The sequence below is a fragment of the Thermobia domestica genome, chromosome 17 (assembly GCF_964235325.1).
Source record: "Thermobia domestica chromosome 17, izTheDome1.hap1.1, whole genome shotgun sequence".
NCBI lineage: Eukaryota > Metazoa > Arthropoda > Insecta > Zygentoma > Lepismatidae > Thermobia > Thermobia domestica.
This window is the reverse complement of record NC_137470.1, coordinates 132,907,990-132,980,078: the sequence shown is the minus strand read 5'-3', so window position 1 is coordinate 132,980,078 and position 72,089 is coordinate 132,907,990. Positions and strand designations below refer to the sequence as shown.

General features: G+C 37.5%; 1 protein-coding gene and 1 pseudogene across 3 annotated transcripts; both read left to right on the top strand.

The window, feature by feature from the left end:
* The first annotated feature begins 17,412 nt into the window (after positions 1-17,412).
* On the top strand, positions 17,413-65,958 carry LOC145674350 (uncharacterized). Of its 3 annotated transcripts, none has more exons than XM_081744290.1 (6): positions 17,413-17,893; positions 31,242-31,342; positions 35,876-35,990; positions 47,828-48,061; positions 51,512-51,623; positions 65,840-65,958. In XM_081744290.1, the coding sequence occupies exons 2-6, from the start codon at positions 31,254-31,256 to the stop codon at positions 65,944-65,946; spliced, it is 657 nt and encodes a 218-aa protein (XP_081600416.1). In that variant the 5' UTR covers positions 17,413-17,893; positions 31,242-31,253; the 3' UTR covers positions 65,947-65,958. The 3 variants fall into 3 exon arrangements, with proteins under 3 accessions (XP_081600416.1, XP_081600415.1, XP_081600414.1); XM_081744289.1 differs by having other exon boundaries at positions 17,415-17,905; positions 51,509-51,623; XM_081744288.1 differs by having other exon boundaries at positions 17,417-17,893; positions 51,509-51,623.
* Positions 65,959-66,877: 919 nt separating this feature from the next.
* On the top strand, positions 66,878-69,320 carry LOC145674184 (histone H3, embryonic-like; annotated as a pseudogene).
* Positions 69,321-72,089: the final 2,769 nt, after the last annotated feature.

Genomic DNA, 72,089 nt, shown 5'->3' with positions numbered 1-72,089 from the left:
GTGCCACAACATGTACTGTGGTAGTGGTTGTCCTTATTCATCAAAGTAAAGCCCGGCATGTAAGTCTTGCAGGCCGAGTATACCTTTCAAATGTTTTTATATTCAGTCGTCTTTGGTTCCTTCCAAAACTATTTTCCTAGCCATGGAAATATCTCAGTATCATACAGAAACAGTGCAACTGCTGTGGCATACTCACTCCCTAAGGGTGAGTCACGCAACAGTGTACTTATCAAAATGTGACGGTGACCTTGGTCTTGAAAACATTCAACTTCAGAGCTGCTCGCTGTTCTTGCGTAGCGTGCGCCAAACCAGGGCACTTTAACTTATTAACTTAAAGCGCCCTGGCGAAACACTGCTCATAGTTGGAGTCTCTTTCCAGCACAGTAAAAGAGCGCAAGGGCGAAAAAATGAAAAAAAAAGAAAAAACAAAGAAAGAAAACGAAAACTGTTCCTTACGCAAAGAGCATTTGAAAACATTTCAAAAGGTACGCTATAACTATTATCAGTTAATTGTCAACAACCGATATCGGGGACAGATCCAGGAATTTTTTAGGGGGAGGGACGCAGGTCTGAAAAATAAATTTGAGACATTTTTCGATATGTGGTTCGCTAACCAAAAATGTGAACTAGAGTGCTTCATAATATGTATTTATCGCCCTTCTGGAGGCAGCATTGAGGAAAGCCATGTTGTTCAACACGAGAGAATCCAGGATTACCATTAAAAAACTTCTCTATTACCATCTTTTTATTATTGCATTATTTTATTTTATTATTATCATTATTTTTCTTAAATTAGATTATGTAAACTATTTTTAATTTAATTTCCTATTAACATAATTCATATTAACTCTTCACTAATATCGTTATTTTTATACTGCACAAGTACTATCGTGGGGTCAGATTTAACACCATTATTTGTTTTGAAATTAAACTATGTTAAAACGTATTACCATTAGCAGTTGATTGTGGACCTTTTACTAGTGCTATACTTTAATGGATTTAACTAGTTTTGGGGACAAAAAATATTTTCATTTTTTTTGACTAATTGTCTTTTAGTAATAGATTATTACAAAGCGAAACAACATACTTGAATGAAATAGTTTTTTGTTATCCGAAAATAACAAAGTATGAAAATAAACTTATTTTCATATAAGGAAAGCATTCAATTATTAGCGCTGAGAAAATGTAACTTGTCGTTTAAAAAAACTGACAATTGATGCTTTTGTGTTTCATCAGTTGCTTGGCTACAGGCCCGTATCCACATGGGGACTAGGGGGCCGTGCTCCTCTAAAGTTTTACTGTCGCCCCTAAATATTCACGGTAGGCTTGCAAGTGAACTACTCTAACATAGTGAAGAACTATAATATGGTTGGATCGCCCCCCTACCTTCTACCGCCCCACTCACATTTTTGGGCTGGCTACGGGCCTGCTTGGCTACCTATCAATACACACAATGTTTAGTCTTAAGGTGCCGTCCACATATTACGTAACGCTATTTTTGACCAATTTTTACCCCCTTCCTTCCCCTTGTCACACTTCGTAGCGCAAGGCTGAACCCCTCCCCCGTTCGTTACGTAACACCTTTATATTTTTGTTTTTTCACCAATCTTGCTTATTTTGGGAGTTATTATAATAAACACTATTTTAATGGGATAACTTTTATTACAAAATGCTTTTATTCTGAATATATTTGTAGTGTTTTCCGCCAATAAATCAAAGTACCGGTACGTATTAGAAAATGGTAGGATGGTAATCACATTTTAACCCCATAAGGTTGCTTAATTAACAGTCCTAATTCTTCAAAACTGCATACTGTCGTTTCCTAAGGAGATCACTCCTATCCTTTTAAGTCAGGTGATGACAAGGAGGAAACACTGACAAGGAAGATGCAGGTGAAACAGGATCTAAAGAACTAACATTGACCTCTTTTTCAGAGATCCAGGATGCTGCGTGCATTTAAAGTTCGCCAGTGTCGACGATGCAAAGTTCTCTTCCTTGTCGACCACAGATTCGAAGTGAAGGTGCAAGAACATCTCGTTTGTGAACAAGCTTTCGAGCATCTTTTTTGGACTTCGGACTTCAGTTTACCTCTTTTCATATTCTTCTTGTCCTAAATCAGTGCAAGAATACGAATAAACTCAATTTTTCAGAAATATTCAAATTCAAAAATCAAAAAATTTAGTGCGAATTAGGTTTTTAATATCTTATTTTGATCTACAAATCCTGGATGGTTCCATTGCGGAAAATATAATTTCACGAAAAAGAATTTCTTCTGTTTCCCATGCAAAACTCCTTAGAAGAATAGAGTGAGTAATGATTCAAATCAAAGGTTTCAGATAACATTCTTAAAAATAGCAATACGAGTGGGAACATGAGGGCATTTTCAGGCGGTGGTTACGACGAACAACTAACTCCGGAAAAGCGTGTTCCCTAAATCCAATGCTGCGATAGCCACAAAACTGAGTTTTATTGTATGTCCGGAGTTAGTATTTATGCTGGTGTCTAGTGCGTCTTCGAATCTCTTCTGTATGATTCAATTTATATAGGCTAAAGTTCGCAATTTTCCAAAACAATATATATATATATATATATATATATATATATATATATATATATATATATATATATATATATATATATATATATATATATATATATATATATATATATAGGTATATATATAGATATATATAAATAAAAGTGACTATGTTTGTAACTTAATAACTCTTAACCACCCGACCGATCTCGTTCAAATTTTCAACATAGATGAAGTTCTAACCTGGGATGGTTATCATTTCACTTTGAAGGTGCAACTAGGGGGTGGGGGGATATATAAAAATGATTGAAAATGAACGATGTTAGTGTCAAATGCATACTTTTCGGGATCGCTGAGATAAACAGTGACACTTTCGATGCAGTTTAAATCTAAATTCACCCCGCAACTTGGGGAAAGGGGAGGATGGCATATATAAAATGTTCGAAAATGACCAATATTAGAGTCGAGTCCATGGTGTTTGGGGTCGCTGAGATGAACAGTAACACTTTCGATGCCGTTTAAATTAAAATTTAGCCATGCAACTTGGGGAAGGGGAGATATATAAAATGATCTAAAATGACCGATATTTGTGTCAAATCCATAGTTTTTGGAGTCCGTAAGTTGATGGTGACAGTTTTGGTGCCCTATATATCCAAAATGAAACGTATTCTCCCCGTATGAAAACGGGTATTCTAGCTAATTTATAAAAAAGAAAAGAACTGAATAAAATTATTTGTTTAAAAGATTGCATATAAATCTGAGAATAAAAATAAAAATTACAGCAGAAAAAAGTGTAACGTAACGAAGACCTAAAGCCCCTCCTCCCCCCTTGTAAGGCTTCGTAACGGAAGGCCGAACCCCCTCCCCCCTTTGCCGCGTTACGTAATATGTGGACGATCCCTAAATGTGTCTTAATCACATATCCGTTAGATACAGAACAAATAAAGACACTTTAGTTGTTCTACTGACAGTCAGTACATATAGTTGTTTTTTTTCCTTGAATGACCCTTGTGCACATTTTGGTTGCACACAGAACAAATCCAAGGACGTTTTTTGTCATCAATTCGAGGACAAATAGCACATCTCCTCCTTTTAGCTGGATAATCTGTTTGTGGGCGTTCTTCATTGAAGTTCCCACCAGTTAGTCTGACAATAATTGCCGAAGCCTACAAGAAAGTGTCCCGCATTCGCCCCTTACTTTTAGGTGATCTTGAATGAGAGTCATCCCAATACTCCTCATAAAGTCTCGCCTCTCAAACCTTCTTGGTTCTTTGGAAAGATAGTAAAAAAACAAGAATATTTAAGCATGCAACTTCCAATATTCTGTAGAAAATTGCAAGAAACCACCTTTGCACGATCTGCTAGTTCGGAGTTCTGCACACATCTCCGTAACACTCCCCAAGAAAACCACAGAAAAAAATATAATGCACAAAACAGCGCAAGTACTATCCTGGAGAAAATTTTGACCCCAGAGGTCCGAAAACATCGAAACAACAAAGCGCATGGACACGAACACCTAGTCGCTACGAGATCTCAAGATAACTGAAAATTGCCAATATTAAGTTTTAAGTCCCACGATTATGCCGGCTAGGCTAAAGAAGGCGGCGATAATGAGAAAGGAATGAAATGGTGGAATGAAGAAAGTGGGACGAAACTGGAGAACCCCGAGAAAACCCACGCACACGGTGTTTATGCAGCACAAAGTTCACTTTGCGCGGGCTGGGATCAAACCCAGTACCCCATGCACCAGAGGTGAACGCTCGACCACTGATCCACCGCGGCCCCCTAGCAAGACGAGAATAGACGACTGAACCTGAGTCAAACTATATATATATATATATATATATATATATATATATATATATATATATATATATATATATATATATATATATATATATTGTCCACAGCTAGAAATGTGCTAGGTAAAATTTGACCACACGATAGTAGTTACGAGTTAAGTATGTAGTTATAACTTAGGAAAAAGATAAGTTAAAACTTAGATTTCTTAATAAAAATAACTTTGTATACTGTTAGTATATATATATAACGCAGCAGCTGAAATGCGTGAGGTAGGGGGATATGCTAATTTTAATTAATTGGATCGGAGTAAGCGGAAGGACAGAAAAAATCGGGAGACAGCAAAGTTTTGTATACGAAAAGGGTAAATTTATATTATTCCTCTATATCATAATACAATTTGTCTGCAGGGAGCAGACGTCGTTACATGGGACGGACGCTCGTCCTCTTATTCCCCTCTGGTGTTATCACTGATTCTTAACTTTCACATAATTGGGGGTATCACGAGGGGGCCGCGGTGGCTCAGTGGTAGAGCCCAGACCCCGCCAAGTGAACTTTGTGGTGGACAAACACCGTGTGCGTGGGTTTTCTCGGGGTTCTCCCGTTTCCTCCCACTTTCTTCATTCCACCATTTCATTCATTATTCATCATCACTGTCTCCCTTAGCCTAACCGGCATAACCGTGAGACATAAAACTCAAAGGTTTCATTTCATTTCATTGGGGATATCACAAACGTGTTAGGGCATGAAAAGTGGAAGGGCATCACGAACGAATCTTGTGTATGCAACTTCTACTAGGAGAACTTATAAGAGTAAGACGGAAAAGAAAGACAGGTAACATACCGTATATAATAAAGTTCATATTACAGTAAGTTCAATAATGAAATACAAAATGTGAGTTTTGAATATATATCCTAGCATAATACATATTTATTTTTACATAATATCTTACGAGAAGTTAAATCCCAAAACTTTCCTTGCATACTCCACAGTGTAAAGACAAAAAAAGTGTGATTATAATGTGACAACTTTCTATATATAATTCCACATTATGTAATAATTTCGAACATCCAAATATGTGGATTCTGTTAAAGATCTTCCAATGAGAATGTTTTTTTTTTCAGTTCTACACTCAATTCCATTATGATGATTTGGCGCTGTTCGCGTTAATTGTTCAGAGTGTTGGTTACATCATGTAATTTTTATTGACTTAAGCCACAATCTTACAAAAGTCAGCGATAATCACTGATACTTGTATATACAGTATATATATGCATTCACATTTAGTTTGATTTGGTTTCGTCTCTCTCCGAATTACATAGGGCTGATCTCAAAACAGATTTGTAGTACTCTCTTCAATTGTCATCAAGCGACATAAAAATTAGCAGAGTATTTCTTCTGAATCGTGACCAGAAACTACTTTACGAGACAAGAGGAGACGGGAAAAACTTTTTAGATTATCGAGACGAAAGAGAAATAATCGTCTTCGAAAACCGAGAGGAGACGAGAATTCTATAAAAATTGACGAGACGAGAAAATCTTATTTCTCGTCTTTCTCGTGAGGAACATACTATATTTGGGATTGAATTATGGTCCTCACATCAAATGTAAAGGCTGTACTACTGAGCCATCAATCTTCTCCCTTCTTAGTGACACGGAAGACTTGATTTGATTACCGGTACGTTTGTGTAGTGTTCCGCACGAGACGAGACGAGAAATACAGTTTTCTCCTGTCGGGTCTTAAATTAAGTGTTGGATTTTCGTCTCATTTTGATTCTCGAAGAATTATTTCTCTTTTTGTTTTATAAATATATGCCTTGGCTTTCTTCTTAATTTTATCTAGAAATTATGAAAATGCTTCCGAGTTACGAGAGTTCCACTAAGAGTGTAATATTTCAACATTTAAATCATATTTATTATTGAAGTATATTATGTAATAACTTGCGTATCTTAAAATGTTGATAAATACTCATTGTCCGTGCTCTTGGGTTTTCTCGGGGTTCTCCCGTTTCCTCCCTTTCTTCATTCCAGCATTTCATTCATTTCTTATCATCACCGTCTCCTCTAGCCTAATCGGCATAACCTTGGGACGTAAAACTGAAAGATTTCATTTTATCATTCATTGTGTTCGTACAACAACTGTTATAATTTATGAACTCTTACTATGAATCATGTAATACTAAAACACTGGTATCAAAGACTTCAGTCAATTGTTGCCCATAAGACTTGTCTCAAAAATGAGACAACAATTGTAGTTTCTCGTCTCGTCTCTAACTTGGACATACACTTCTTATCTCTTATTAGAACATACACTTCTCGTCTCTTTTCCGAGACGACACGAGAAATTTCTGTATCCTGCACATTACTTTTTTTTTTCTTTGCTTCTCAAAATACTAAATTTTTCCAAATACCTTTCATGCCACTTGTTTTCATTTGCTTGATTCATCAAGTATTTAAAAGTTAAACTAAATTTAAATATTTCTCTTTGAAGTATAATCTCTTTCTAATCAGATATGCTTTATTTAAACGAAACATTCTCTATGCGATCTAGCATGATGCAAAGATTTTAGAAGAACCCGTAGTTATAAATCCTACTAAACTATTATTCTCTTGAATTTTTTGTCAGAAATATAATTTCTAAGAATTTTTTTTTTTATATATAATACGTATGTTTTCTCTTACCATTATTCTCTGGACAATAATTTTAATGTGATAGGATTTAAATTCTATCTCTCTCTCTCTCTTCTTAACACTCAGTGCGTATCATTCTAAATTACTATATACATGGTGTTTCAAAACAACACCCACAACGTTCGAGAGTTGATTCCTGACACCAAGATAAGACAAAAAGTATAGACCAACCTGTGTGCACAAATGCTTCCTTTGAGTTATAGGCTGTCCAAAACGCGAAAAAATGAACTTTAAAGGTCCACAGCTCCAAAACTGTGGGACCTACCGTAGTCGAGTCAAGACTTAACTTAGGATCTAATATGTTCACTATTCAAATATCCATGTTTCAGAATCCTGCAGTACTTCCGCGACAATTTTTATAGAGGTAGTTGGTGAGTGTTTGAAATTATATGCCCGTAGCCACATTCCTTCTATAAAATTTGTTGCGGGAGTACCACAGGATTCTGAAACATGTATTTTTGGATAGAGTACACGCTAGTTCCTAAGTGAAGTCTTCACCCGACTACTGTAGGTCCCATAGGTTTGGGGCTATGGACCATTAAATTTCATTTTTTCATGTTTTCGACAGACTATAACTCGGAAAGGAAGCATTTGTGCACCTAGGTTCGTCTATACTTTTTGTTTTATCTTGGTGTCAGGAATCACCTTCCAAACGTTGTCGGTGTTCTTTTGAAACACCCTATATATATATATATATATATATATATATATATATATATATATTTATATATATATATCATGATTTACAAAAATGTCTGTAAAACGGCTTGTTTCTTTTAAAAACTCTGGTGTTGAGCGATCTAACCGCCCAGCTAATTCTGCGTCTGCCTGTCACTACTTTGTGTGACGTCACTCGCTACGGTGAAGGGCTTCTCTTGAGACTGTCTTGCCTTACCCCGATGAAAATCAAACAACTTTTTCGCAAACACAGCCACAGCTGGGGGCATACAGGGAGTGGCACAAAACGCACAAAGCTCGTTGTATAGCTGCAAACACTTAGAACTATGAGACGTAAGACCCATAGACAACAATAGTTGCTCTCTTGTTACAAGGCGTTCAGTCAGGGAGACAACATTGGTCTTGGTTGCCTCGCACCTACCAAGGTCAGTTAATGCGACGGAAGGAAACAACAGCAACATAAAACTACTCCCTTCTGTTTACTTTTCGCGAATATTTGTCACATTCGTGGGTACAGGTCACGTACTGCGTATATTTAAATGACATGTTGTTGAAGAATATATTCCCCATAAAGATATGAGTACTGAGAAGGAAAAAAAAACATGTAGCTATTTTTGTTCTCCTTTTTCTGATAGCCAGTGGAAATGTGTATGGCTGTTTCAACACTCTTCTTGTAGTTTGTTAGGATTCACTTCCTCTTTTTAGTTAACCTTTGGGTATGAATAACACGGGACAACTCGTGGTTTTTATGATAGTGGCGTATTTTCGCGCCCGGAGGATTACGGAAATAATAAGTAATGTAGACTCCGAGGCTTTTGAAACGGACGATGAAGGTAGTTTGTAGGAAGATTCTAGCATCAATTTATGTGATACGCATCTACCTCTATCTATTTTGAAATACTGTGTGATATACAATATACGGAATTCAAGATGGCTGCCATGATGTACACTAAATCATTTAACGCTGTTTCTACTAACTAAACTAACTAATTCTATGGCCTATGGAACCCGGAGGTTCAATGCCGCGTTCACAAAAGCTCTCCACTAACTTCTATCCTTAGCTAACTGCATCCCGTTTCTACTTTGTATTCCAATCTCTACGAGATCCATCTTAATATTGTCCTCCTATCTGCGTCTGAGTCTTCTTAATGGTCGTTTTCCGATTGGTCTTCCAGTCAAGACTTTGAAAGCCTTTCTACTTTCTTCCATTCTAGTTACATGACCCACCCACCTAAGCCTCCTAGACTTGATGACACTAACAATGTTGGGTAAACCGTATAAATTATGTAGTTCCTCGTTATGAAGTTTCCGCCATTCGCCATTCCCGTTCCTCTTGGGTCCGAATATTCGTCTCAGGATCTTGTTCTCAAATACTTTCAGTCTATGTTCTTTCCTCAGAATAAGCGACCATGTTTCGCAACCATACAGAACAAAGGCATAATTATCGTTTTTTATATTTGTATGGAAGTGCGTCGGGACCGTAATACGGCAAATTGTGGATGCATTAAAATATTAAATAATACTTTTGATAAAGTGGACAATTTCATATATCTAGGATCAATATTAACAAACGAAAATCATATTGACGAAGAAATTAAATGTCGACTAAAAGCAGGGAATTCGTGTTACTATTCGGTTCAAAATCTCTTGTCGTCGCGAATTCTGTCGAGAAATTTGAAACTTAAAATATACAAAACGATAATCTTGCTTGTTGTTCTGTATGGTTGTGAAACATGGTCGCTTACTCTGAGGGAAGAACATAGACTGAAAGTATTTGAGAAGATTCTTAGACGAATATTCGGACCCAAGAGGAACTTCATAACAAGGAACTACATAATTTATACAGTTTACCCAACATTGTTAGGGTCGTCAAGTCTAGGTGGGGGCGGGTCATCTAGCTAGAATGGAAGAATGCTTTCAAAGTCTTGACTGGAAGACCAATCGAAAAATGACCATTGGGAAGACCTAGGCGCAGATGGGAGGACAATATTAAGATCGATCTTTGCAGAGATAGGGATACAAAGTAGAAACTGGATCCAATTGGCTAAGGATAGAAGTCAGTGGAGAGCTCTTGTGAATGCGGCATTGAACCTCCGGGTTCTATAGGCCATAGAGAAAAAAATATTTTAAGCTTCAGATTCCTCGACAGAATTCGCGACGACAAGAGATTTTGAACCGAATAGTAACACGAATTTCCTGCTTTTAGTCGACATTTAATTTCTTCGTCAATATGATTTTCGTCTGTTAATATTGATCCTAGATATTTGAAAGTATCCACTTTATCAAAAGTATTATTTAATATTTTAACGCATCCATAATTTGCTGTATTACGGTCCCGACGCACTTCCATGTATTTAGTTTTCTCTGCATTTACTTCTAAAACCCTGCAAGCGTTTAATAAAATACCTGAATTACTTTCTATTTTTCTCCTATCATATCCTATTAAATTTACATCATCAGCATACGCCATAACCTGGTGAATACCGTTCAACTCTAGGGTCTGGTTGCTATCTTTGATTTTCCTTATAGCGTATTCCAGAACAAAGTTAAATAATAACGGAGACAACGCATCTCCTTGTTTCAGACCATTTTTGACGTGAAAGCTCGTGGACAAAGATTTTCCTACCCGGACTTTACTTTGGGATTCATTTAAACATATCTTAATAAATCTAATTAGCTTTCTCGGTATTCCAAGTTCTGTAAGAACGTTGTATAATGTTTCTCTCCTAACGGAGTCGTACGCCTTTCTAAAATTAATAAATAGTTGATGTACCGGGGCATTGTATTTCCACTTATTTTCTAGTATTGCTTGCTAATAGAATATTTGAAAGGATTTTATAGGATGTTGACAAAAGAGAGACGCCTCGGTAATTATTACAGTCAGTTTTGTCGCCTTTCTTGTGAATTGGAACAATGATTGATTCTTTCCACTCCTGTGGCAATTCTTCCCTGTTCCAGATAAGGAGAATGAGTTTGTGTATCTTGTTTCTCAATTTTTCGTCTCCAGCTAAAATTAACTCAGCCGGAATTCCATCTACACCTGGAGATTTGTGTTTCATTAATTTCTTTATAGCGGTTCCTACTTCTATTCGGTTGGATTCTAGAATATACGGTTCTGCGGTGTGTATCTCCTTTTCTCCACGCACACTAGTTTTTGGTTGCGTGTTAAGCAAATCGTCAAGGAAATCTTTCCATCTATTTAGGATGCTATCCGTATCAGTGAGAACTGTACCGTCAGATATCTTTAATATATAAGCGAGGTTGATAGTCTTTCTTAAATTCTCTGATCCCCTTATACATGTCCCGGATGTTTTTATTTTTACTATAATCTTCAAGTTCCTTAATTTTAGCTTTCAAAAAATTGCGTTTCTTTGTTCTAAAAGTTTTGGAAGTTTCCCGTGTGATATGTGCAAAATTTTGTGTAGTTATTTCATTCGGATTTTGTACCCAGCGTAATTTTGACTGTTTTCTCTTTTCTGTTAGTTTAATGCATTCCTGGTCGAGCCATGGTTTGTTCCTACGTATTTCCTCGTGTCCCAATTTTTCTTTTGCTGAAATTTTAATGCTATCTCTAATTTCAATCCAGGTATCCTCAACACTAGTGCACTCCGAATCTTCTAAAGCCGAGAATATATTCGAAACTTCCATCTGGTATTCTTCTCTTAGCTGGCTCTCTTCTAATTTCTTTAAATTGAATCTCTCCGTTTTCGGACAATGAATATTACCTTTATTCAACGATAATCTCTCTCGTATTATCGCTGCTATCAGGTTGTGATCAGTATCACAATCAGCCCCTCTAAACGACCGGACATCAATTATGCTAGATTGCCTTCTTCTATCTACTAAAACGTGATCAATTTGATTATGTGTTTTTCCCTCTGGTGATGTGTGTATTTATGAACGTCGCGATGTGGGAACTTTGTATTCTTCACGATTAGGTTTTTGGATGTTGCAAAGTTCACAAGTCTAACACCGTTGTCATTACTTTCCTTATGCAGACTTTTATTCTCTATAATCGGTTTGAAAATATCCTCTCGTCCTACCTTCGCATTGAAATCCCCCAATAGAATTTTCATATGGTATAGCGGGAGTTGGTCAAATATCCGTTCCACTTCTTCGTAAAAACTGTCTTTTATTCGTCATCTTTTTCTTCAGTTGGGGCACGTACATTTAAAACAATAATATCACACCACCGTCCCTTAAAAGTAATAAAAGAAAGTCTGTCAGTAACTAATTCAATCCGTTTAATTGCTGGTAATATTCGTTTGTGAACGAAAGATCCTGTTCCGAACTGGTGATTTTTATTTCCTTCCCCGTAAAACAAAGTAAAATTTCCGGAATTCACAGATCCATTTCCTTCCCACCTAACTTCCTGAACTCCTACTACGTCCATCCTGTATTTCTCTAACTCACTCGTTACGGATTTTAACGCGCCTGCCCTATAAAGACTTCTAATATTCCAAGTTCCAAATCTCATGTCCATTTTCTTTTGCTGAGGTCGTGCCAAGTTAACAGTCCTTGTCCGAGGTTTTTCTGAATATTTCTGAACAAGTTTTTTTTTACAGGATGAGGTTGTTAGCCTTGCCCAAACCCCAAGCTGGAGGACCACTCCTATTCGGCTGCCCGCGACTGCTTATTCAAGATATTCGCAGCTAACCTCTATATCTAGAGGCCTTCTCCTCGATCCGCAACCTGAGGACGCGCCATGCCGTGGTGACAGGAACCCACGTTACACGGATGCTGTTTCTACACCAATGTCAAATTGTAACATTTTCTTTTGCTCCGTTCATGGGTCTCTTTGTTACTGCCCTGTCACGATATATTTTTTTCTATTAGATACATATGTCAAACATAGCACTCCTTGTCCCAAACAAATGATGTGTAAAAAATGAGTTCACATTCTCATTTGGGGGAATATTCAATCCTAGGTTGAAGTGTAAAATCATAACCTTTTACATTTAAAATAATATTGTGTGATATGCAATATGGCGGAATTCACGTACTACGAACATTTAAATGACATGCTGTGTCAAGTATATATTCCCTATAAAGATATGAGTACTCAGAAGGAAACATCCACTCCAAATCGATGCGTCCACGCATGTCGTTATTATTGTTCTGTCCCAATGACCTGTATACAGATCCACATATGTATTCTCACAGCAACATTATACTAATCTTTTCCACACAATATTTTTCATTCTGTATTTGATTCAGGGATAGAAATGACATTTTAGAACTAAGGAGAAAGTCAATAATTGATAGAGTTTGATTAGGCTATGTATCGAGAATACAAATTCAGAAAGTCGGAAGTGCAAGCAAACTTTAATGGAGAACGACTTAAGCAATAAGGATTGTTCCAGAACAATCAAAAACCAAACAAAAATAATATCATCATTCAAATTTCCTATTTGTTACTAATAACTACAGATATTTTTCCTTCTTTTGCACAAACACTTCAACTTACAAAGGGAATACTATCCCCTTGTGCATGCCTGATTTCCACTCTTGCTTTGATCTCAGGCTTTTCACACGTGGAACCCTATTTTGACGCGGGACCCTTTTGACTCGTGTCTTTTTGTCGCGGGGCCCTTGCGCCCGGACCTTTTCGACGCTGGGCCGTTTTGACTCAGGCCCTTTTGAGGCGGGGTCCTTTTGACCCTGACTCTTTTGACGCAGAACCCTTTTAACTCGAGCCTTTTGACCCGGGCAATTTTGACGCGGGGCCGTTTCTACTCAGGGCCTTTAGTCGCGACGCCCTTTTACCCGAGCCCTTTTGACCTGCGCTCTTTTAACCCGGGGCCGTTTTTACTCGGGCCCGTTTCACGCAAGACCCTTTTGACTCTTGTTTTTTACCGCGGGACCATATTCACCCGGGACCGTTTGACGCGGGGCCAGTTTGACTCGGGCACTTTTGTTGCTGAGACCTTTTGAACCGGACCTTTTGGCTAAGGCCTTCTTGTACCGGTGCCCGTTTTGACACGGGTCCATTTAACATAGGGCCTTTTTAAGTCGGGGTTCTTTTGACCCGGGATCTTTCGACGCAGGGCTCTTTTATCTCGAGTCCTTTTGACCCGGGATCTTTTGATGCGGGGTGGTATAAACTCCGGCCCTTTTATCTCGGAGACCCTTTCACCCGGGCCCTTTAGACTTGAGTCCTTTGGTCGTGGAGATCTTTTGACCCCAGACCGTTTAGACTCAGGCACTTTTGTCGTGGAGTCCTTTTATCCGGGCCCTTTTCACCAGGCCTTTTTAACGCAGAGCCGTTTTTACTCGGATCTTTTTGTCGGGGGACCTTTTGACCCGAGCCTTTTTGACTCGGGCATTTTGGTAGCGGACACCTTTTGGCACGGTCCATTTGACGTAGGGCCGTTTTGACAAGACTTCTCTTAACACGGGACCCTTTTGACTCTGGTCATTTTGTCGCGGAGAACTTTGACCGAGGTCTTTTTCACGCTAGGCTGTTTTGACTCAGGCCCTTTTGAGGCGGGGTCCTTTTGACCCTGGATCTTTTGACGCAGGCCATTTTAACTCGAGCCTTTTGACCCGGGCAATTTTGACGCGGGGCCGTTTCTACTCAGGGCCTTTAGTCGCGAGGCCCTTTTACCCGAGCCCTTTTGACCTGCGCTCTTTTAACTCGGGGCCGTTTGACGCAGAATCCTTTTGACTCTTGATTTTTCCCGCGGGGCCCTTTTCACCTGGGACCGTTTGACGTGTGGCCGGTTTGACTCGGGCACTTTTGTTGCGGAGGCCTTTTGAGCCGGACCTTTTGACTAAGGCCTTCTTGTAGCGGAGCCGGTTTTGACACGGGTCCATTTAACATAGGGCCCTTTTAAGTCGGGGTACTTTTGACCTGGGATCTTTCGACGCCGGGCCCTTTTAACTCGAGTCCTTTTGACCCGGGCTTTTTTGATACGGGGTCGTTTAAACTCGGACCCTTTTATCGCGGAGACCCTTTCACCCGGGGCTTTAGACTTGAGTCCTTTGGTCGTGGAGATCTTCTGACCCCGGGCCGTTTAGACTCAGGCACTTTTGTCGTGGAGTCCTTTTATCCGAGCCCTTTTGACCAGGCCTTTTTAACGCAGAGCCGTTTTTACTCGGGCCAGTTTGACGCAGAGCCATTTTGACTCGGATCTTTTTGCCGCGGGACCTTTTGACCCGAGTCTTTTTGACTCGGGCGTTTTTGTAGCGGACTCCTTTTGGCACGGTTTATTTGACGTAGGGCCTTTTTGACTCGACTTCTATTAACACGGGACTCTTTTGACTCTGGTCATTTTGTAGCGGAGAACTTTGAACCCAGGCTTTTTTCACGCTGGGCTGTTTTGAAACGGAACCTTTTGAGGCGGAGTCATTTTGGCCCGGGCTCTTTTGACACACTGCCCATTAAACTCGAGTCCTTTTGAGCCGGACCCTTTTGACAAGGGGTTGTTTTGACTCGGACTTTTTGTCGCAGAGACATTTTGACCCATGTCTTTTGGACGCGGAGCCGTTCTGACTCGGGTCCTTTTGAGGCGAGTCCTTTTAACCCGGCCTCTTTTGACCCAGGGCCACTTTGTCGCGGGCCGTTTTGACCCGGCTCTTTTTAACGCGGGGCAGTTTTGACTCGGCCCCTTTTGGCACAGAGACTTTTGTCGTGGAGATCTCATGACCAGGGGCCGTTTTTAGTCGGGGCCTTTTGTCGCGGGGGGAGCCATTTACCCGGGTTATTTTGCCCGGATACATTTTGACCTGGGCTCTTTTGGCGCGGGGCCGTTTTCACTCGGGAACGTTTGACGCAGGACCCTTTTGAGCCGGATCCATTTGACGCGGGGCCGTTTTGACTCGGGCACTTTTGTTGCGGAGACCTTTCGACCAGGTCCCTTTTGACTCGGTCTCTTTTGTAGCGGGCCCGTTTTGACTAGGGTCCGTTTGACGCAGGGCCGTTTTAACGTGGGTCCGTTTTGGTTTGAGCCATTATGTCGCGGGCCCTTTTGACCGTTGCCGTTTTGACTCAGACCTTTCTGTCCTCGTCCTTTTGTCTGTCCCTTTTGACATGGAACTATATATATAACGCAGCAGCTGAAATGCCTGGGGCAGGCGGCGGGTATGAGTAAATTGATTATTAATCGAACACTGACGCAGTAAAATTAGTTATGCTACTGGTCATATCTCTTTCTTTCTCTTCTCTCTACATCATGTCTGGAGATGAATGTTCTGACTAATAGGCTACAGCGGCGACTTTAAAAAGTAAGAAGATATATGCTATCAATTATAAATGTTATGAATTTAAACAATATATAATCTATAGGGCAATAAATCGAAAAACTCTATATGGGCCTCTTGCCCCCCCTCCCGTTGGAAAAAATTCTGCTGGTGATAGTGATTATCATGTTGCTTAGTTACTGTATTATATTGTGCTATAAACACAATAAATACTTCTGTGTTTTATTTAATAATAAGAACCATATTTATGTTTATTACGGCCCTTGCTTGACAACAGCGAGACATATTCACGCTCAGTGTAATCAGTTTCCATTCTCAAATAAGGTCAGTGAAGCGAATGAAATAATTTACGCACACACTTAGGACTTAGAAAAGTGTCCTGCGAACATGTCGTAGTAAATTTCTGAAGAGTAAAAAGCGCTAGTACTAATTGTTAGCAGTTATTAATTTAACATATAAGACAAGAAATTGAAAACTGAGAATACGAATCTTTTCAGAGATGACAGTGTACTGACGCTTCAAATCTGTTCTTTTACTCCCTATAACTACGTTATTTCCCTAGTAAAAATAAAAAACTCTTCAAAATTAATCACAATTTCTTATGCAACCATCCCTTCCTTGGTGTACTGCGCAATCACATATCCGTCACGGCGATGTAAAGGCACTTTTGGCGACGAGGATACAATAAATAGCAATGAAGCAGTACCTGCTTAACTGAAAGTCCATAATTTTCCTAAAAAAGGCAGGATTTTGAAAGGGTTAAAATATCTCATAAATATTAAAATAAGTGATGATTTCAGGAGGGCGGCCCGAGGAGATACCCCCAAGACTTACGAATTTCCTACCGAGGGTATCTCCTATAATGCCTAGTGTGGATTCACAGCGTTCTTCAGAAGGCTATTTTCACAACCAGTGTATTAAATGTCCCTGGATATATTAAATACGTTCTGAAATCATCACTAATCAAGATTAAAAGAAGCAAAATCCATATGTGATTCGTTATTATTATTATTATTATTATTATTATTATTATTATTATTATTATTATTATTATTAATTATTATTATTATTATTAAAGTTCTTCAAATTTGAGAAGTACGCTGTCTTGAAATCAATAGTCGAGGTTTGCAAAATGTTCAAGCACTTTCTGTGACAGCGTTAGAATGGCCATTTATGTTATAACTTAACGAGACATAATTCATTGCAATTATACAGTATTGTACTCAAACATTATCTTAAATAAATAATGTGAGAGAGAAAATACAGAAGCGCAAAATGAAAAAATAAGTTACACGAGCAACTTAGCAATAATATTAACCTACTATATTAAAGAACTATTAAACATATTTAACGCTAAGAGTATTATAATATCTGGCTGTAATTAACGTTATGTTCTGAAATTCATAAACTACAAATGATAATTAATTATCCACTACTATTCGACATATTTTCACTGGTTATTTTCGTTTGCTAAATGAGTTTGAAACGACGGAGCAGTTTTCAGCTAAGTGCCAAATCGGCCTGCCACCTATTGATAAAAATAAGCGTCGAGCAGATTGGGAACGACAAAATGTGTTTGGTGCTTTGTTCGAGTTTTGTGTGTTATTTCAGACATAAAAATGGATATTTATAGTCGTATATGTTGGTTATACAATATATATATATTTGTTTGAAATTAATCAGTACGTGAAATTTGGAAAATAGTGCTGCATATATATATATTTTCGCGTACTGTAAGTTCTGTGTACATCGTGTAGACAACTAAACTACCCAGATTGACTGCAAAATGCAACTCCAGAGAGGAAAATCCAGTTCCAGTTTTCCAGTAATTGACAGTGACTGTATGATGTATTGCTTCTTAGTAAAGCATAGTAATTATAAGAGAAAGAGAAAGAAAATATGAATATGGGCAAACACAATGAATTACATGTACAGCCGAGAAAACTACTTTCTCATGACGAAAGTAGAGGAAATTTGAAGACAAAAGTAAGTAATAAGGTTAGTTGTAGTCTTTATAAGATTTTTTTGTTAATTCTTATATAAGCTCAAAAATTCTCTGTGATTACTTGGCGATCAGTCTTTGTTATCTCAGAAGAGCAATAAAATTTTAATTATGTTGGTGCTCGCGAGAGGGAACGCACATTTACGAATTCTGGTATTTATTGCAGTGTTGCCAAACATTACAAATATTCACTCTATGTAGTTGAAAGAGATTGGTTTCAGCAGCCCTAGTTAGGGGTAGCCAACGGGCCTCAATCCCCTGCTACATCCTTCAGCCCCCGAAATTGTTTAAAGTTATGTTTGAAGAGTAAGCACTCAAGAAGGTCATGTTAACTCAAATTAACCCCTCCAATTCTGTCGGTCCCTTTGTCGTAAGTGTTGTATCTACGGGATTCACGTGAGAATTTTATGGAATAAGCCAAACTCTTCGAATTTTTAATAATTCTAAACTAATTGCAATATATTTATGATTGTAGTAGAAGGAGATTGACATTTGATATTTCTCTGTAGCAAAATGATCTACCCTGAATAACAAGTTTTAGTTTATTGTTTTTATTTCGAAAATCTATTTCAAATACTTTATGAAATTCGTCTTCCATTGTCTCCTTGACGATTTTCCTGCCATTCGCAAGACACACACACAATTCGGGTTGCAAGTTATGTTTACACATATAATTGATAACTCGGCAGATATATTACAATTGCGAATTGTAAATATTTCATACAGACAGTAGATTCTTTGCAAACACACACAGACAGACTGATCTCTAAAGGTCTTACTTAACGACGGAGACTAACTGATGTAATAATAGCTTCAGGAATCAAAAACAGAGAAATCCAAATTAACGAGCCTAATTCATGCACAATAATTAAGCGCGAAGATGTCTTTGCACTGCCGTTTTAAGTCGACAGCGAGACTGAGCCTAGTTCCAATCCAGAATGACAGCAACGTAAGTTGATGAAGACGTGCACGAGCGAGTGTGAATTTGATCCGGCGTAAACCTCATTAAGATTAGTGAGAACTAGCCACTTTGAGGATATCTAGCCTGACTCCCATATCCGCGATTACGAAATGCCTTTATCTACTTTGGAACTGTTCCATGGCGGAGGCTCTCCAGTTCATGTTGCAGGCCCCTAGCCAGTACTCAAAGACAGGGGATGGACGTGAGTGCACAGTACGTACATACCAGTGGACCACTGGAAGTTTCATAGTGGGTTAAAGGTGATCGTAGCGGACCCGAGCCCCTCCTCCACCTCCAAGGTACCGACATGCATTGTACATAATCCACCACGCAATATATACAACTGACACTTATACCATATAGCGCTGAACTCTCTCTTAATCCCTTTACAGTATATCTTGCATTTAACAGTAATCAAATAATATCGACCAACTACTACAACAAGTAAATATGTAAAGCCGCCATGTGTCAAGCTCTTAATACATTAGGTGGAAATTTCTCTAAAGGGAATAAGTAGTCATGTATGATGGACACGCCTTCTAATCATCTACCAAAGCAGCAGAGGCGGCCCGTGACGCAATTCACGTCAGTAAATGGGCCTAAAAGAGTTTTTTTTTCCTCTTGACACTATGATAACTGTTTAAACACAGGAATTGTACGCAACAGTTAATGCATTAGATAACCTTTATTCAAGCGACAGAACTTTAATTTTCATTAAGAATGACATACATGAAAAATTCAATACTTCAAATGAAACGGCATATTTATAAAGAACAAATTTCTGTAAACAATAGAATTAAATGCGAATTAATGCGCTTGTATTTTATGGTTACAAGTGTAGGGTTACTAGTGTAAAATCATTACTAGTGCATTACGAAGGTTAAAATAATTGAGGGCATCTCATATTTATTTTATTAGAAGTTTTTTTTTTTTTTACCGGCGGCGTATTTCTGCACAGTGATCAGAAGATGTATTTTGTGTTTACAAGTGGAGCGCTACTAATATGAAACCATGACAAGTGCTATTGAAACTCGTATCACTGCAAAAACCACTCGCTTATGCGTATAACCACCGTCGCTGTCGCGTCTGATCTCTTTGTACGCGCCCCATCACTCGCCCAGTCATCCACCATCGCCCTGCCCTGATTCGGTTAGATAGCATTCGTCCTTTTTAGTGGCTACCTGGCAGAGATTGTTTCGTGTTTCTTCCATTGTAGTTTTTATGCATGCATCCAATTGGCGTACTAGTACGCATATCGTAAAATAATAGTAATTTTTCAGCAATTACTTATGAAGACCCCTTTGAATTTTCAACTATGCTATGTGAGATATTTTCATCTCCCAGCTCAAATCATTTAGGAAACAATAAGAAAATTAGTGAAGGAATTATAATTTTTCAACGCTTATTTCGACTGGTGCGCCAAAAGTAATCCTGCTCGGTGTACGCAGTTATTTGAGCATGTGTCTGGGTAATGACAGTTCGAAAACGCTTCAAGTGATCCATTTAACTCAAGAGATGTGCTTCTTTTTAATTTGATGTACTAATCTTGATCTGCACCATTTTATTAATGGAATAAACATTATAAGGCAGCAGGAAATTATTTCTGTAAAGAAACAATAAATATTTACTCAGTGTATGATCACCCGAGTGATCCTCGTATTCTAAATCAGTACGCCGTTCAGTATATCCAATTCTAATTAGCGTTTACTCATCATCTATATTAGGTAAAAAGTGAGCACTCACATAAACCGTTGCCTTTTTTTGTCTTATTTCGTACCATACTTTGCTCCTGTTATTCCCAGGTTTATTATGTTACTTTAAAGCAGAATTTGAGGTTGAAATACCATTTTTATGATTAGCGAGTTATAATAAGACCTGTGTGGAGACTAGTTTCCTTTCCGAAGCTTACTGCCCAATCATAGTCTGTGTATTCATATTCGGTTTTCTCAACGGCGTGGAGGTGGTCTTGTATTTGGATATTCTATATTTGGATATTCTACGAATAAATAAAGGTAAGGTGCTAAATTTTTAAATATTGTTCTCTGATTCATCCTATTCTAGTTAACAAACTAGTGATGCTTCATTAACTTACTTATGTAGGCGCTGAACATGTAAATACCATCGAAACATGTGCTTCATTAAGACGCTATTGTGCGTAAGCAAACATTACTGTAACGATTTGCGGTGAGAATCCATATACTTTAAAACTTTCCAGGACGAATTGAAGGAGTATGTTTAGTACAAGGGGTCCAGAAGCTCGTAAAAAACACAAAATTTACAGGAGAAATGAATGATGCAAGTACTTAGACGTAACATAACGTAACCAAATCTAACCTAACCTAACATAAACTAACGTAAGCTAACCTGAAGTAACCTAAACTAACGTAATATTATTAGAAATAAGCGAATTTTTATAATTTTTTGGAAAATTATGCCGGATCCCTACACTAATATAACATAACCTAAACTAACCTAACGTAACCTAAACAAGCCTAACCTAACTTAAACTAACCAACCCTACCCTAAACTAACCGAATGTGAACAGAAATTACCAAAATTGTATCATTTTTTAGAGAAAACAGCTGGACCCCTTCTGCTAAACATAGGCCGAATTGAATACTGCTGACCCGGTAGCAACAGCCACCCAGCACAAATGCTGTTTCAGGTATCGTAATTCGTCGGTATACTCGCCGTCGCTGACGCGTAAATGTAGTAAATTTGACTTAAAAGTAGGCCTAAATATGAAGTGATTGTACATGGGAACGGTATTGAAAATCGAAACCAGCGTCACATTGTGAACCTTAATCCCATGTGTACTAAATAGACATGTACACATTTAGTGACTACGAATAGCCCCCACCCCTGATCCTCTTCTACCGTCAGTATTTATACTCCAGCGCCGGAAATAATGTTTGGCTGCCTTCTATACTGTTATTCCCATGTTCAGTAGGTATAATTACGGGGGAAAATATGTTTCTTCGCCTAGTTAGAAGTGTGGGAGCATGGGTAAGCAATTGTGTTAGAATGGGTAGAAATCTACACAATATTCATGAAGTATAATCTTAACCTTGCATTGTTCCCTTGTTTATGCTATTTCGGTTTGGCGATTCAATACATGCCGTGTACATAAATAAGTCCCTTAAATGTGACTCTTCCTTTTTGAAATAATTGATTTTCTTCGGAAATTTTTCAAAGTGCAGTACGTGTGCAATAACAAAAATGTTGCCTTTACTCGAGCAGACAATTCTACCAAATTTTGACACATTTCTTAAATTTTCTAGTCAGGTTAGAGCTTTGTATTTTATTTAGCAGAGCATGCACTAAATGAGGAGCTCCATTACTATTTGCAGATTGACTTGTGGAAGTGTGGCATAAATATTACAGTGCGTGAAACATGAACCTGCTTGTGGTAGGGAGTCAGAGCAGGTGCGCACTACGGAGTCCCGTCCGGTAGCTATGGAGTTCGTCCGTATGGAGTAGGCGCGTCAGCGACGGAGGGTATGGGCATAAACGACGATACCGGAAGAGCACTTATACATGCAGTACTTTCACTATCATTCAAACTTCATATCAATATGTTGTGCACTGGCTATAATTACTTATATTTGCACTCTCATTCCTCCACGAATAGTGTTTTACATCGTATTTTACCTATAAATTTTCTATTTGCTAGAGCCGAGTGAACCCGAAATGTTAATTGGAGGCTAATAAGCGGAAGTTGCAACTCAACCAAATTTTGCAAAGTTCTTCATTTTATGGGGGCATAAATTTGTAAAATCCACGGAAGAAATATGTTGCTTGATTTCTCATCAATTGGATTATACGAGTAATGAAAATAAATATTGGGATCTTACCATATGTGTGATATGGTAAAAATACAGAATGTAAAGTGTGCTCTGTACCATGTAGTAGACCATAGGGAAAACATCAAGTGAAGTGCTGTGTGAAGACAGTGTACAAATTGATCATAGAAATATTACAAAGCTGATCCACGTAGAAGGCATATGTTTTCATGTCTTATAAACGGTTTTTCCATTATCCTCGTTTATTCTTATACTCACGGTCGCTGATACACCTGCTCTCTGTGGGCGCGTTCCCTCGCTGCCGCTCCGGCCCTCCTGCTGCTCCTCTACCCTGACTCGGTTAGATAACATTCGTTGCTTTTAGTGGCCACCAAATACAAGTTGGGTCGTGTTTTATTCTCAGGCATCCTAAAGTCAATCTACATTCAGTTATGTGTATTATTCCGTTAAGCTCCAGCAGCTAGTGGACAGAATAACTGATATGAACTTCAAACTCCTCTGAGAGATTTGATTGATAAGTTAGGTTAGGTTTCGTTCACGGCACTAATCTATTTTATGGGATATACATTCACTAGATATTGTCTTCTCTTAGCACGAAATGCACCGTTACTGTCTTAAGAATATTCCTTAAGACAGATGTTAAATTGTTAGCTTCCGATTGACTTTAGGAGGGCTGAGTATATAGTACGAATCAACTTAAGACATGTATCATTTTGTGCTAGGTTGCAACCTAAAAGTACGAGTACTATTTCTCCGACTCAGAGAACAGTGCGGCAATAGGATTCGAGGGATGCGTCTATAGAAAGCAGGCGCGTCACCGTTGGTGGGTATATGCGTCAACATAGATAGGGCAAAATCATTACGTGGCATAGAGGCACAGCTTTGCGACACTTTGTACAGTCAAGCTTTGTATAGCGCTTCTGTTCATCATGTCTTCCTCATAGAGTAAAATAGACAACAAGAGCGCTCCAAAAACTTTCTTTTTGTTTTTTCCTTATCTTGACATCTTTCCTGCACTTTTGACTTCGCGTCCTTACATTTGTTTGTGTCTTACGCACAAATTCAGCAGACTTTGTTGGAATTGTGCAAAACTGTGTTAAATCACACCCCCGCCAAGTGAACTTTGTGGTGGATAAATACCGTGTGCGTGGGTTTCCTCGGGTTTCTCCCGTTTCCTCCCACTTTCTTCATTCCACCATTTCATTCATTATTCATCATCACCGTCTCCTTTAGCCTAACCGGCATATGCGTAGGACGTAAAACTCAAAGATTTCATTTCATTTTTTTTCTGTTAAATCACAATCCGTAGAGATATTCTCCATTCTCTCAATAGACTCCCACCATAGTGGGGTAACCTTGCGCCCTAACATCCATCATAACGCAAATCCATCTTTACTATCACCAATATTCATGAGTAACCACTAATTTCTACAGTTTTCTTCTTTTTTCACGCTACAACAACCACACATGCCCATTGTTTCCGGCGATCTTTGCAAATTTTCAGCCATCGCGGCGGATCTTAATCCCAGTAATGCAATACTTTCTGCATGAAACATCTTCTAAAGCAGTAAAAGTACATTTCGTGCTAAGAGAATATAATATTTTATGAATATAAGTGTGTTCTCCTAAAATAGGATAGTGCTGTAAACGTGATATAACTTGACGTATCAGCTGAAACTTCTAATTCCTTCGTCTGGATGTTTGTAATTTTAGATTAGTTATTCTATTCTGTTCATTACAAGCGGTCCTTAACGGAATAATTGTCTTTCTCTTCCAATTTTCTTGCTTTAAATGATTCCGTAAGATGATCCAGGCTGTTATTACTCTGGCGCATGCACAAACAGTGGCGTTTAGATTAATAATATTCCTTCAAACTAATGTTCCATGGAAGTGACTGCGTGCTGGTCCCAGTACTTGATATCCTATTATATGCAATCATTTCATAGCGAATTTACTCGTAGTGCCTTAGAAATTGTTTGTTAGGGAGGGGTTGCATTCATGGGTGCAGATTTACTTTACGAAAACTTCCCCTTACGGAAACAAATACGCGTTTGAACGTATGCTGTAAAAAAAACTAACTACAAAAAAGCACAAACCAACTTGCACTAGGTGGTCATGAAAAGTTAGAATGCTGTCTCAGCAAGTTAGGGTTGGAGTAGAGCAGTTTGGCACACGCGGAAGCACGTTCGTAGAAAGCAGGCGCGTCAGTGACGTCCGGTACACGCATAAACGAACATGTTGCAAGAAAACACATCATGTCGTATAAGATCACATAAATTATAGAACTTTGATAGTTTCGCACATGTAAACACGAAACACTGGTTTCGTATTTGGTGAAAAATTCCTCCGATAGTGCATTTTGATAACTTAGACAACTCTCTCTCGCATGCGCTCACTAATTTTAACTATAAAATTTTCATTTTTTATGGCGGAATATTCTTAATCTGTGCCCGAGTCTTTTTTTTTTTTTTTTTTTTTTATTCGTCGTTACAAAAATACTGGATCGTCCTACATTCGCAAACTAAGTTTGTTAGATGATGTCAGTGATTTTATATTCTGTAGGCCTTACACCGAGCATTAAAATATGCCGCCATTATTGTAGTCATGGTTGCTTTTATAATGTTTTCTTCATTCTTACCGTAAAAATGCATGTACCTTAAATTAACGTATTTGTTTTCATTTATAGTGCTTCCTTCGCTAATGTGGGGACTACTGCTACAATAAAATTATTTTACACTACCTACGTTATTCTAAATAATGCCCTAATGTCTTGTAGTCTGTTATTTTCTTAGCGCATTCGTAAATAACTGCTTACAGATTGATAATGTAGCTGCAAACTGATACGCCATACCACACATTTTCGTGCAGGAAAAGACGCGTGCTAGGGTATAGTAGGTAGAGCAAAGTAGGGAATTTTAGGTTAGTTGGGTAGGTAGTGCCTGTATGTTGCATTGAGAAGTACTTTAGTGTGGGTTGGCAGTGACACAAATTCTTATAGCCCTTGTAACAACTTGACATATTTTGTAATAAAGGTAGTTCCAAACGTAAGATACAGCATTTGTACACTCCGCACATGTACTCCGCCAGTGGGAAATAACATCAAATACCGGTGTGGTCTTCTTACATATTTAGTCATGTATTTTAACAGTCCTGTAGTACTGGTTATTTGTTTGAGATCAGTAACTCTATCGTTGTAAACATAGAGTACGCAGTTAATGTATTGTATGTTGTTACAGTTTAATAACCTACGAGAACAAATTCCTTAAATATCATTCTTTCTATGTAAATTACCGGTAGTACATTTTACGTGTATGTTTTCTAAAAGGTCCCGATATTCTTATCTTCACCCCGTATTTTACTGGTATTTGTTCTTTTATTATAATAACTAGCTGAAATGCCCTTTCTTCGCACGGGGGAAAATGTTTATAGGAGATAGGTGACTTGCTATAAATTGATTTCTGACTATTAATAAGTTTCGTACTTTTATGTATGAAGTGCACGGTTATGCAAGAATGAAAAATTTGGTGAACGGAAATACATTTAAAAAGAAAAGCAACAACAATGTTATTAAATTTGAGTGAAGAAAATTGTAGTGAAAGGAAATTCTGGTTTGTATTTCATGTTATTTTCATTTCATTTCATAAACTACATTTGTTATCTTATTGTTTGGTGAAAAGATATATAAATTCTTTGGGTTTCCCACTCTAGAGCAAGCTACATATAACTGACCGTGAGTAAAGCATGATTCTTTTAAGTTAATACCACAATATATTAACGTTTGTCCTTGTGCCTTATTTATAGTAGTGCTGAATGCTAATCTTACTGGAGATTTCAGTCTTTTGAATTGAAACGGCAATTCGGTAGATATGAGCGGAATCCTTGGAATAATTACTGGTTTTCTTTTATCCTTTCCTGACATTCTTTTTGCTTAAATTATATTGTTTGATAACTGTTTCACGGTAATTCTTGTTCCATTACATAATGTTGGTGAATACAAATTTCTCAACAAAATTATTGGAGATTCAATTTTTAATCTTAAACATTGTAAAGGCATTCCTGGCACTTGCATTCAATTCAAAAATTCGGTGGGAAAGTTAACACTTTCATTTTCATCAACCATAGAATCAATTGATTTATATATTCGTTCCTCGCCAGGAATCTTGTTTTGAATTTATAAATTAATGTCGTCGACGACTTCATTTCTTACTGCTAAAATGGCTCTTTCAAATAACTAATTTGTATTTGTGTAATTTTGAACAACGTTAGGGTAAACTTTATCTATTGTTTCATCTGGACTGTGGACAGCATTACATAAATCGTTTGGTTCAATTTGGCCAGTTATACAATTAATTGGATGCTTGTCTTCACCAATTTGTAAGGGTTTTTCGTTAAAGTGTCTCGTTTCTTCATCATTGAAAAATTGAACTCACATATTTGTTGTTAATTGTGCTTTCTTGACTCGAGGCCAGAGAAATGATTGCTTCAGACATGCATTTATTTCATCTGCTGGAGTTGATTTTGGAATCACTGGAACCGTTTGCCGAAAATTTCCAGAAAGTATAATTAATGCACCTCCCATTAATTCTGAATTTCCTCGGAGATTTTGTATTGTTCTATGTAATGCTTCGATTTATTTTTTATGTGCCATTGTACATTCATCGAGATGAGTACTTTAGCCTGTTTTAAAAGTCCACCTCGTCCAGATGCTCTTGATACATTACAAATGGGAGATTCTTGTTCTGCAACAGTTAATGTCAGTTTCAAAGCTGAATGCGCAGTTCGTCCTCCGTGCATTAATGTTGCTACAATTCCAAATGATGTCAATGCAAGCGCAATTTCTTTTTGGTGCGTATTTTAGCAGCTAATACTAAACTTATCAAAAATGTATTTCCGGTACCTCCTGGTACATCCAAATAGATTACTCCCCCCATACCCTTGTTCACATGATTCATAATGAACTCAAAACTTGCTTTTGAGTGTCACTTAACAATGGTTTGTTTTGAGCAATGTATTGCAATAATTCATGAACATTGTAACCTTTCTCTCTTTTAGAGTCACCAGTGGCAAGATTACCTCCTCTTTTACATTTCGGCATTTTGTTTAACGTTATTATTACTTAACACTCTTAAATTCCATTTATTACACTGTTCACTAAGTTTTACCTTCAGCAATTTACTTTCACTTGGTACGTTTTAAACATATCACTGGCATACAATTAACCGTCTGGCAATTTGACTTTTTCTTGATCTGATCTTATATTTTAAAAGTTTCCTGGCATATATTTAATTTCCAATTTATAGAGAGTTAATTCATTTCCTATAAACGTATTTTCCTTGTGAGAAGAGCGGGCATTTTAGGTACTTTGTGATAATTCTGAAACCGTCATTGTATTTTCAACGAGGTCTGTAAACATTATATCTTCTTCTTTTAAACAAACTTGTAAATAAATGTAATGGCTCAGACTCCGGTCCATCGTTGCCTGTTAACTGTTTCTTACCGTAACTCTGAAATACGTTTCTTTGTAGATATGCTGTCGCTACTCTATATATATTCTTCTTGTGTTGGCGCATGGTGATACTAAACCTGGAACCGGTAAACTTCAGGTTCGCCACAGAGATAATTGTGTTTAGATATGGGAGGTAGCAGTAGTACAACAAACAGTAGTAGTGGTAGTGAGTACTGCTAGTAGTAGTATAAATCAAGGTTGGCTGGTTTAAACCAAGGTGGTTTAAGCCAACTGGTTTAAACAAAAAAAAAAAAAAATGATTTAAATTGTGTGAACTTCATGATGACGTCTCCACATATCACACCATCTGCATTCCGTTTATCTACTTTTCACCTTTTAATCAAGGGGTCCCGTGTTCAATTTTCGGTCGAACCACAACCCATCTTTCAAGTGTAAACCAAGTAGCGATTCGAGGTGTCCCTTTAAGCGAAAGTCTTCTCCGTGATAACCTTGGTATTTCATAAGAATGTTAAGCCTAAATATACGAAACGAAACCAAATTATATATTTCTACTTGCCTGAATGCCTGCTATTTTATAAAGAAGCCAAGGTTGCTTAAATATATTGATAGAAATTGGTAAAATGTATCAACTGCCTACGTAGTTTTCAACATCAGATTGCATTCGACTTTAATTTTATTAAATGATGTCTACATACGAAATTTGTACTTTAATACGTCAGTTTTAGCGTAGTGATTATGATACGTTGACCTTAAAATTTTACATACAAATACATTTAAAGTAATAGCAGGATTTTCCCAATGTCTAAGGCGGGAGTTTCCCGATTTATATATAATTCAGTATAATGTTTTTACTTGTTGTAACTGTTGATCATTTTGTCCTTCTGAAATGACTCTTGACAATTATATTAACAACTAGGTCTATGTAAAGATCAATACAACGTATTTTTATCAGGAGTTCTTTGTGAGTGAGTCGGCAATCGCATTTGTGACCAATTGGTCCCGGTTTCGTGTCGAAATGGACAATTTTTCTTGGATGTTAAGCCGAGAAACAGTTTGGATTCTGCTTTAAGCTTATGTGACCCCTTCCAGCATAACCTTGTTGTTGCATAATAACACCAAGGCGAAACAAACTAACTTCTGTCCATATCTAGTATAAATACATAGAGTAAATTATTTAAACCAAAAAAAAAAAAAAGGTTTAAACCAAAAAAAAAAAAAAAAACTTAAACCATAGTAATAAAACTAAAAGTTACTTTTTTTTTTCCAAGTTGGTCACTAAAAGTTACTTTTTTTCAAATTTGTCACTAAAAGTTACTTTTTTGGGAGGTAAAGTGACTTTTTCGTGTGATTTTCGTTTTGCATTGGCAGTTTTCTAAGAAAAATATTATAAAAATAAATGGAAGAAGGAAGAAACTTGTTACACATTGCTCTTCTGAAAGCTTCAGTACTTGCTGCCACATGTGAAACAGTCAGCTTTATTCTCACTTCAGCTTTTACTGTTTCTAAAGCACAGTAGATGGTTGGTGGATGCTTAAGCTCTCAAGGTGGGGTTTAGAACCCTTCTGTGTCTATTCTTTCTTCTGTCATAATAGTCTTTTAGTTTTCTCTCGTAATAGTTAACGCTTCGCTCAACGGTGTGTGTGTGTGTGTGTTTGTGTGGTTCATCATGTTCGTCCTTCTTGTATGTACTTCTTAAGAGTAGGTGATGAATGCTCTCAATGCTAAGTTGAGTATAATATCTGGGATGAAGAAATTCGGAAATAGGCCAGAACTGGTTCCACTTACTCAGAAGCTTCTTACATCTGCTAAGTCTGCGTACCGTAACTACAAAGCATACTTAGAAAACCTAAGAAAGGAGGAAGCTCAAAGAAGAAAAGATGAAACAAAACAACAAAGAAAGAGAGAAGTGATGGAGAAATTGACAAAGGAAAAATTGGCATGATGAGATTTTGGTCACTTTTTAACTATTTACAAGAGACCAGACCGCTATGAGCCCTGGTATTAGGAAATGTAAATATACATAATAAAATATTGCAAGGATCCCCACATCACAACAGACGCACGGGTCAACTCAACACGTGCTATTATTTATAAACAACATAGCAGACAGCAAGCCAACACGGAAGAACGAGGAACACCGAAAGCAGACGGACCTCACGGAAGGACCCGAGGAGGACAAATAAAAGGAGGACCACCGAGGGACCCAGTATCAGTCGACCAACTGATCGCCTAACATTTACCTTCCTATGTCGCTGTGGACTAGGAGCACCTCTTCCTTACCCTATGCTGCATTGAGCTAGGGATCCATCTTAAACTTATAATCCAAGCCTAACCAACAACCTGCCAAAGTGTTCTGGAAACTGCCTTGAGTGGAAGGGGCACCCGGCAAAACATTTAGTATTCCTTCACTTGGTCATTGAGGAGGAGACATTGAAATTAGAGACACTTGTATTTATTATATTAAATTTTGTAATAAAACTTGGTGAAGGGGAAAAGACACCCGGTCTATCATTTGACTCTACCATACATTGCAATATATAATGAATTGTTGACGAAGCTTGTACTTACGTTAACACCCCTTAGTAACAATGATAGTTTTGACCATAGACAGCCAGGATAAGCTAGGAATTGAGTTCGTTGACGAAGATGATGTTCAAACAGGAAGTGGTCGAAATTAACCATTTCCGGTTTTAACGTTGGTCACTATGAGCAAACATACAAATACGCACTTAACTCTCTGTAATCGTTTGAGCGTCTCAAGAATGCATATTATCTAATCCTTTAACTTTCTCTTTAAAACTGAAGTGATTGAAATCGTAAAACTGGTGTGACTTAGTTTTCAGTATTGATTTGCATAGAGCAAAAGCTATGAGAGATAGTGAGAAGCAGCTTTTTTAATCTAGCGTTCTAAGTTAAGGTATCATTTTCCCCCTTAACCATCTATTCAGTGTTACAGAACGTTAAATATTTTTTCTTTCTTTCTCGATAGTATATTTAAAAAATGTATATATATATATATATATATATGACAAGTAATTATGAGTTTTATAGGAGATATTGATATTAGCATATTTTTAAATCTATGTTTCGTGTGTTTGCAGTGATACTAAGAAATGGCTGATGAGTGGACAGAGGTCACAGAACTGATCATACGGGCTGTGCAGGCGCTAGAGCGTCAAAAGAAGAGCAGCAACCCAGAGAAGTGAGTATTACATTCGTAGGGTGACAACACAAAGCATGGGGCTGATAGCATTATATATCATTCTCTTCATCAAACCATATTTGTTTTGCATTTTAAAATAATGTAAAGTGATGAATGCCTTGTAGAAGTAAGAAAAAGTTTATTATTAGTATTACAATATTTTTGCTGTACATATTTTAAATCGGTGAAGCGGGGGAAGTTTATTCATTCATTATATTGATTGATTTGAATCCAAGAAGTAGGGATTGATGAAAAGCATTATATAATACACTAGCGTCAATTACCCGCTTCGCTGGGTTAAAATAAGAAAAAAATAGTAATATGTTCTGTTAATCAGTCACGTTTTACTATTACTGAAGCCCTCTCTGATATCGGTCATTTTTGATCATTTATATATATCCAAATTGCGGAGCTAAATTTACATTTAAACGACATTGGAAATGTCACTGTTCATTTCAGAGACCCCGAAAACTATGGATTCGGCACTGATATCGGTCGTTTTTATATGTCTCCTCCCCTCTTCCTCCCCTAAGTTGCACCGTCAAAGTGAAATGATAAAAAAACATCCTAGACCCGAACTTCATCTATGTTGAAAATTTGATCGAGATTGGCCGTTTGGTTCAAGAATTATATATTACCTGAAAATAATATCATCAGGAATAATGGCTCGATGGGTTTGTCCAGGGCGCGAATCGTCTTGCAGTGATGTGCGTCCTTGTCGGCACCTCTTTGTCACTCCTGCACACTTGTTGGTGACATGCAGTGTTCTCAATACACAGCAGACGTACGACGATGAGTTTCAGGTACTCCAGCACCCTCAGCCACCAAAAAACGAGCTACACATCTCTGTTCTTCTTTGCTTGCCTCTATATCTAATGCAGAACAAACACAATTTTCACTACGCTCACCTATACAGCAATAAACAAAAAACTGTATATACTTGTGAATTGTCACTATGCATTTCTCCTGTTGAGAGATGGTGGTATCGATAAGTAATAGTAGTGTTGTCAACTTTCGCGAGGGATGTGTTTTATGGAGAGTGTTCGGTTTTCATTTGACTGCTCGTCATAACTACCTTCCAAATGTCATTGAAAATGAGTCACATGTTTTCCCGTCCCCTAGAACTATGAATTCGACAAAAATGTCAGTAAGTTTTGACGTTTAGTTTTTACCTACCCCTCATTCTCTGACAATGGGGACGAACTTGGATTTAAACGCCATTGGGACCGTCACTATTCATTTCAGAGGTTCACCTATGGATTGCACACTAGTATCAGGCGTTTTGCATTTTTTACATGTCACTCTCCCTAACTCCCACCCCTTAGGGTGTCTTACTACTTTTTTCTGATTGAAAGTGTTATGTCTAACAAATTTGGTTAAAGTTGCTTTTGAAGTTCCAAATATTAATGCTGTGCGAACAACGCCTTCGATGCTGCCCCTGTAAATTCGTAATCCAGCTGATGCTCGTTCATGCCTAAAAGTGGTATTAAATGCCACTGTGGTTGTAACCCAATAGCTTAACGAACCCAAAATATGGATTCGACACTAATCTTAGTCTAACAAAAGAAACACTGACCAAAGCTTAAAACCCACTTTATTTTAAATTATAAACTGTAACGGTTTGTTGTAGATTGTCGATAGTGTCTGAAGAAGGATATGTTAGATATCCGAAACCGTTACAAATTATAATTTAAAATAAAGTGGGTTTTAAGCTTTGGTCAGTGTTTCTTTTGTTAAAATAATCAATCCAAAGCCATCGATACTCTTAATCTTAGTCATGTGGGACATTTTAGGTTTCGCTCCTTGTTGCTTCCCATGCCAATGGGAGTTGAGATTGGACTGTAACGCTATCGGGATTGTAATTATTAATCTCTGCGATATCAAGAACCATGGATTCAACACTAATATCGATCGTTTTTTATTCTTATTATATGTCATCCCCTTCCCACCAACCCAGGGTACTAATGGGAACTAAATGTATAGACTTAAATCTTTTGGGGAGTGTCGACAATCAGCTTAGGGCCCTAAAAAAACTACGGATTCGGCACTAATATCGGTCGTTTTTTATTCTTTTTTTATATCACCATTCTTCTATCACCAGGGGTACTAATGGGGTTGAACTTGGATTTAAGCAACGTATGAAGTGTTGCTATTCATTTCAGTGATCCCGAAACTGTGGACTCCACACTGATATCAGTCGTCTTCAATCATATTATACATTACTCTCCCTAGATGTGGTAGGGGTCTTACCCCTACTGGAAGATGGTCTTAAACTTAGAGGTCATCGGAACTGCTCCCGATGAACTTAAGGATCCCGAAAGCTATTGATTCGACATTAATATCGGTCATTTCAATCATTTTTAGATGTCACAATTTCACACACCCCGTCAGGGTGCTAGTAGGGGATGAACTTGAACTTAAATGCTATCTGGACTGTCACTCTTTATCTAAGCGATCCCTAAAATTAAGGATTCAGCACTAATGTCGGTCGGTTTTATATTTTTTATATCTGCCCTTACATTCCCCCTAGGAGGGCTAAGGGATTCTTGACACCACTAGGCTGAATTTCGACTTAAACAGCATCAAAACTGCTACCAATTAAGTTAGCGATAAAAAAAAAAAAAAAAAAAAAAAAAAAAAAAAAAAAAAAAAAAAAAAAAAACTTGCGATTCGACACTAATATTGGTCGATTTCAGTATGTTTACGCCACTACGTTTCAAATGGGAGCCTAAATCGAAGTTAAACAGAATTGGAAGTGACATTATTTATCTAAGCGACCTCAAAGACTATGATTCGACACTAATATGGACCTTTTCTATCATCTGTATATGTATCCCCCTTTCACTCCCCATAGGTATGCTAGAGAATTTTTTCCATACTGTAAGTAATATGTGTAGGTAGTTTGGTTAAATTTACTCCAGGAGTTACGTTGGAACACATACATATACATACATCAATTTTATATATATATAAATACAGATAAGAGAGAGAAAGAGCGACCAAAGCGCCACCACTTCCATATATAAAAGCATTTCAGAGTATTGAACTAAAAACCTATGTAAAGACGTTCAATTCTGCCTTCCTTACTAAGGCAGAATTTAGTCTCGTAAAGTGACCTGTGGGGGATCGTGAATGTCTTGTGAGGGTTTGGGGCTAGTGAGTGTCTTGTCTGGAACCACGGTCCGATTTTGGATATTGTCTGCATATACCCACTTGTCGTCTTCACGCCTCTGACTATATTTCAAGAACGCAAATCAGATTCTGTAATGAGAATATTAAGAAGTAACCTCCGTTATTACAAATAGCTGCAGATAAATACAATACTAAACTTATTTATTTCTCGTACACGATTTCCTTAATTTGTATTTATCATCACATATGATATACAGACGTCCTGTCGACACCTACCACATCTCAAATGTTATATTTTAAACATAGTAATTACTTACGTCCTGAAATCATTATATATATATATATATATATATATATATATAGGTCAAAGAACGTGTGTTCTAAAAATGGCGGCCACGAACCACAGCATTATTCTACAAGTCAAAATAAAGCAAAATATAGATATATTTATATATTTGTGTACCTTTTGAGTCCTCGTTTAGAGACACAAATTGCACTATATGGCAACGTCGCAAATAAAGAACCATAGGTTAGATCTATCAATTTATCATACAGTTATATCTATTCTTTCCAGATGGCAGCTAAAGTCGATATTGATTGACACTAGCATCACTTATTAGTGTAGCAATCGATTCAACTGCTTGTTGTATTTGTAGAGTAATGCTAATTGCTCCAACTTAATCTTCAACGTTGCCACATTGTGAAATTTTGATTCCCCATAGCGGTTGAAGGAGACCCCAGAGGGGATACCATCATGTAACATTTTCGCTTTATTTTGGCCTGTAGAATAGTTCTCTGTGGTCCGTGGAGTAAAATAGCATTTTTACCGAAAACTTTGACCTAAATGGGAATCGAACTCACGACCTTAAGATTAGAAATACGGTGATTTACCACTGGACTAACATGGCAACTCTGGCCGACCTGCTCCTGACAAAATATAACTAATTTCAAAAACAGTTACATTCATATCCGTTGCAAATGCTGTTTTTTTTTCTCCTTTGTCTTCTTCATTCTACTATGACTGAATCATTTTATATGTTCGTTATCTTTAGTTTCATTGGAAATGTTTTTTGATGTATGGAAATGTAGGCGACAAACAAAGTATATGCTGACCTGTATGCATACTGTAGTTTGGAAATTACAGTACATACTGTACGTATCTGGTCCTCTACTTCCTGATATAATTTCATAGACCTGCATTGAAATGTAAGTTGGATGGCTACTTACAGTAAAGAGGTGAATGATGATTTTGGCGGCTTGGTATTTGACGTTGCTTCCATGTCATAACACTGGAAGTTTTCTGTTCTTTCTCTCTGGTAATAGAATTGCTATTATTTTTATTGCTTTTCTCTGTAATTATTATATGGAAACTTTGATGGTAATGTATTTGTTTTTACCTAGCTCCTCGTCTCATCGAGAAGGAAGTGCCCAGTCCGATGGGAGACCTGGAGACCTGATAACTAATCAGAATTCTTCGGGAATTAGTGTGAATGGTAACAAGAGACCTGTATCCTGGGTAAGTGTTAAAGTAAAGTACCTTTTTTCTTTCTTCTATATGGTATTCATAAAATGGTTTCTGTTGCATTTTTCCTCAACTCGTGAGCATTGCATGATGAATAGCAAATGGTTAAAACAAAAGTCAATCAGTGCTGGGTACTCACATGGGTGACCATTGGAACGTTAGCAGAGCAATTAGAAAGTTACCTGAAAGGAAGGGGTAGCGGTCTCCCGTCAAGAAAAGTTTAACAACAACGGCAGGTATTCTAACTACATAAACTAATTTCAAATCGTAAGGGAGTTTATATAGCTTAGTAATTTTGGTATTGGTTCAAGCAGTATTTGGATAGTGTACCTTTCGAAATATTCTATTATACAACTATCACAAAACATTGAATTGGGAGAACTTTTGTTTAGTAGAATACATCGAAAGGTGTATATATAATCTATGTAGGGTTTTTCATAAGTATGGGAACAAACTCCGGAGATTATTCTATAAGTGAAAACAAGACATTAACTCATCCGGCAATAAGTAATTTAGAAGTTACAATCTTCCGAAATGGAGTTCGAAACTGTCCGTCGTATTAATCACTTCGTGTGTTGCTATCGTGTGTGAAGAGCAAAGGGGACTCTTTACCTCTACACTACACTTACATTTTTTTCCTTTCACGTGCATACACACACTTCTCTCTCTTTTTTTTCACTTCTTTCTTTTTTCCTACCACACTTCTCACTTTCCGCAACTTTTTGACCCGACCGCCTGGGTATCTTGTCCTGTTTCACTGTCTGAACTCTCTTCCTCAATTTGACCTTCTCCTGCTTTTGACGATTGTCTCCCTTTTACTATTACAATTTACAGTGTAACACATTTTTTATTCAAACAATTTTACTTATACCTGGCTAATTCGTCCTTGCGGACGGGCTCTTTTTACATTTACCGCATTCAAACAAATATGATTTGAAGACAAGTTTAGTGACGTAGCCGACTGGGCCTTATGGCCGCAACTTTAAAATATACACACTCCGATGCGAGTACCATATAAGAAGAAGGCTTCCGAAATCCTCAGAAAATGAAGTTGTGAGCTGAATATTACCTCAATGTGTGCCTAGTGTAGAGTTGTAACCAGCTCTGTTCTAAAGCACACGTTTTATAATCATGTAATGGTGGCACATGGGAGTCAGTTTAGGGAGGGAAAAGATTCCTGGTAAATCTAGTGAGTAAACGTGGGCCTAAATGTTCACCAGCAAACTCTAATTCGTTTGCGGAATGTTGATGTCTCTTATACATTGGCTCGATGAATGCGTTATCATTTTTCGCTGTAAAGAATTCACTTCGGTCCGCCAATAGGTGCAGTTACTTAACCGAGTTTGTGGTTCACGTCACTTTTCCGCCCAAAATACAATTACATACCACCGCAATAGCCAGTGTCCAACGACGTATGGCGGCAAATTGCTATGGGGTGAGAGACCTCGACATTTGGCAAATGATTTATCGTTTTTTTTAGTAATCTCTGGTTGCATACGTGCTCATAATTAGAGACCTGCACGGGCCGGACTTGGGCGGGCCGACTCTATTATTTCTTTGGGCCGGGCCGGGCTGGGCGTGGGCAAGCCGACATTGATTTCTCTTCAGGTCGGGCCGGGCTGGGGCCGATTAATTGCAATTCTTTAATAATTATTGACATTCGTTAAACGATAATTAGAATAAAGGCAAACGTTGAAGAAGTGTGCCCGTGAAAAATGTTACAAACTGAAACTTCTAAAATTTATCGGGCCGGGCTTGGGCCAAGAATTTTAAAAAACTTATCGGGCCGGTCCGGGCTCGGGCCGAAAGATTCGGCCCGTGCAGGTCTCTAGCTCATATACACTCATGTTTATTTCGTAGAATTGCAAGGAAACTTTTCTGCTATACAAGGAAATCCCATTCGCTGCTACTGTATGATTCTGAAGCTTTTTTATAGAGTAGCTTACAAGTGTACAGTGGACACGTCCTTTGACAGCGTTCAACTCAAAAGTTCGTTCTCTGAGGGTTTCTGAAGCGTGTATCTCGTAAATTACTCATTGCTGCACATACGTTGATGTGAACTTTTTGTCTTGTGTTCTGGTATGTCTGTCCCCCCACCCCCATTACTGTTCGCTTTCCTGGGGAAAACGACAAGAGAAAATTATTTTCGGATTCCCCCTCGTATAATATCTATAAAATAACTTATGGTAGAAATAAACATAAATCTAAATAGTAGCAAAAATAAAAGCAATTTTTGAGAAACAGAAGTAGGTTTGTTATAGACAGTTAAGATCAGAAGTGTGGTTCGAGGGTAGGATAGTAATGTGTCTTATCTCTCTTTGTGAGACGCGGGGTCTAGTATAGTGTGATGGACTGTCTGTTCCAAGGCAAGTAGGTGGAAAATCCAAACGTGGCAGGATTAACGATAATTATTGTCATTCGAGTAATTAGTTTCGTCAAATAAAAGGCTGAACAGTCAGTGGATTTAATGATGTAATTGAGATTTGGGAAAATCATAACCAATATCCTAATGGTATAATGCTGGGATGTAGACTGTTGTCGAATATAGGCCAAGTTCTGTAGGTGCCTGACGATTCTTGGTGCTGGTGCAGGGTGTTTCAGATAACCTTTATTCGGCAGAAAGTATTTTGAAAGTCTTTCTTCGAGAAGTTAATTAAAGCATTTTCCTATGTTTTTTTTTTTTTTTTTTTTTTTTTTTTTTGTGTGTGTGTGTAAAATAAACTTTGGATGTTATATATATATTACAGCTCAAATGACCATTTTCTCAAGAAATGAAATGATTTATGGAAACTAATTGAAAGATGCTTATCGGTCCTTTACGGATAATTTCAGTCGAAGTGAAATGATAAAAAAAAAGAAAAAAAAAGACCCAGGTGTAACCATATTCATTGTAAACGGCTCAACTGTTTCCTCACTTTAGCTATTTTATTAATATAAAGTGGGGAATTAAATCAGTTGAGGATGCTCCAAGAGCATTGCCAGAACGTACTTAAAAGAATGGAGAGATGGAGCGGGAAAGATAACTGTGATTCTTTCCAAATAGAAAGTAAATCTTTTTATCCGCATCTTCTTCTCTTTCTCGCAAAAATTCGCAAAATATCATCTCTCTGTGACTTAAGGTTCCCGAGATATGGCTCCATAAATCTTCCGAAATTCGGAACGATGGCCAGTTAGCCTGTGATACACCGGTTACTATTTGGTACCAAAATGTACATCATCATCTTACGTATTGATCAACACTAATATCATCTCTCTGTAACTTAGGGTTCTCGAAATATGGCTCCTTAATTCTCCGGAAATCGGCCATTTTTTTTGGCTAATATCTCGGGAGCGGTAAGAGTGGCACGAAACATTCCATCATTTTCTCAGATAGTTTGTGATTCTCTATCGAATGGAGAGCTGAAAATTGAAAAAAAGATCGCAAATAACAGACAGACAGAGAGAGAGAGAGAGAGATAATTCAGTAACGAACTTTCTAAGTTCGTTGAATATCAGAAATTATTCATATTCACCTTTGGAAGCGGATTTTTTTTGAAACTGCTGGGGCGCGTGTCAATTTATTTTTAATAATCAGTTTATATATCAGGTTTCATGTGCCAAACTGGAGAAGCTAGTAAAACACTATTTTTTCCGTGTTTTTTTAACCTCCACTCTTCACTTGCAGTATTCAGTTTAATAAAAGTGACATGATAAAAAGCCTAATCAAGAAGTTGCTGTATTCAAAAAAATTAGTATAAAGTGGTTCAGCTGTTTTCCCATGATGGTGGTACGTGAGAAATCGGATTGAATGTTGAGAAAAAGTTGTACAAATTACCTCGTCACCCATTAACCCTTTCGATACGGGAGGCCGAGAGTGACTCACACAGGTGAGTCACGCATTTAATCCTCTGCTGTGTGAATACTAAGATATCGGCAAGCTTTTCTGTGCCAAATATAGTTGAACCAAAGTTTATCCTGATGTTTTCTTTTTTTCCTGAGTGTCAAATTTTCCTCTCAAATTTGAGCCCGAAAGTAGAAAAAAGAAAAAAAAATCGGATTTTTTTCATTATAACTTCGTTGGTTTTAGTGAGACCTACTTGCGAGTTGTCAGATATATACCTCATATGGATACGTAATTTTTTAGACCATTTTGAACAACTCACAATCAGTGTTGCCAACTAGGGAATTATTATTTCTCAATTTTTGGCTCAAAAAAATGAAAATTTTCGAAATTTATATTTATAAATCCACTCCTATACGAACGCAAGTCAACTTACGCCATTTGAACATCGGTCTTTGCTGAACAAAAGCAAGTAGAAATCGTTGCAATTGGATAATTAGAGAGCTCTCGAAAAATTTGAATGTAGGTTCTAATCCTTGATTTTGTTTACTTTTCTGTTTACCATAATGTATCTTTTTTATTATTACAAGCTTCGTTTCTTAGATATCGACACAATACTTCTACGATGTATTAGTGGTGTACCAAAGTTTTTTAAAGATGGTTTTCATCTATCTAGCAGCAGTGTTTCCAGCCATAGAAAATTTTAATTCCCGAATTTAGGTGGAAAATTCGGGAAAATTCCCATTTATCCCTCTAATTTGCTACAGTGAAACAAATCGACCAGCATCTGAAAGTTTCATCTTTGGCCTACACAACGCATCATGAAAAGTTTCAATTGAATAATTAAGGGAGGTATACAGTAGAGGAGAGGTATGTGGAAAGAACTTTTTTTTTTGGGGGGGGGGGGGTAGAATGTGATTTTTTTTTAAATTACGTGCTTAGTTTATTAGATATCGACATGATACTTCTAGGATATATTAGTGATGTACCAAAGGTTATTGTATGATTATTTGTCTCTGCCTAGTAGCAATGTTTACAACCATGAAACAAAATTTCCGATTTTAGGTGAAACATTTGGAAAATAATCCTACTTTTCCCTCTATAATTTCCCTGTTTTTGGCTACATTGGAAAAAACGTATCAGCATCTGCCTCGTTTTTGACCGATACAACGCACCATAGAAAATTTCAAAAGGATAATTAGGAAAGCTGCAGCACTTGCATCAGTTTTAATTTCTGCGTCTGAGGCAAAAAAACTAAAAATTTCGTGTGTACGATGTGGGAGAATTTTTTCTTTCAATCTTTGTATGGCAACCAATGACTTCACGCTTTTACTTGTGCGTTGTCGACAGACCAAAATTTTTTTTGAGGTGACTTGGACCCATGAGGCTACAGTGGGGCCAACTCCAGAAATCTTAAAATTCTGTTAGGGATTTTTTTTGTGAATTTCCACCCCTACACTTCCCTCCATTTGGCAACGCTGCAATCAGATTTACGTCACAAAATTGCCACATTTTTCTTCTAAAGAACAAGGTCTTAACCATATCAATTGGGTAAATAGTCTTTGAGCTATAATTCATTAATTGCAAGTCGACGAAAACGTCAGAAAGCGCCCCGTACTAAAGGGTTAAATGCAGAATTTTCAGAAAGATTGGGAATAAGTATCCGGTTCTTTTAATGGTGAGCGTAAGAGTTCCGTTTCCCTTACTTGAGAAACTTGTGATATTCTATTTTTTGCATGATTGTGAAACGTATCTGCCTCTTAGGATACACATTTTACTAAAAGTTAGATAAAACCTGGCTGGATCCAAGTGCTGACTAAAAGGTTCGTCGAAAGAATATACACGCACTTTAAACAGTCATAGATAATTTATTTTCCAACCTACAAGGTTAAATTTCTGGGAAAAAGTAATGTTATGCGTCTTTAATAGCTAGCAGCAGAATTGTCGGTCTAGTTGCGCAACTCAATTAATGACAAGGGTAACATCAACATGATGGACGTTTGAACTGTGAAGAGCGGAATCAGGTTATTAAGTCGTACAGTAGACTGATTCATCTTCAGTGGTAACAAATATACGTCTGCGAAACGAATTGGAGGTTCCAAGGCGACCTCGCACGGCTACAAGTGCTGAACCCTCAGTTATGCTGCTGGAACTGTTTCAGGGTTCACCAGAGAAATCTTCAAGGCAAAGGTCATGTGAGAGTGGTATAAGTGCTAGAAGGGTGGCACACATACTGCAGAAAGATAAGCTATGTGTGCATATTCGAGTTGGTGCAGTAGCTAAGTAACGACGGCCCAGATCGCAGGATACAATTTTCTGAATGGGTTCAGGAGGTTACACGTGAACCACTATTTATAGGTAGCGTTGTTCGGTCGGATGAAGCACAATTCGAACTTAATGGAACTGTCAGTAGATATAATTGCGTGTACTGGGCTTAAGATAGTCCCAACATTGCTGTTGGAAAGGAAGCTGATTTGTTTGTTGAAAATGTGTGATGTGCTTTGTCTCCTAGGGCACTCACTGGGCCTTTCCGTTTTAACGATACAGTAACTGGAGAAAAATGCCTAAGAATGTTTGTTAATTCTGTTTTGTCTGCCATTCGTGCAATGTACGGTAATGACAGGTTTTATTACCAACAAGATAGCACTCCGTCGCTCTATCTTCGCATATCTAGATCAAAATGTACGAGATAAATGGATAGAACGTAGGGGACAAATCGAATTTCCTGCACGCTGTCCAGACTTTATGGCGCTCGATTTTTTCTTGTGGGTACAGTAAAAGATGACATATATTGTCATAAAACACGTATCCTGCATACAATTTGAGATAAGAATCAAACGGTGTGCGCAGAAATTGCATTGGATATTTCGGTGCAAAGTACGGAAGCAGTTTTGAGTCATACTCACAAATTTATCGATATTGAGGGCCACCATTTTGAACATTTACTTTAATCACCATTTGAAACATTCATTTGGACCAGAAAGTACACTTATTTTTCAAATTAGAGTGCAGCCTTACTTTTCCTAGAAATCTAACCTTGTAGGTTGGAAAATAAGTTTTCTGTGACAGCTCAAATTGTCTACACATTTTTTGACGCATACGGTATATTTATCACTCTGCCTGTGATGAGACAGATAAACCTTGATGCCATTTTTGTATGTTGAGGAAAAGTTGCAATTATTCTTCAATTTCTCCTTAAAAGCAAAATTTCCTAAAACGTTGGGGCATGTACCCCCTTGTTGTTCATAAGGAGTTTATATACCTAAGTATCATTTTCCTAACATGAATGTCTTGTGAAATACTCTACACATTCGAAATTCCTGTTTCCCCTAAGGATAAGCAGTTAATAGATATGAGATGATAAAAGCTCAGTGCAAGGTAGGTGCTAAGTATGTTCAAAAGTTCATTTCAATTGGCTCAACCGTTTTACCGTTATCGTCTTTTTAATTTTCATAATATAACTGAAACGTACTTCATCGAAACTAATAATTAAAAAAAAAGAAAAAAACGTAAGATACTTTTTTTTTGTATACAGTTTCAAACCCCTTAACTTCCTTCTGATCAGGGTTAGCAAAAACCATGTTTTTTATTGAAAAAAACAAAAAACTGTTTTTTTGGTTTAAATCCGTTTTTTTTCTTTTTTTTTCTTTTTTTTTTTTTTTGTTTTCTTTAAATAATTTGCTCTATGTATTTATATCACATATGGACAGAAATAAGTTTGTTTCGCCTTGGTGTTATTATGCAACAACCGAGTTATGCTGGAAGGGGTCACATAAGCTTAAAGCGGAATCCAAATCGCTTCACGGCTTACATCCGAGAGAAATTGTCCTCCATTTGAACTCGAAACCAGGACTAATTGGCCACAAATGCGATACGTCTGCCGACTCACTCATGAAGGACTCCTGATAAAAATACATTGTACTGATCTTTACATACTTGTTAATATAATTGTCAAGAGTCATTTCAGAAGGACAAAAAGATAAACAGTTGCACAAGTGAAACCATTATACAGAATTACATATGGACAATTTCAAAATATGGAGAGTACAGAAGAACTAATTTAGCCCAAGTTAGTTCACTACGACTTTTATTAGTCCATTTAAAGTAAAAGAAATACAAGGACTTAATTTACATATCAGGAAGAAAAGTGAATAAAGACACGAATTATTTGAGTCAACTTTGGCTCTGACCCATTTATACATAAATAGATACCAAAGATACTTCTGATTTCAATAAATGCCTCTCGTGGGATTTGTATGGTCTCCTGCCCCCAAACAAAAGTACGGCATTTCGATGTATTTTATCAACAGTAAACATTATTAAAACGAAACAGTATTTAGAATTTTTCTTTTGATTGCAATTGCGTAACAGTAATAACAAATTACAAAAAAATCATAAAAGAAACATTCATAAACTTTTATATATATATATATATATATATATATATATATATATATAAGTTGCTTTTGTAGTATAATACGAATAGTAGTATAGTAGTCTGAATATAATACGAATAATATACGGGAGTGAAACGTGATAACCCACAAATGTGTGTTCATTAAGATTTTACGAACTTTTTTTTTGTTTAAACCAATTGTTTTTTGAAAAAAAAAAAACATCTGGCTTAAACCAGCCAACCTTGCTTAGGATAGATCTTTAATTAAAGTAACATGATAAAAATTTACACCGAAGCAGATAGCTGTGTTCAAAAATTACGATCAAACTGTTCAGTCGTTTTTGCATAGTGTGATCATAAACAAACGTGACTAAAAAGGATATAGAAAATGACCTCTTTGCTCTTAAAATAGAAATTTCGAAGAACAATGCACATATGTTTGCTTATTTCTAATGAGAAATTAATATACCGAGTTCCATCTTCCTAACTCGACGAGTTTGTGAAATACTCGTCTTTTTTTCATAAATTTTGAGTCTCACATACTCTTTGGATACGCACTTTAACCAAGCGACATGACAAAAATCTAGTTTGAGGTAGTTGAGAATTTAATTCCCAAATTTAATGTTAAACTGTTTAGTTGCTTTGCTGTCACAAACATTACTTTCAGGTATATACAGGGTGTTACAAAAATGTGTCGCAATAGTTTGGGAACAGATTTCTCACATCAAAAGAAAAAAAAAAGTTCATATGGACCTGTGCTCGAAAGTGGATAGTTTCGGAATTATAGGGTGCCGAAAACGGGAAATAAGTGAACTTGAAAGGTTTATAGCTCCAGTACTATGGGACCTATCATAGTCGGGTGAAGACATCACTTAGGAACAGGTATGTGAACTATCCAAATATCCATGTTTAAGAATGCTCCAGTACTTGCATACCAATTTTTAGAGGGCTAGGTGGAGAGTGAACAAATACTCCCAAACAACCTCCCTAAAAATGATTGTATCGGAGGTTCTGAAGTATGGATAATTGGATAGTTCACCAGTGACATCTTGGCCTGACTGCGATCGGTCCTATGGTATTGGAACTGTGAACCTTTAAAGTTATTTTTTCCCACGTTTTCGGCACCGATAAGTACGAAACTATACACTTTTGAGCACAGGTCATTTTATGAACTTTTTTTTTTTTCTTATTTTGACGTGAGGAATATATTCCGAAAATATTGCGACAAATTTCTGTAACACCCTGCAGATGTCCATTACTACAGAAAAAAAAAATCAATAAGATTTTTCCTTTAGGAAACAGGATAAAAGTTTCACTGCTTTGAAACAAACAGCACGAACTTCTTCACAGTCCTGCACAGAATTTGCACCTTTCTCGAAATAAAATTGTAAGACGTCGCGCAGTTTTGCAGATAGTTCAGTCAACGTCAGGGAGCAATACGTTACGTGTGATTATAAGAATTCCACCAGTTTTGGTGCATCTACTAGCTTCAACAGTCAGCTTTCAAAGTTACAACCCTGATACATTGTGTCTCACATTTTGAGATACTAACGCCATCTCGTATGCAAAATACTCAATACTTTTTACACGATGTGATACATTCGTGTGAGTGAGTAATCAAACAATTCCTGTAAATTCTGCGATTTGCTTAAAATTACATTCTTGTCCCTATTCGAAAGGAGTGAACTAATGTAATTGTTAAAGAAATAATGGAAACACTTACTTCGTTGACTGTCTTTAAGAATTTTGCTGTATGGTTTCAGACACTTGTTCTAGTGACCTTATTCGCCAGGTTAAGCCACAGCTATGAAGATTGAATCACTTTAAAAATAAGCACTGACATTGTATCAAGAAATATTATTTATTTATTTTTATATTATTTCCACCCTCTGTGGACTTCCCTATGTAACTTTTTCCTTGCTGTTCTTAATGATTCATCCACCAATGGGACATTCTTAAAACACCAGAGCACAGACTCTACCAGAAACCCAATAATTTTTAGAGTAGTCTACAGATTACCGCATATCCTCGCGTATGGACATGTATTTTTGAAAATTAAATTTTAAACCGCTTATATGGTAACAGAACTTCACAGTGAAGGAAGATCTTTTTATTTTTTTCAGCAAGCTGTGTGTGAAAAGCTGATCTTTTTAAACGTAAATAAGACTCACAATTCATTGTTGTGTTGCAGGAAGTGGTTGTTCAAACATAATGTTTCTTATCTTTATTAACGACATGCTTTTGTAAATATTTTTCAATACCATAAAAATGGTTTAAACTCAGTTTTCAAGAATAGATGTCCAATAAGCGAAGATCTGCAGGCTACATTAAATCTGCAGGCTACATTAAAAATTATTGTGCTTTAGGAAGATCCTGTGTTCTGATATCGAACTTTCCAGTGCTCCTGTATCTCCTATTTTTCCTATATATTTGCGTCTCTTACTATGAACTCCTACATTTTCTATATTTTAACCAAACCACCTATATTTTTGTGACATTGCTACTTTTACTTGTGAAAATAACATAAGGAAATAAGATGTAGGTGGTTGCAGGGCCTTTTTTTTTCACAGTAAGAAATATACATCCAATATTCAGAAAGGAGATTACTTGTTTATCCCTTTCACAAAATTTAGCAAAAGAAATGAATTTGCAGATTGTAAGAGCATCGATGTAGTCGTGGACGAGTGGAAACTGTATTCTGTGGAGCCAGTTATCGAAGATTCTTGGTTTGTAGAAAACACTGAGTGTAGTGATTTCAGATACCTGCCCGTGGATTAATACTGGGCAAGAGTATGTTTCAAGTGGAACAATTAAATATCCAATGATACATAAAGTGGTCAAAGCTTGCCTGTCAGTATTTCATGGTTGTGCTGATGTGGAACGCAGAGAACAAACGCATTTTAGCAAGTGATCGATCGCATCTTGCCCACGAGAGTATAAATGCTCTGAAGACTGTAAAGGACAGCATTAGAATGTATGGAGAAAAAGTTGAAAACCTACCTGTTACAAAGCAATTGATAGATGCTATACAGAACGTCTGGAGAAAGTATAAAGATTATCCGGAAGCATTAGGATAAATCTGAAGTTTAAACTAGATAGTGATACCTTGATTTCTTCAGTACAAATCGCTATGATGTAATGAAATGTATTCTGATATAAGAACTTGAATTTTTACAAATAGGAAAAAAAGTACATTGCTTATTTCTGCCAGCTTCTTGATCTACGGTGTATATGGAGATGTTTGCTTTTACAGAAGTAAAGCTATTAACAAAATTTAAGTTTATGCAATTGATCTTTGAGATGCACCGTGGGAACTGTGTACGTAGTGCAAGTGCACAAATGAATATATCAACCCAAATTGATTTTTAATACAGGCTTGGACGATACAAGGGGTCGAATATAAATTTTCGTGTAGACATGATTTCGTGACTAAATTCTTCAGTATAGTTTGTCGAGCAGCTAGATTAGCCTAATGTCGAAACTATACGGAAACATGCTTTCTTGAATACTTGAGGTAAGTTATTGATCTCTCTGATTGTTTTAGTATTGGTATATTCTTGTTCAGTGTTGCGTCCCCAAAACTATGTAACCAAATGTTCATTTTTCTGTCCATAGCATGTTGCAGGTAAGAAACGATCTGGTCACATCCGCAGTGCGAGGATAACTACCCGAAAGCGAGCCAAAATAACAGAAAAGAAAACTTCAAGAAAAAAGGAAAAGAAAGCACCAAAGGAAGATAATCAGGAGAAAGCGGAAACGAGTACGGCAGAGAAGAAAACTCCTGCTCCTGCCACGCCCAGCATATCTACCTTGACAAGTGGATCACCAATTCACAACCCACCATTCCAGGTATGATGCATTGCATGTGTTCATGCTATATTGGTAATGGGAATTAATTTGAACCAAGGACTCATACTTTTTTCATTCAGTATGATCTTTGACAAAGTTTGAAAGCTTAAAATTATCGAACGCTTTACTGTATCGCACACATTATTCCCTGGTAGTTGACTTCGCTTTTGTAGTTCTGGTCTATAAGGTAAAGCTATTCTAGACTCTAAATTATTTCATTACGGTGTTCAGTAATTACGAAAATTGAAAGTGGTAGAGCAAAATGCAGCACGTCACAGCATTTTAGATCTTTGGATGATTTTTATTCAAATAAGGAAAATTGCTAGTTGGTCGTAATCCAGCTGCACTCTCGAGAAGAAAATGAAACCAAAAGTGCCCTGACTTGTTGAGTTTCTGCACAGTTATTGCCTTCAGCAAATACTTTCAGGGTCGAACTACATCCCGTTATCTAGGATTGTACTGAAGGTTTTTTTCTTTCTTCGAAATGTTAATACCAAGCTTTCAAATGCTCCTATTCTTCCTATATGTTTGCGTCTTCCTATAAACTCCTATATTTCTTACATTTTAAGGAAACCTCCTCTATTTTTGTGACATTGCTACTTCCACTTCTGAAAATAACATAAAGAAATAAGATGTGGGTGGTTGGAGGGCCTTTTGTCTCCACAGTAGGGTGGTTGAATAAAGACTCTTCCGTGTTTCGTCCTTTCCTGCTTATTGGCTAAAGATAATTACACCAAACAATATACAGTTAGCGCCAAACTGCATCTCACCATTTATACATAAGTTATTTTTGATAAATTTCTGTTTCTTTCAACACAAAGGCCCGCTAACTCATTTACTCTTCTCGGAATTATCAAAACTAGTCAGAATGCTGCTATTGAGGCTAAAAAAAGAAAAAAGAAAAAAAAAGAAATTCATTGTATATATCCTATATACTTTAAAAGGGTGCAAAACTTAAATTATAATTATATTATATGAAATTACTCAGTATGTATTCATTATTATACACTAAAATTCAAATTTGTTGTCATTTAATGTTAGCACGTTGTTTACGTGCTCCGAACTACTTAGAACTCTTAGGTTGTAATCGTTTCTCTTCGGTATGTTGCTGTGTCATGCTGTAGGCTGAAGACGATTTGGTGTGTCCCCAAATCTTGACAATATGCTTAAATTTTGTGTTTCTGAATCGTTTTCCGTGTGCCATCTTTGCCCTTATTGATAAGTGTGACAATGCAGTAGAGTAGAATTCACTATTCAGATTCGTTTCACAAATAAGTAGTAATGACTGACCGAGAATTGACAAAATTTAATAGCAGTGGCGGACAAAGGGGCAGTGACACAGTGACATGCGATTCCCTAGAAACGTGAAAATAAATGTAGTTGCTATTAAAAAATGAAACTAAATCTTTTAAGTTTTACGTCCCACGGTTATGCCGGGTAGGCTAAAGGAGACGGTGATGATGAGAAATGAGTGAAATGGTGGAATGAAGAAAGTGGGAGGAAACGGGAGAACCCCGAGAAAACCCACGAGCACGGTGTTTGTCCACCACAAAGTCCACACGGTGGTAGTTGTTGTTAAAACTAACATAAAAATTGCAAAGAGGCAAAACTGCTTGATTTAGAGTGAAGCAGCTGATGCGGGCATCATTACTTCAGAGCCTCTCTCACCGCAGTCTCATTTATCAATAATGCCTAGAATGCGTGCACCGTTCAGCACTATATACGCAACGTTCAATTCCCGGCTCGAACTCATGTGGTGCGGGTTCCGCGTTAAACTCTCGGTCCACATAGCACATAGCCTCACTGTTGAAAGGAACGCTAAACTAAAAATCAAAATCAACTATATACGCACCCTATTAGCCATATGAAGAAACGGCTTTCCTTTCTAGTAGCGACAAAGAGAACTTAAGAGACAAAGACGGCATTCCGGAAAATATTTTACGATCACATATAATTCTGTTCTTTGCTGCTTGCGATAATAATAATAATAATAACAAGGAAAAGAGTATTAGTGTTGGACATCTTGTGTCGTGAAATGGCGTTCGTTCGCGTTAACGTTATTTCTTTTAGTTTAATGTCTCGCGATTATGCTCCTAGGCGAAGGAAGGCAATCATGATGATTATAATGAATGAAGATAGTTGGAGGAAACCGGGTAACCCACGCACAGAGTTGAGCGTGCTATACAACCGAGCCACCGTGCCTCAGCTGTTGTGATAATATATGTACAAGGTAAAACATTTATTTTGTTATGCTCTTGTAACCTTTATACTAATAGACAGAAAACGTTGAAATTTTGTATCATGCAAATCTGAAGAGGTAATTTCTCACATACTATGTGATACATCCATGGTAACAGTGTTGCCAACCCAACATGCAGTTGTAGTTTTTAAATAGCACTACATAAAGCTATTACCCATTTCAAATCTATATGTCAAATGAAAACTTACAATATTAGATTTGCTACTCAATGTTGCAAAAACAGACGCCACATTGTCAATAACATACAAATTGTGGGGGCCTCTGTAGCAGTAACAACGCAAGTGAGACGGACAAGGGTATTCACATGTAAAGTACTTTAGTGTCTGATACTATAATATGAACAATTTCGATTGAATAGGAACAGAGATACAAGAGTTTGAAAGTTTTACTTTTTCCAAAAACCTTTATTTCGAAAGAGTACCTAGATAAGTACCTCATCTAATTGCATAGATGGTTTTCATTAGATGTGAATATAATGCCGTTTACACAGTTCTGAAAATACGGTAAATAGTGGTAAAGTTTGAAACACTGTTTAAAATTACGCAATTCATAAAACTTATTGTAATTACACCTAGCAAAAAGTAATGTTGTAATGTCCTGGCAGAAAAATCAAAAACTATTTTAAAATATTCTTACAAATACACCATTTTAATTGGATGTGTTAACTTGTTCATGTCACTTGCTCATTTACTGTTGTAGAACCCTTGAAAGTTTGGTTCTTTTTCGCTGTTTGCGATACTGTTTCGTCCTTAATGTGCAACATTGCTCAATAAGTGTGGAATTGTAAATTTTCGTTGTATATCTAGATTTGAAATATGTGTACAATCACTTGATGTAGTGGAATTTGGAAAAATACAACTTTATTTTGAGTTGGTAACGCTGTTAATGTGGTGATATTAAAGACTGTGTCAATGTCGCTCTATTATAACTGAACGGTAAAATAATTTCATTATTTTGTATTTATTAGATTTAAAAGTTCCAAGGACGTATCAAGATAAATGTGTAATATATCAAGCATTGCGTTCGCTGACAATTTATTAAGTAGTGGCAAAACTACTGTTATCACTGGTTTTAGTTCTTTATAGTTTGACATAGATCGCATAGCATTCTTTGTTTTATAATGATTTGCCGCATGTTCAAGGTACTTTTCTTTTAATTTTTATTATTTTGCTTATTTATTTCATTAGCAGATCAGAGTCAATGCTCCACAAGCCACAGTGTTAGCTGGATGCAGCGCGTTAGAAAATTCTCTGTCCAAATGGTACCTCGAGGAAGGAGAGAGGGAAGAAAGGAGAAGAAGAGGTGTGTTTTAATTTAATTACACACACACACACACACACATATATATATATATATATATATATATATATATATATATATATATATATATATATATATATATATATATATATATACAAGAAATTATTTGAACAAACTTCGGGAGCTGATTCCCGACACCGAAACCAGTAAAAAAGTTCTCTGGAACTTTGGTCAGTGAGGGATAATTTCGACGATATAAGGTGCCGAAAGCGTGGGAAAATGGACTTCAGAGTGCTGTAATTCAATAACAACGCAACGCAGAGAGTGCAGTTTAGAACATGACACTCAGTCATACCTGCTTGATTGAAAAATGTATGTTTCAAACCTCCTCAAGATGGGTGTGAGGTATTCCCCAAAGGAACTTAGGGATTACCGAAGTTTCTTATAACCTGGCAAGTAATCCCTGTGTTCCTTTGAAGAATCCGTCGCAGCCATCTTGCGGAGGTTTGAAGCCTACATTTTTCAATCGAGTAGGTATGACTTCCAGTGTCATGTTCTAAGCCGCACTCTCTACGTTGCGTTGTTTTTGAATTACAGCCCTCTGAAGTTCATTTTCCCACGCTTTCGGCACCTTATATAACTATCCCTCACTGACCAAAGAAGTTCCATATGACTTTTTTGCTGGTTTCGGTGTCGGTGTCAGCTCCCGAAGTTTGTTCAAATAGTTTCTTACCAGCCTATATATATATATATATATATATATATATATATTAGGGTGGTTCAAAAATTAGGGAATTTTTTTTTCGAATTTCACTTGCGGCACCCATAACATTTCTTACGCCACTGAAAATAGATATACTGGTAAAATTTGAAATTTTTATAACAATTTTTAAAGGTTGCGCAAGCCGATCGAAACTTTGAATGCTATTGGTATATACACATTGCTATACAGATATATTGTTATACATTTTGTTATACACGGGGCCGCGGTGGCTCAGTGGTAGAGCGTTCACCACCGGTGCTTGGGATTACTGGTTCGATCCCAGCTCGCGCCGTGTGGACTTTGTGGTGGACAAACACCGTGCTCGTGGGTTTTCTCTGGGTTCTCCCGTTTCCTCCCACTTCCTTCATTCCACCCTTTCACTCATTTCTCATTATCACCGTCTCCTTTAGCCTAACCGGCATAAGCGTGGGACGTTAAACTTAAAGATTTAATTTCATTTCATTTTGTTATACACATTGTTATATACATATTACACAATTACACATAAAAGCACATTATTGCTGATTATATTTGCATTACAAAAACTTGGTAAAGTTTCTTTGTTCACTCTGTATTTACACTTCACTTTCACATATTGAGTTTATTTAGATAAGATATTCTTTGAACAGTCTGGATATTGTTTTATGTGTTTCGCAACAACTTTAAGTAGGTACTGTTTCTGTTCCTTGTCCTTTGTGATAATACCGTTACACTCTTGTATGATGTCAATTCCGAGTTCTGCACGATCATTAACCATTTGCAAGTGTTAAACTACTTCATAACCAACCAAGTAGTCATTGTTGGATTTTCATGTCTCCGGATTTTGTGCAGGAAGTGTTGTTCGAATGGTCAGACGTTCAAAAAACTGCATCGTGGTCTTCGTTCGAAATTCTCGATCTTGGCATCCTGTAGTGAAACAAGAGCATCTCGAGGTGTTTGCAGATGTTTTGGAGGCTCATCATTGCTGATATCTGACAACACAACATTGCTGCACGTCTTGCAAATAAGAACAGAAATAAAACACTGAACTGCTGAACAAGACTGTACTATTCATAAAATTCGATCTTGGTTAGGAGATCGAAACGTAACATGTAAAGTATTTATTTTTATCAATAGTACAGTCTTGTTCAGCAGTTCAGTGTTTTATTTTTGCTGATTACAGTCTTGTTCAGTGGTAGAGCGTTCACCTCTGGTGCATGGGGTCCCGGGTTCAAACCCTGCTCCCGCCAAGTGAACTTTGTGGTGGACAAACACCGTGCTCGTGGGTTTGCTCGGGGTTCTCCCGTTTCCTCCCACTTTCTTCATTCCACCATTTCATTCATTTCTCATAATCACCGTCTCCTTTAGCCTAACCGGCATAACCGTGGGACGTAAAACTCAAAGATTTCATTTCATTTTTGCTTTGTTTGTGCGGACAGTTCGGCCAATGAGTTATTTGCTCAAGTACTAAATACAAAAGGGTTTTCTTAATTTCCCGCTCTATTATGACAGAAGTGCCACTGTAGCGACCAGTATATGTGGCAGTAGTATCAAAACATATTGCATTTACCAGGTCAATAATATCCCATGACCTCAACGTACCTAGCATGGCATCGTCTTGAGCTTGTCTAGTTCCAGATTTCAGTTTTGGGACTCCGAGGAATTGAGTTTTCATATGCCAGATACTATTACAGGTAGACGATCGATGGTTTCTTTTCCTGTTATGTCTGATAGAATTCTGCTGTCCCAATGGACAATGATGGCGCTCGTTGCTTGGAACTTGCTCTTTATGATGCCAGCTGACTCAAGACGATTACGTTCGCGAACTCGTTTGATGGACGAACGCCTGAGGGTAACTTCGTCCAGATTATGGTTCAAACCTTTGGTCATTGCTTCTCTATAACGAAAGTTGCTTCTCTGTCAGTTAATTTCCATCTATCTACCATTAGAAGTAAGTTCTAGAGTAACAACGTTCTTCCAGGTTCTCCGCTTTCGTTTTTCGTCTGAGGACATATGCAGGACATGCTGCTGCGTGGTTTTGTATTCGTCATCGGAGTAGGTTTCATTTGATTCCAAATTATTGCCACTATCACTATCGCTCGAAACAAACAGCGAAACTGCGTTAGTGGCAGTGTTAGCACTAGTACTTGCCTCTGTCAGTTCATGTTTTCGTTTTTCCTTGCTTGCCGTCTTGGCTTCCTTTTGAGCAAGAGTTCTGTCCACTGACATCATACAGCCACGTCGTCCCTGTTCCCTCTGAGCAAGGAGAAAGTCCTTGCCTTCCTTACTTTGAATACTCTAAGAGCATCCACATGTGCTATATCAAATAAATTACACTATGTGACAGCCATTTATTAATTGCGGTGCCAATATGTGTTCTTTACTAATTCCGATGCGCTGAATCCAAATTCGTAACGCAAAATTTTCCAGCACGTACCATTTTTGAGTTACGCGTGACGTCACTTCCGGTGCTACGTTGCGGCCGAATTTTTTTGTATTTATATTGCTGGCAACACTGCTGAACTAAAGAAAAAGAAAAACATGTGGCGTTTATCAGTCGGCTAGATCTTTACCCGTGATTGTTGTGTTATTTATCTTTTATCGTGGTGGAAGTATAGTTGCTGCAGTTCATCTGCTTTACGTATTGGACAGCGTATTGTGAATAGAATATTATGTTTCTGTGGTTTGGATAAAAATAGTCAAGTTGGAATGCAATGGCTACAGCACGGAAACGTGAACTCGGTTGTGTTACAAATCCAAACTGCTTCTGTTACGTGTGTGGTAAGTTTACACCAAAATCACAGAGGAAACAAATTTCGCAACTGATACGGACAGCATACAAAGCATACTTTGATTGTTCCCTAGGCGATCAAGATAAATCATGGGCACCTCATGTGTGGTAACACTAACTGAGTGGATGAAAGGAAAGAAGCGAGCAATGAAGTTCGGAGTGCCCATGATTTGGCGCGAAACGAAGGGTCACACAACGGATTGTTACTTTTGTCTGACTAGTGTTTCAGGTTATTCCAGTAAAAATAAACATTCTATTGTGTATGCTGACGTGATATCAGCAATGAAACCGGTACCGCACTGGTCGGATTTGCCAGTCCCTTCGGCACCATCAAGCACAGTGACTGAAAGTGAGGATTGTAGCAACAAAAGTGAAAGTGATTATCAGAATGGGAATTTGAAAACGACCAGTTGCCTCACCTCATTCAGCAACCTGAACTTAATGACTTAGTGCGAAACCTGAATTTGGCAAAAAATGAGGTCCAGATACTTGGGTCTAGGCTGCAACAGTGGCACCTTTTAGCACCAGGCACGTCTATTTCACTGTACAGAGATCGAGAGAAGGAATTCGCACAGTTCTATCGGATGGAGAATTCAATGTGTGTGTGTACCGATGTGAATGGACTGTTCCATAAACTTGGAATTGAACATAACCCAATGCAATGGCGTCTGTTTATTGATTGCCTCTAAGTTGAATTTAAAGGCAGTGCTTCTGCATAACGGCAATCAGTGGCCGTCCATACCCATTGTCCACGCAGTAAGCATGAAAGAGTCGTATCAAACTATGGATGAAGTGCTGTCTGCCATGAAATACAACTCTTTTAAGTGGAAAGTGTGTTGTGACCTTAAAGTTGTAGTCATCCTCCAGGGTTTGCAAGGAGGATACACAAAGTACAGGTATAGTTGTTTTTTTGTGTTTGTGGAACAGCCGAGACACTGTAAACCATTATGTACAAAGGGTTTGGCCTAAGCGTGAGCAATACACAGTTGGTGAACAAAATATACAACATCTTCCACTGGTTGATGCTAACCAAATCTTACTTCCCCCACTGCACATTAAACTTGGTTTAATGAGTACATTTGTGAAGGCTCTAGACAAGTAGAGCGTAATTTTCAAGTTCTTAAGGGAACAATTTCCCAACTTAAGTGAAGCAAAGGTTGCAGCAGGGATTTATACCGGCCCTCAGATAAGGAAATTACTTCATGACCCAGGTTTTGAAAATAAAATGAACCATTTTGAAGTCGCTGCATGGAATGCATTTGCTGCGTTATGTGACGGTTTCCTAGGGAAATACAGGAGTCCTCACTATGTACAGTGGGTCGATGATTTGATAGCAACCTATCAAGTTCTAGGCTGTCGCATGTCATTGAAGCTACATTTCCTTGATTCTCACTTGGACTTTTTCCCTCCAAACTTGTGTGACGTGAGTTATGAACACAGAGAGCGATCCCACCAAGAAATTTCCCAAATGGAACGCCGGTACCAAAGCAGATGGAATGCTTCAATGATGGGCGACTACTGTTGGTTTTTCTGCAGGGAGTCCGACACTAAATCACACAAAAGAAGATCATCAGGTGTTTATTTACAGCAGTAAACAGTAAGTGCCTCATAAAACTAATTTCTGTAGTGTCTCTTCGCAGTTTCGGTGCAGAAAAGAATGATTTACTACTTTACTATCCCAATACATGATGCGCTGTATATAATGAGCCTATATGGAATATGGAAACTGGCCATATTCTGTAACTCAGAAATGTGACGTGATAGAAAATTTCTAAATACACCATTGAATTCAGCGACCCCAAATTAGTAAAGAACATATACTTTCATTCCAGTTACAAGAAAAAAAAAAGTTTCAATTTGTTGCCTAGTGTTATTCAAACTTGTAACGAATTTAGCTTCATTCTCTTTCCGTGTGGTAGATTTTCGGTCCTTGCTTTTTCTCTAAGTTTATCCATTGGTCTCTCAAGCTTTCGAGTTTCACGGTTGCATGCTTTTCCTTTCGAATTTGAATACGAGCCCTTTCGCAGTCTTTCGTATAGCATCTCGAGCACTATTGTTTTTTTTTATCTATGTTATGTTTTTTGGATTGTTTTTTATAAGGTTAGACGATGGTGAAAAACTATAAACAACACATCGCCATTCAAAGGAAGTTTACTTCCAGTGATAGTTTCCTTATCTGTTCCTAGTAAATCAAGTGTAGTCTTATTTCTAGTGGCATCTGCCATGACAGCAACGAAATATGTATCAACTTTATCACAAACTCACTACCACAACACAGTCCAAGTCAGCGCTGCAGTACCACTCTTCTAGCTTTTGTTCTGGCAAACAAACGTGAACAATCAGCCGCTACAATTCGGTATTATCGGCTTATTGCCACCAAATGTCTCACCGACTGGGGCTATCCTGGATTATAATCGTTAAACAAATGAAATGCGATTTCCGTCGCCGGAAGACAAATGAAGTTCGACTGCAACTTTTCAATTAAAGCGAAACCAAGTTACTTTTTGCTGAACTTGTAACGTAGGTGAGAACAAATTCGTCATTGCAGTGAATATTGTTTAAAATTTGTTAATTTTACATTCTTTCTAATGGCATGATAAATACAAAATCAATGGATGCATCAAACGGAGTGAAATACCAATATAACATGATAAGACAGCCTTTGTTGATCGTTGTCGGAACATTTCCTACAGTAGCATAGTTGATTTGTAATAAATGATGATATGAACTGGATATAGGAGAACAAATGCACAAAAGCAGAGTATATCGCATTGCCAATACAGCGACAATAAAACACTAATTTTATTAAATTTTAAGTCGATTGCGCATCCTCTAAATATTGAGCTATCAATTTGAAATCTTACATGTATTATTTATTTGTAAGGGAGAACATGTGTAGGGGGTGTCAGTAAAATTTCAATTTTTCGAAATTTTGGACCACCCTTATATATATATTAGGTATGGCCAAAATTTTCCGGAATCGGAAATTTTGCTTTCTGGAATTCGGAAAAATTCCGGAATTAGGAAAAGTTTTGAATTTTCCGATTTTACTTTCCGGACCGGAAAGTAAAACTTCTGGATTTGACCATCCCTAGCTAATAACTGTTTATAATAATAATAATAATAATGAATATATACTGCAACTTGTGTTAGTTTCTTGTAGTTGGAGATGTCTTATCACTTAGGTAGAGAATTGCTACTGCAGTTATTTTTTGCTTTATGAGGAAGGTGTTATTTTCAGACACAAAAAAGTCGCCAGTATGTCTGAAACATTATCGTTTTTCCAACTGCAGCTGCTCAAAAGCACTGGAAACTACTTTTTAACCAGACGAAAGGCAGTGAAGGAAAAGAAATCTCAACAACCATTCTAACAACATTCGCTTATTGTCAGCATACCTATGTACAGTAAATATAAATTTATATTTTTTGACCACGAAGTATACAATGTAATTGTTCAATAATTAACATCAGCAGGCATTCATTAATTTATTTTAATATAATAATTAATAAAACTAATAAACGGATGGTTGATGACAGTAGTAGAGTTGCTATCTATGGTATTCTAACCCAGGTCATGTGGGTTTTCAGTGGCTAATTTTGTGTTTGAAAATGTTCCCGGTGTTTCTCTGGGTTCCCTTTCTTGTATTTCTTCCATCATCACTCATTAACGAATTTAGTTTACCAAAACTCCATATATTCATTCTATCTATCCGTGTGTCCGTCAGGGAGAGAAACAGTCTCAAGAATTATCTGATGGATTACCATCAATTTTGGCCACGATATACATAGTCAATAGTGAAGAAGGGGGGCGCGGTGGCTCAGTGGTGGAGCGTTCACCTCTGGTGCTTGGGGTCCCTGGTTCAATCCCAGCTCGTGCCGTGTGGACTTTGTGGTGGACAAACACCGTGCTCATGGGTTTCTCGGGGTTCTCCCGCTTCCTCTCACTTTATTCATTCCACCATTTCATTCATTTATCATCTTCACCGTCTCCTTTAGCCTAACCGGCATAACCGTGGGACGTAAAACAAAGATTTCATTTCATTCAATAGTTAAGAATCGAGTTCCCTGATGAATGTAATATTCAAACCGGAAGCGGTACAAATCAACCATTTCCGATTTTAACGTTAATCATTATACAGTAAATATGGTAATAGAAAGCGAGAAGCGGTTTCCAGTAATCGACATACACTATGTGATCAAAAGTACCCGGTCACCCCCAAAATTTTTTTTTTATATTAGGTGCATTGTGCTGTCACCTACTGCCAGGTACTCATTATCAGCGACCTCAGTAGTCATTAGACATCGTGAGAAAACAGAATGGGGCGCTCCACGGAACTCATGGACTTCGAACGTGGTCAGGTGATTGGGTGTCACTTATGTCAGAAGTCTGTACGCGAGATTTCCACACTCTTAAACATCCCGAGGTCCACTGTGTCTGATGTGATAGTGAACTGGAAACGTGAAGGGACACGTACAGCACAAAAGCGTACAGGCCGACCTCGTCTGTTGACTGACAGAGACCGACGACAGTTGAAGAGGGTCGTAAAGTGTAATAGGCAGACATCTATTCAGACCATCACACAGGAATTCCAAACAGCAACCTGGATCCACGTCAAGTATTATGACAGTTAGGCGTAAAGTGAGAAAACTTGGATTTCATGGTCGAGCGGCTGCTCATAAGCCACATATCACTCAGGTGCGCCTCACTTGGTGTAAGGAGCTTAAACATTGGACGATTGAACAGTGGAGAAACGTTGTGTGGAGTAACGAATCACGGTACACAATGTGGCGATCCGATGGCAGGGTGTGGGTATGGCGAATGCCTGGTGAACGTCATCTGTCAGCGTGTGTAGTGCCAACAGTAAAATTCGGAGGTGGTGGTGTTATGGTGTGGTCGTGTTTTTCTTGGAAGGGGTTTGCACCCCTTGTTGTTTTGCGTGTCACTCACAGCGCATACCTACATTGATGTTTTAAACACCTTCTTGCTTCCCACTGTTAAAGAGTAATTCGGGGATGGCGATTGCATCTTTCAACACGATCGAGTACCTGTTCCTACTGCACGGCCTGTGGCAAAGTGGTTACACGACCATAACATCCCTGTAATGGATTGGCCTGCACATAGTCCAGACTTAAATCATATAGAACACCGTTGGGATGTTTTGGAACGCCGACTTCGTGCCAGGCCTAACCGACCTACATCGATACCTCGCCTCAGTTCAACACTCCGTGAAGAATGGGCTGTCATTCCCCAAGAAACCTTCCAGCAGCTGATTGAGAGTATGCCTGCTAGAGTGGAAGCTGTCATCAAGGCTAAGGGTGGGCCAACACCATATTGAATTCCAGCAATACCGATGGAGGGCGCCACGAACATGTAAGTCATTTTCAGCCAGGTGTCCGAATACTTTTGATCACATAGTGTATATAATATTCATGTAGATAGAATGTTACCCAATTTGTGCATCTGCTGAAAATAGTGAGCTTAGGTATTTAGGGAGCATTTTCAGCTTTAGAAAATGTGTGCTTGGCAAAGAATAGAGAATTAGGTGGGTCAGGCACGTAGCCAGAATTTGGTAATGGAGGGGGGGGTTCGTGACGAAATACTGTGGTTATTATACCAGGGGCTCGATCATTCTAAACTATTTTACTGGCAACATACCCATATTGATTTATTAAGACAATAAAATGAGGATATGTTAGTAAGTATTTTAATAAGAAGCTATGAAGAAATCTCGAGTAAAAGAATATAAAAAAAAGTATTGAAAATGATAGTCTTCCAAGGTCATTCGAACTCGGTTCTTCTCGTTTTCTTTCTCTTATCTTCGTTTAATGAAGTCAAGGATAATAACGAAATCTCTTTTGGCAGTAAAGATATCCTATAAAAAAGATTAGTGTTGCCGCGAAATTGAAAATCTCTTTACTAAGTGTAACTAGAATCTATGTTGCCAGGCTCATATTATTGGTGATTATGGGCATTTCTTAAGTTCAACCTGAGAGTCTCTCTAAATAGAATCGGTTTATCGATCGTCAGTTGTAGTCCATAGGATTAGCATGGAGCTAGATGGACTTCAGAATGCTCCGTTACAATAATATTCATTTTCAACTTCACTGCTCCCTCCCCCCCCCCCTCGTTTCCTCCACACAAAGATCCTCGCAAGAAAAAGTAACCAAACGCGACTGTGCCAAGAGGAAACAGTCATCGATCAAGGACATTTTCTAAAACTAGATACTATATATTTTGACTCTTTTAGGCCTAGTTAATTTTGATCGCGAGGCGCTGAGGGTGATCGTACTACTTACGGCAGTACGCCAGTGCAAACTTGAGAACTCCTGATTTACATTTTTTCATGTTTCCTGCAACTAAATTAGACATTATTAAATATATTTTAAAATGTTACACTACTTTTATTCTTTTTGACTTCCTACCGTAAAATACCGTTTAAACGTATGTTACCATATTAACAAATGTTTATAAATTACTTGTTTGTACTAAGTTTTCATGTAATATTACGAAATGTGATGTAAAAAGTGTGTTTTTAATGGTATGTGTGGAGCAACAATCATAGTACTCCAATGTACCCAGCGTTTTTGTTATCTGGCTTACCCTTTTGCAACATTAGACCAGATAGTCGGTAGTGTACTGTATATACAGTTACGACACACGAGATGAGAAGTTTTCGAAGGGAGACTGAAATGGCTTGCCTAGAATCGATTTACGACGAGAGAGAACAGTTTGGGGATCGAGGCGAGACTTTTACAAAAAATGAAACGAGACAATAAAACTTTTGTCTCGTTTCATTTTGTGGGTAACACTAAATGACATTTTAAGAAAGTAATTGCCATTCCTCTTCTGCTACTGCTCCGTCGAATCTCCAAAAATCCATTCCTAGTGGTACCTACTGTATGTCTTGTCCAAACTTCGTTTCTAGCTTAAGCTGTTTGGCCTAAACGTTGATCAATCAGTCAGACACTCACTCAGTCACTTTTTTTCAAATATAGAGATATATGAATACAGGCCGCTACTAAGGGGGAAGGAACGTGCCCCGGGCGTGTGATTGGAGGGGCGCCGAATTTCATGTTTGCCACGGGTGACATAAACCCTGTATGAATAAGGGAAATATAATGTCCGTGAAGTTGACAAGCCACTTACGTCAGACCCCAATTTTGACTTTACACGTCGCTAGTGCTACGTTAGTGTTCAACAGTGACGCAAATCGTTAGTACTCCACAGATAACGTGTGCTTTTTAAATAATGGGTATAGGTCTTCTAACTGCATGCAACAGGCCTATGTCTTAAGAATCATCTCAAAAATGAGGTTAACCGTTAGAGAAAGTAAATGCTCATTAGTGCCATTAATATTAACGTTAATGTCTCCATCGTACAGCTCTTGGAGTAATAATATGACTTTAACAACTTTTTATACATCAGGTTCACCTTATTAAAATTAGCCAAACGAACATGATGACACCACGCTCTTTGCTAGAGTCTCAATGCGTCCCTATATTCTCGCGAACATAATGCGCAATGTGGATGTGCTGCCTGACGTGCCCAAGTTACTTTTTTTTTAATTTTTCGCAACTATTGTTTATCTGTTGTTTATTGCTAGTCTGCAGAGTATTCCTTACATTAATATACCGTTATCCTTGATAGTCATTGCGTATTTACAACCAGTATATTATTACTGTTAAAAGATATCAAAAAACAACAGATAAAATCTGCTACTTAACGGTTCATATTGTTCTTTTACACCACCAGCACCACCACCACCATCATCATCATCATCACCACCACCACCACCACTACTACTACTACTACTACTACTACTACTACTACTACTACTACTACTACTACTACTACTACTACTACTACTACTACTACTACTACTACTACTACTACTACTACTACTACTACTACTACTACTACTACTACTACTACTACTACTACTACTACTACTACTACTACTACTACTACTACTACTACTACTACTACTACTACTACTACTACTACTACTACTACTACTACTACTACTACTACTACTACTACTACTACTACTACTACTACTACTACTACTACTACTACTACTACTACTACTACTACTACTATTATTATTATTATTATTATTATTATTCCAGCATAAAAGTGATCAATTGCATCACATTGGCAACAAACGACGCATATTTTAACTTCATAAAAATTCGTTTCTCACGATTTTCTTGAAAACTACGCCTGATAACTTATCTTCATTATGGCAATACATATACAGGATATTTCAAAACAACACCGACAAGTTTGGGAGGTGATTCCTGGCACCAAGATAAGACAAAAAGTGTAGACCAACCTGGGTGCATAAATTCTTCGTTTCGGTGTTATAGGCTGGCGAAAACATGAAAAAAAAAATGAACTTTAAAGGTCCATAGCTCCAATACTATGGGACCTACCGTAGTCGGGTCAATACTTCATGTACGAACTAGTATGTGGCCTATCTAAATATCCATGTTTCAAAATCCTGTAGTACTTCTGCAACAATTTTAATAGAGGTAGTTGGTGAGTACTTCAAATTATATGCCCGTAGCCAAAATCTCTTTATAAAAATTGTTGCATGAATACCTTAGAATTCTGAAACATGTATTTTTGGATAGCGCAAATTAGTTCGTAAGTGAAGTCTTGACCCGACTACGGTAGGTCCCATAGTTGTTGAGCTATGGATCTTTAAAGTTCATTTTCTCATGTCTCTGGCAGCCTATAACTCCGAAAGGAAGCATTTGTGCACCCAGGTTGGTCTATACTTTTTGTCTTATCTTGGTGTCGGGAATCACCTCCCAAACACTGTCGGTGTTGTTTTGAAACACTCTGTATAATTATTTTCGTAGGGCTCTCATTACAGTTCCCCATGATAATGAAGGTATAATCAAGGATAAAAGTGAGCATGCAGTAAAATTGTATTATTAAAATGGTGTAATGGAACAAATTAAGTCTAACGTATAGTCATCCGAAATTCTGTAAGAGATGAATTCTTAATATCTTTCTTAGTTTTAAGACATTACAGATCTACAACTAGATGCTACGGCAGAGAAATGTTAATACATACAGGGTCAAATATAATGTTGTATTGTTAGAGACACGATTTTGTGCTAAATAAGAATTCGTAATTTCGTTATAAAAATATGCGTAAAGCGGGATAAAATCGGTGAATAAAAATTCAATGTAAGAACACTATTTTCCTTGGCAATTACAATTAGTTATCTTTTAATTTATTATTATTTTTTTTTTTTCATTTTTGGCATTATTCAGAGATTCCTTCACTATTTGTCTTTTCGCACCATTTTCACAAAACAACAACTACTTCTTTTTGTGATTTTCGCTTTCATTGTGCTTCACACACGAATCTCATCTCTGATATACAAAATATACATAACTATTTTTTGACATGCATCAAAAACGTAGTAACCATGATCTTTAAATTCTTGTGCTCTATCGAAACATTTTATTTTCGTCATTGTACCGGTTGCTTTGCCGTTCAGTAGTACACGAGACAAATCTGGGACCACACTCGTTGCAGTCAGAAAACAGACAAACTGAGGGAGGGCTGGTGCCAGACATCTGTCAGTCCCACATTTTATTATGGTAGACAAATTACGAACTAGTAGCGTTTACTCACGGTCAGGTAAGCAGAAGGTAGAAATAATGGTAATGATTAAATCGTAAAAGCGTCGAAAAATTGTCACTTCCGCTTAAATTTCGTGGAATATCGAGACTTGTTGTAGATTTTGCTAATTGGACAGAATTTCGCGTTTAATCGCGAGCGTTATATGGCCTAACGAATTGTGAGAAAATATGTATTTTAGGTAGACAACATTTTCATACAACGCGTGTCACCAAAAACTCGTGTCTCCACGTATTGTTTATATGAAGTTCTACCTGAAGTCCCTTGACCGTTATCTTGACGATAGATGAAACAGCACAAGATGAAGGTAGATTAATTTCCATGAAGTTGGTAACTATTTGTAAGTGTTGACGTAAGAGATGATTGGTTTAATTTCCGACCTCTTGTGACATATTTGAAACCTCAGATTTATACTTAACCATCTAAAATGTCTGTTCTTCGCACGGGGAAAATAAGGTTTATGCAAAATATTTGAAAGTAAAGAAATATCTGAAATAAATTAAATAAGAGAGCGACGCCTTTGGCGTTACCCCTGTCAATGTGAAGTAAATAAATAACAAATATTTCTGGGTCAGCGCGCATGCTCTTTCTTGGCTAAGCTTCATTGAGACTGCCATCAAGTAGCTTACCAACCCCGAAAAATATGGATTAGTCGCCAGTATCGGTAGTTCGCGATTATTTTTATATGTCACCTCACCTCAACCTCTGGGAGTGCTAAGGAGCTGAACTTCGACTTACATGTTATCAGGAATGTAACTATTCATCTTAGTAACCGTAAGAACTATGGATTGAACACTAATATCAGTTGTTTTCGATTATGTTTACATACTCCATTAGGGGTGCTAAGGGTATTTTACTCACACAATACTTTTTCCACATTCTGTTTCGTGCGTTTTTACTTAAATGCGTATTGTGCATCCTTGCTCCCCTTAAATTGAGAACTTTCAAAAATACTGGGACATGGATCCACTTATTTTAAATGAAGAACTTTTCGTATACTCTGTCTCATCTTCCTAACCTGGTGGAAAACGAGGTACTTTACAGTATATTGCTTTAATTTCAGGAGCATTGAAGAAAGAATTCCTAGACGTTGCTGATGATACAGTTCAAATTTCTTCTGATGAATCAGATACGTCACTTATTGTAAACATTGACTCCTCTGATGACTAATGAAGACTGTAGGTAAGTGATGTAAAATCCTTGACATCCTTCATTCTTGTGAAGTATGTGCAGTTTATTAAAAGAAAATGTGTAAAAAGGAGTAATTAACTCCACCTTCTAGGGAACGTCATTGAATACTGTTTATCCGAAATTCTGTAAACTACATAATTTTGCACAGGTACACGGTTAACGAATAATAAAAGTTGTGTGTTTGGAGAGAAAAAAACTACCGCTGATGCCAATGGTAGAAGTACCTACGCGCGTAGGAGACTCGGGTTCGATTTCCGGTGGGAGCTTGTGTGGTTCGGATCCCACGTTAAGCTGCAGGTCCACGTCTCATATAGCCTCGCTGCTGAAAACGACGCTAAACCGAAAATCATATTAAGTACCCACGCTTGAATAAATTTCTGATTTGGCTTTACGTATTAATTTGAAGACATGGAATCCACTGGAACTATTACTACTAATATACAATATGTGTCCATGCGGTCATGGAGAAAATAACCACAAGGCTGAGATGTAAATTTGCTTATATTCCAGGACGAAAGTAAAGTTTCACATGCGATGTCGTTCCCAAGTGGCAGAGATTGGTTGAACTTGTACCATACACAAAAAATAGTGCTACAGCGTGATACAAGAAACAACAGAAAGAAATACATAATTAGAAGGCAATTAGACGGTTTGATACAAAGGCAATAACTTACATTGAAAGCACTGCGACTCGTGGTGCCCCTGGACGTTATAAAATGAGTGTGAAATTTCCTGTTACGTTGAGATGCAGGGATTTTGTGGGCCAGGGAAGGTATTTAACTTCATCCCGTTGTTCCTGAAACCACGCTTCAACAGCCCCAGCTGTGTGAATGAGCGCATTTGCTTCCTGTAATATGGCGCCATTGCCCGGAAACAACATTTGAACCATAGGATACAATGTTCCCCTAAAATGAAGACACAATCATCGACAGTGACGCGACCGGTAAGCGTTAGCACAGAACCCACTGAAAATAAGGATCTTACGGCCCACAGTATCAGAGCCGCTACCATGTTTCACGGTTGGGCAGAACGCTTCTTTTGGCGTCCGTCGCTAACACAGACTGTGGTTTGAAATCAGGCGAATTGTGACTCATCCGACCATATCACACGTTCCCAGTCATCACTGATCAATGTTGCATGTTTGCGGCACAATTACATTGTGCTAAAGTGTGATGCTGACGAAACTGTCCAAGATATTAGTTTTATAATCAAATTAGTTTACTCTGTTCAGTGATTAGTTTGTTGTTGAATAAGAGGTTAGTAGTCATTGTTTGTTCCATTTTGAGCGGGAAAAAATTAAGTTACCAGCATTAACCGTTGTCAACCTATTGCTGGATAAAGGCTTATCTAACTCTTCTAAATGTACGTGGCTAGTTTTAATTTAAGGTTGGACATATTTGGCCAAAGGATCACTTCAGTGGCCAAGCATTTTAGTGATAAGTCCTTCCCATCATTACTTAAACTCAAAATGTTCCATCATTGAAAGGAATTTTCCTGTCTGACTACTGTACCTGCATGACTTTAGAAAAATTACCATAGTTAAATTCAGATTTTTTGTAATATTCATTGATACTGTCTATTCTTATTAGAAATATTACATGTATTTTCACGTGAATTTTGTTAAGAAGGAAAATCGTTGTAGAATTGCCTTTAGAAATAATGAAATGATTGTAATTATGATATTCAAATTGATTTACAAAATGTCGAAATTTTCTTCTTCATATTTTAGTGTGTAAGTAATATTTCCTTTTATTTCTTTGTTGACGCTAAACATGTTTTTCATTTCCTTTTCAGAAAAAGAAAAGGTGAACAGCGAAATAAAACATGTGGAAATCTTTTGAATTTTTTTCCGAGATCCATCTCAGTTGACTTTGTAATTTAGGACGTTTTTGCATTTGTAGAGTTTTCATAATGATTAGTTGTTTAATAATTTATATATTTTTTAAAATAGATATATATCTGTTGTGGAGAAAAAATCATATATAGCTATCTAAATATATCGTAACCGTTACAAAACTAGTCTAAGTGTTCCATGCCCAGTGTTTTTAGCTTTATCGTGGGGGATATGTGGCTGTTTCTGCGTATAATTATACATATTAAAATATAAGTGTATATACACTACTGCTCAAAAATTCTTGAATATCTCGAATTTTTATTAGCATCTACTGTGATTCTATTATTTTGGCTCGAGAACTTTACCGCCCTGCATCAGCTGTACTCCTATCTTAAGCATAGAATTGTACTGGAGGCAAATCTCCTAGAAAGCAGCGTGCCACCAAAGCTGCAAGGAAGAGAGCTCCAGCTACCGGTGGAATTACGTAAAAAGCCTCTTCATTACAGGCCTGATACTGTGGCTTTGCGAGAAATTAATCGTTACCAGAAGAGCACTAAATTGCGTATCCGAAAGCTGTCCTTCCAGCCGTTCGTGAAATTGCACAAGATTTCAAGACAGATCTTTGCTTCCAAAGCTCAGCTGTCATGGCTGTACAGGAAGCAAGTCAAGCTTATCGTGTAAGGTTTTTCGAAGACACCAACCTGTGTACTGTTCACGCAAAGAGGATTACAGTCATGCCTAAGGACATCCAGTTTGCACGCCGTATTCGTGGAGAACGTGCCTAAGTTTGAAGTTTTGGTAGTTTTATACATTAATGCATAATTTTTCGTTAGATATAACTTCCACATCCCTCATTGTTGTCATAAATTGACTAACCTTATTCTAGTCTTATTTACTTTTGTTCTTAAAATGATATATGTATTTAAAATTTATAGAGGTTTGTACCTTCAAAATTTAATACATGCGTATTCATGGTATTCAAAATTCTTGTACGAGGGGGAGTCCGAAAATAAGTTTCCCCAGGTGACTGTGGATAGAGATGGGGATGCAAGACCAAAAATAGCATATGACATTCAAGATCAGACGTACCTTTATTTTACACATAAGTATTACGTATATTGAGACATTTGTCGTATCTGTCTATAAGCTTCAAAAACCCTTTCAGAAAAAAAAATTATGACTCTGCATACGAAAGAAGCGTCGAACAGTTTCTGTGACTTGAACATTGCTTCCAAAGCGCCTGCCGCCGAGAGTCGTCTTTAAAGCCGGAAACAGATGGAAGCCACTGGGTGCGAGATCAGAACTCTCTCATTTTTGTCTTGTTTCCCCATTGCTATTCACTTTCCTGGGGAAAACGAGAGGGGAATTTATTTTCGGACCCCTCCTCTTGTGTGATTTATTAACGCACAAATTTTTATTTCCTTTATTCTTTTTGTGTATATTGTTTTGCATATAATATACTGTCAAGCTCGCTCACAATACTGTAGTAATGTGGAATATAATAAAAAAGTAAAATCGATATTTTGGTGATTTATTTATTAATTGTATTTTATTGAGAATATGGCGTGGTTAATTTCGGCACTTTCTATAGCAATGCAAAACAACTAGAGACAATGTGTGTGGTATTTGATGTTGACTAAACGTAATATTTTCTTTGAGGCTGAAGGACCAGCAATATTATTTGAGAATGAAATTGATGAAGGATAAAAAGAAACTCATACTAAAATAATTTGAATAAACATTATTCGATGTTGACGAAACGTCCTACGAGTAGCACTGTATATATAACGCTGATATCAGCGCACTTTTACTTTGTTCACATTTTTATGTGTAAATCAGTATTAAAACATATTTCCACAAATTATATTTGCGTAAGTATAACTTTACAGCATTTAACTATAAAATACTTCCGAATTGGATCATGGATTCGGCAGATATGAGTGTTATGGGTGCTCCTGATTGTGCACAAATTCAAATTCCGTATTTGCGCGAATATAGGCCGCACTTTTTTCCCTACATTTTCGCTTGAAAAATCATGGTACGGCCTATAATCGAGATTTTCCCCCTCAGATCGTAAATCTTCAGTTTCAAAATGATATGTACACGTATTATTTTGCAAAATTCAATTTGAATCATTTCAGTTGTAACGGCATATCCAGATCTCCTGTTTTAAACTGCAAAATGAAGCAAGTGTTTTTCTACATCTGGATATTTGCACTTTTACCCTCGAAATGAACACCGACTTTTCGAACTATTTAAGAGTTTCTCTTCACTTGCACACCACCGTCGAAGTTTTTTTTTTTCATCAACACCAAATCTGCGGCCAGCTTCCCGCTTTCCGTGTTTCTTTAAATAGCCGATAACTTGATGTTTAAATTTCGCTGCGTAACTAGTACGCTCCTATTTTAACAAAATGATCAACTTTGAACTTCCTTACACTGTCGCTTAAATTAGTCACGTCACCAGATCTCCCAATACGCAAAACCTGTCCTGTTGTTGGTGATTAGTCACATTTAGTTATGCAGGAGTTGAAGAAGGGGAGGAAGAGAGATGCAACTCAAAATAGTGTCTAATTAAACTGTTTTGTAAATTTAGTACTGCGGCCTGTATTCAAGATTTACTTTTTTTTTTTTTTTTTATAATCTTATGTCAAAGATTTAGGTACGGCCTGTATTCGCGCAAGTACGGTATATCTATCCAAGTTGGGCTGAGGGATATCCTAAATATGGTTGCATCAAGAGTGGAAAATTTGACATGGAGCTGTTTTAAAATTGGTTTCTAACAATATGTTTGTGACACCTAAAGAAATTTGAGGAATACATATTGACAACTTAGAAAGACAACTATCAAAGTGATTCAGAAGTACTTACTAAAACTATTTCTCGCAATCCTCGGCACAGATTCTTTAAGAAAACTAACGTTGTTTGTAGCACTAAATGCTGTTGATTACCTTCTGTATATCGTAACTCATGTATTTTCTGTAGCCTTTCGATGGAATTTTCTCTATACTTACGTACTTCTCTCGCTATCCAGAAACCGCTATCATATAAAAGTGGCGATTGCTAACAATAAAACATTCCTTTGGTTGAAAGAGGAATTACATGATTTATAACAGAAGAAGGTAATCGACGGAACGTTAGTTCCGCAAGCAACGTTAGTTTTCTTAAAGGATTTGTGTTCAGAACAGCACGAAATTTTGGAAAAATGCTCATAGTTGAAGAGTAATTTGGGTGTTTTGGGGTAACTATTAAAGCAAGGAGCCGATTCAGATGCAACAGGCTGCCTTTGTTCTTCTCCCGGCAAGTTCGACACACTTGACATCTCAGTAATTAAAGCCAAGAAGCAAGCATGGTGATGTAGATTGGAGAGAAGAAGAAAAAGAATTGTAACATTTTTTCTAAAGCTGCCTTCGCAAGCATGCTTAAGGTGTAACATTATACATAGGAGAAAATATTTCGACGATTATAACCCTTGGTTCTACGGCTTGCCGAGTAATTCTATCACTCTCGAAGTTCCTATAAAAAGGCTACCTACTTTGTTTTGTCACTCCAATTGTTTTGTCAGTGACCCTTTGGCAAGATACGTACAAATTTTATTACAGTCGCGCATGCAAGTGAGTGAAAGCTACCGCACATCTACGAGTGAGGGAAGAGATTCTAAGTCAAACCAGACAAACGTATGAGTACAGAAGAGTTGAATTTATAGCGAGAAGATAGAGCTGTTGACATTCCTAATCCATTACCAGCACCAGAAGGTAATTTTTTGTGACTAAAATCAAGGCATAAAAATGTAGGATAAAACAACTTGGTTCTTGTTAAATTCAACACTGAATATGAATAAAAGGTAAGACCGAAAAAAAAAAAAAAAAACAATTTTATGTGTAAAGAAGCAAATAAGAAAGAGGATTGCGGTACCATACCCCTCACCTCTTACTAAGGCAGCCCTGGTTTCATGGGAAATGAGCGTCGGCTAGGCTAAAGGAGTCGGTGACGATGAGAAATGAATGAAATGGTGGCATGAAGAAAGTGGGAAGAAACAGGAGAACCCCGAGAAAACCCATGCACACAGCGTTTGTTCTCCACAGAGTTCGCTTGGCGCGAGCTGGGGTCGAACCAAGAACTGCAGGCACCAGAGGTGAACGCTCTACCAATGAGCCACCGGGCCCTAAAGATTTCATAGGCCCCTACTGTTGCCATTAAACTAAACCTAATTCTTGACACCACAGTGTGTTTAGAAAGACGCCAAATCATATCTTTTTTAAATCTTATTTTGTATAATTTGACTTTTG

Excerpts from the sequence above, each read along its gene's own strand:
- LOC145674350 (XM_081744289.1), top strand. The coding sequence starts at position 31,254 with ATGGCTGATGAGTGGACAGAGGTCACAGAACTGATCATACGGGCTGTG. Across the intron at positions 35,991-47,827 it reads ACAAGAGACCTGTATCCTGG|CATGTTGCAGGTAAGAAACG; the intron begins GTAAGTGTTAAA and ends TTCTGTCCATAG. Across the intron at positions 51,624-65,839 it reads GGAAGAAAGGAGAAGAAGAG|GAGCATTGAAGAAAGAATTC; the intron begins GTGTGTTTTAAT and ends CTTTAATTTCAG.